The sequence below is a fragment of the Gopherus evgoodei genome, chromosome 2 (genome assembly GCF_007399415.2).
Source record: "Gopherus evgoodei ecotype Sinaloan lineage chromosome 2, rGopEvg1_v1.p, whole genome shotgun sequence".
Classification (NCBI taxonomy): Eukaryota; Metazoa; Chordata; order Testudines; family Testudinidae; genus Gopherus; species Gopherus evgoodei.
Window position 1 is genome coordinate 76,955,484 of NC_044323.1, and position 72,089 is coordinate 77,027,572.

Genomic DNA, 72,089 nt, shown 5'->3' on the forward strand with positions numbered 1-72,089 from the left:
TTTGTCAAGAAGTCCCATCTTTCTTAAACTCAACCACTGGCACCTTTCCAAAGATAATGTGCAGCATTCTTGGTCTGTGAATTTGAAAAGTAATGCTGTCCATTGTATATTCCTATATAGATGGACTTGTCCAATCCTTCCTCCAGACCAATGGCATATAATCACTATCTCTGTCTCTAGAGTCTAGTCTTGTACCATCAGTATATCAATCCCTTGTGAATCATGCAGAACAGTCTAATTCCATGATCTTAGTTGCTGGTGTAAATACTGTTTACTTTCAGGAACCCTGCCACAAAGTTAATGTCCTTCTCAACTCGGTGATTCCTGGCTCGCTGAGGGATAGAGGGCCTAAAACCAGTAATAATTGAATTAGCCATTATATTAAAGATCACCAGTGATATTCTCAGAAATAAAACCAATCCGTTGCCTTTCATATAGTAATGTCAGCACAACTCCATTACCAATGACTGTCTACACCAGAGCAGGGCATATATTATACTATTGGCAACTACTGCAATTGCTGATAATCAGAGTGTACTCATTCTCAATATTCAGAAGCTGAACATCCTGTGTAGAATCATCTGTGGTGTCTATGTTGCCACCCAGTGCCTCATCAACTGATGACAGTTTTTTGTATGGGGCAACATTGTGTAGCAGGCTTGCACAACTGATGACCTTGCAAACTTTGCGGCATTTAGAAATGTATATGATGTGTTCCTATTGACTCGGGATTCTGGGCACTGGTGAGGTCTCAGGGAGTTCAAAAGTCATGGGGTTCTCCTTCTATTATACTGTCCACTGACAAGTGTTGCTAATATCTGAATCTTCCCTGAAAGAAATAGAGGAAGATAAAGATTGATTGGCTATGTGTAGTGTCTGCAAGCGACATGACCTTGGTGTACTTGGGGAAGCGAATGTGACAGTATGTGAGGAGATGAAGTCACTTAACTGCTGATCTTGTGAGTTGAGTAATGTTTTAACTAAATCAGGCTGCTTGTCATCCTTTGCATTTTTGTGGGACATATGCACTGAGTGGTAGTGACCACTGTGGAATATCATTCTGATCACTTTGGCTGCTTGATAACAGATTTTTGTCTATTATTAAGCCTGTGGATTCAAACTGGTAAATTATTGTCTTGATTGATTGATAGGAAGCTCTGGAGCAGCATATCTGTGGCCTCACCAAAGCAATCTCTGAGTCTACTTGCATGTGCCCTGCTGGTATTTTCTTCCCTCTGACTTCTGAAATGTGAGTTGTAGGATGCTACCACACCACAGGAGGTGATGGCCTTTTCTCTCCTGGATAGCTGCACAGACACTGCAGTGAACATAACTGCCTGACTTATTTTCAAATCCCTCCACAAGAGTTTATTTCCCCAGTATAGCTACAGTTGTGAGCGTGATCATCCAAGAAGTACAATTAAAAGGGACATGCAGCCCTTTTGGAAGTGGCCTTGACAAATGACTAAGAGGTGACTGTGAAAGATATGGTTTCTGATCCCTGCTTTGCTGGTAATACAACTTATTAATGTTTTCAACTGGCTTCAATTCACTTGCTGAGCAGTACACCTCTTAACATAGCCGACATCATAACATTCAAGTAGATATTAATGAGACCAACGCTGCATGAGTTTCCTTGTCTTGTACTACTTACAGTGCAGAAATTGTGACAATTACAGACCAGCTCCCCTAAAAATAGTGCACTGAGTAATGTAGAACATGCTGTCTCTAATTCACATAGGTGTAGTCTCCTCACTGACCTTTAACTGCTGCCTGGTGCAACTTTCCCTTGCAATGCAAAATGGTTTGTCTAGGTATGTCAAGATACCATTACTTCTGCCCATTGTTTGTAACCTGTTTAACAATGATTTGGCAGGATGGGTTTCTATGATGCTTACTTGTCTTTTTAGTTTTCCATGTTACCAGCATTGCTCTCAAAGGCTAACAAAGCAGCAGTAGTTAGCTGTACCTGCACGTTTAAGCTTTTTTGGTAATTACTGATAATCCCAAACACAGAAGTTACTGGCTTCTTGCAAATATTTTGCTTCTAGTAACACTCATTAGTCCTCTGTAAGTTCATGAAAAATGCTCTCTAAAACCTAAACTTCTCATCAACATAATGTTTAGCCCTTGCGAGGAACAGATTTATTGGAAAAGTAGGTTTACCTAGCACAGTCTTTGCTCCTGCCTGTACATTCTGGGAGTATCAGGGTTGCTCTGAGACAGGTGGAGTTATCAGTGAATGCTGGACAAGCTTGGGTTATCAGTGAATGCTGGCATCAGCTGTGGATTGTTTACTAGTTGATTCAACAGTGCATCCACATGAGTCAGCAACACCTCTGTTGTAGGTTATCTCCCATGTAAATGAAGGAGAGAGCAGTTTATTTCTACTCTGAGGAGCTTGCTAATGCCTTTTGCTAGCTGTGCAGTTCAGCAAGGTGAGGCATTTCCTACAGTTGCTTTTCAATGCACAGATATGCTGTGGAGTTAGCTGCAGTTACCTGTTGAGAGATTATCACACTTTGCCTAGGTAACTCATTACTATAACCGCTTTCTGTAATCTTCATCCAATTTGCATTGTTTCTCATCTTCAGTTGCTTCCCAGGTCAAGTGCTACCCATGCATTTTTCTCCATATGGCCACAATCAGCTACAGATGCGTAAGCTACTGCATTACCCCTACGTTTTTTTAAAGCTTGCACCAATACCCCTCTGATGTGCTTGTCAGGGGCAGCTCTAGACATTTTGCCGCCCTAAGCACAGCAGCATGCCGCGGTGGGCTCTCTGCCGGTCGCCAGTCCTGGGCTTCGGTCCTGCGACCGAAGCCGCGGGACCAACGGATCTTCCGCAGGCAAGCTGCCAAAGGCAGCCTGCCTGCCGCCCTCCCGGTGACCGGCAGAGCGCCCCCGCGGCATGCCACACGAAGCAAGCGCTTGGCATGCTGGGGCCTGGAGCCGCCTCTGGTGCCTGTGCAAGTCTGCGGTTTTGGGGAGACAAATCTGTGGGTTGGTTCTTTTTAAAACTAGCCAGGCTTGCAGTTTTTCAGGTATTTTGCATCTATCATTCAAATTACCTGGCTACTAGTGTAACTGAAATAAGTGATTAATTTATAGGCACATCTGGATTACCCAGTGCCGTATTAGTGCTGTTTTTGTTTAATCAAATAGATTTGTTCACTGTAGATGGATTTGAGACCCAAAACAAAATATTATTTATGCTGGAGGTGAATAATACATTGATTGACCAAAACCTCCTGTAAAATTAAACACTATGTGCTGATTTAGGCAACAGGATAGACAAATACACTTATAACATTGGAATTATACACATAGCAGGGAAATACTCCTTTTCTGTTCATAAAATGACTTGATCACGTGCCACTAATCAGAGAGAAGCTGAAGTCTTTTCAAGCTTTGCTTTATAATCTAAAGGAAACTTTGCTTTTTTACCATAATGGACACTGACAGCTACAAGAACATGCAAAATGGCTGTGCTCGTATTTATTACTAGCCTGATCCTGCTTCCAAAGCCGCTACCAACTCCAATGGGAGTGGGAGTAGCCCCTACAGCTGTATATAATTGTAGTTACTTTTATACAAAACAATGTATTCACTAACTAATGAATCCCAGATTCATACTGCAATTCTCTTGTCAGAAATGTCAAGCTAATTGAATCCATGAAGCTGTCCCAAGACCTCTCCTACTTGAATCCTCCTATTTTCTGTTGCTTGAAGCAGGCTTTTATTTTATTAGGACAGTGCTCTTTTTTTAGCATCACTTGTGTTCTTTTTTCCATGAAAGCAATTCATATGGTCACCTGTGTGGTTCCTCTGATATTATGCCTTTGCAATGAATGTACTGCCCAGTAGCAACTGCTCATTTTGATGCTCTGCATGATATTTCCGCTTCATGTCTGGCTCTGTATCCAGTTACTTATTTTATGATCTCTCTTCTGATTCATATCTTCCATCACCCCAAGCTCCTCTTTGTTGCTTATCTCTACTACTTAGTATGTACAGTTAGTGGCCACAGCTCTCTTTTTTTAGGTCATGGCTGAAAGAACATGCTGTGGCTGAATGCCTTCTTCAGGCAGAGCAGAAAGTTAAAGCTGCTAATGTTTTTAGAGTCTTTCAATGTTCTTTAATTCTCCTTTTTGTGCCTTTTATGAGTTCACTTCCATTGTCCAAATGACATATAGAGAGTTGTTAATTCTTGCTAACAAGGTGCCTTTAGTGATAACTCTAGCTCAGTAGGCATGAGGGATAGTCATGCGACCATGACTTTATCCATATTTGTGGGTTGGGAGGCGGTGTGGAGATGGGAGGAGGTGTGGAGGCATTGTGTAGTTGGGAGGCGGTGTGGAGTTGCATATCCCCAGAGGGGGCAATCTAGAGCAAACCAGCCAGCCAGTTCTGTTGATTGGCATGTAGATGCATCAAAGCCATAGGTCCACCTACTCCCTGCCTGCTTTTGATCAATTTGCTCCTGGTGGGAAGCATCCCAGTAGCAGCACCTGCACCGTCCCAAGCACAGGGAGTGCAATTCTGGCTGCACAGAAAGGAAGGAAAGCCTCTTCTGTTGTGCATCCTCTCTTCTGTTGTGCAGTTACATAAGGGAAGGGCCACAATTTAGCCTTATATTGTATATTTTCTATATTGACATCATGTGACATAGATGACTCTTGCTCCTGTGTCTAGCACATGCTGGGAGTCGGAGTGTTACTTCCAGACTCTACAGAGTCACTAAAGAAAGAGAAGTGCAGCCCTTCACAGCCAGTTTATTTCTCACTTTAAAGAAATATATCTCTGCCATGAAATAATTAAGAAGTTTCAAAAGCGTAATTTCAAAGCACAATTTGCAAAAGTTATTATGAAGAATGTCGTGTATTAAATAGTTGTAGCAGTCATGCTACATTTAAGAAAATGCACATTCCAAGATCCAGAAATATAGTTACCTTAGCATTCTCATTTTTTCTTTTTAGAAACTCTATGCAAACATGGCTGCTGCTGCTGCTGCCTGGTATTGTGGTTTGAGGTCTATCTTGCAATGAGCATGTGGTTTGCTAGTTTGGATCTGTGAAGCATGGCCTTTAGTTTTGATGAGATTCTGAGTCCTGAAGAAGCATAATGTGCACGCTGGTCATGGCCCCACATCTCACTGTGCAATCAATCTTCTTATGTCCCAGATAGGACTGGCCCTGATCCCTAGGTAGCAATGGTGCGGAGAAATTTGTGAGTGACAGCCAAGACAACTGCACCATAAAGCCAAGAGATGCTCTAACTTCTAGCACCAAGAGGACATATTGGGGGCTCACAAAAAATGACATTTGTATACAGGGGTCATACAAATTAACTCTACTCCCAGTTTGGTTGAAGTATGGCAAAAGGCATGGGTTAGTTAGGATGCTGGGTAATTTAACTACAAAGGGTAATGCTAAAAAAGCTTTAAATAGTAATAAAATAAGTCATGAGTTAAATAACAATTCTGATAACAACAGACTGAAGACAGTAGTTAACACTTTGTTCTACATATGCTCTGCTCCATGAAACCTGCACACACCTCCAGATCTTTGGGTATGATCCTTCCCAAATCAGGAACTGAGAGTCCCTAGAGCTTTTCTGTGCTGCAGATCTCTTTCCTCTTGGATCCCCAACGCACTGAGCCTTGGCTTGGCATGATTCAGTCTGTCTCTAGTGGTGTGGAATTTCCAAACTTTGCACCTGATGCAGGCTCTAGATTTAGGCTTACCTCATCAGGCCTTTCCTTCTTCCAACCGAGAAATTTGTTATACAGACCAAACTCTGGCCTTATCTTGGCTTTCACAGGCTGGATTCTTGGAGAACCCATTCTGCCTCCTGCTCTCATGCAAGATTTCTCCCCTTTACCTCCTGTCTTCACCCATCCACCCAAAGCAATCTGTTTCATCGATCAGAAGGTTACTCAGCTGCCCATGAAAATGTTCTGTGCTGAGACTCAATGCTGCAGCAACTCAGCCCGGGAAAGACAGCACTGACTCTTCTAGGGTCTATTACCATAGTTACTATTTGCTGATCATGGTGCACGGGTTGAGAAACTGGTGTGATCTGAATCACAAATGATCTTCTAGTGAGTATCAAATAATATTTTTTGTTGTATGAGTCTTAAATTTTGCCCATAAACAGAAGTTATGCAAAATTAATTTGCATTGCAAATATGTATTCATTCATGAGGTATGTAAAAATGTGGCTTGTGGAAGAAAAATGCATACCGTTTATGGAAATTTGGATTGTTATGACTTCTGAACTAGCATATTTATATCCCTCATTTATTCTTCAGTATTTGTTATATAATATTTGATGCACTGTATGTCAACTCTAATGTATGTAACATACCGTGCTAATGACTTACTTTTACAATGGAAGACTATTAGCTACAACTACAGTTATCAGTTTGGAGAAATAGTATTGGCAGATGGACTAGATGACCCACAACCTCAATCATTCTTTACTAAGAACATACTTGCAGAGTAAGATATTGCTTGAGAATTCATTGCTTTACAAATCACATTAAGAAAAGTGAAGAAGTACACATGCTGTATATAATGAATCCAACTGAGATGTTTTTTCGCCTCTTATTTGTAAGTTGTACACACCCAGTAAAGTTGCGTAGAAGATCAGTATGTTCTGTCATGTGAACAACTTTAAAAAGAAACGTTAAAGAGAGAAAACAATAGATTCCAAATACTTTACAATAAGCATCTTTTATGTGCCACCAAATGGACACGACAGAGAGAGATCTAGAATCCATTATAGATAAAACATGTAAGAAAGATCATTCAAAGTAGTTATTAATGTATAGCACATTTTAAAATTGTAGATGATATTTCTTTATTTAAATATAATTAGCAGCTTTTTCAAAATATAATACAGCTAGCTAGATCCTTTGGTTCCTAGTGCTAGTTAAAGCAACTTCAAGGCTACAACCAGATGCAATACATTCTTAGTGTTCTGCTGATCCAGGTTTGCCAGACCTCTCCATATGTGTCCCTGACATGCCCACTCTCCGAGTGATAGAGGGGTGAACAGGAAGGATAGATTAAAATTCGCTATGCCAGTTCAAAACCCTGGCAGGGATTCCCTTACACTGGCAGAATCCACAGGAGCCTGCCTACAACAGTTTAGACTGGGGAACTGGCCCATCATGTTACTGCAACAATATGCCTCTTATATGTAGGTGTCCTTTAGGAATACCTTCCACTTTAAAAAGCACATTGCAAATAAACTAAAACATTCTAAACAAGCAGTCCTGTTGGCCAGGGAATACTACAGGGTGAGAAGGAATGACATACATCTCCAGCCATAAAGGCAGTCCTTGGACTTATGACACAATTGGTTCCTGAAAATTGCATTGTAAGTCAAAACATGGTAACTTGGAACTGCAATCCACTCCATTGCGGGACCAAGCGCCTTAAAATCAAAACCAATTGTTGTAACTCGAATTAAGGTGTCAATTCAGAAATGTTGAAAGTGCCGTTCGTTGTAAGTTGAACATCGTAAAGTTGAGGACCGCCTATAGTGCAAACTTGTTAACATTAAGAGTGCCCATACCAGCATTAGGCCAAGTATAAACAGAAAGTAATCAGAAAATTTAACATTTGGATAGTTCTTTCATCTGATGAGCAACTAGACAATGGAACAGGCCGCCAAAGGGAGCTGTAGAATCACCATTAATGAAGATAACCAAGGCTAGACTTGAACATTAACTGCCCTACACTTGGTACAATGGAAACTATCCTGCACCGATGCAGGGGGTGGACTGGATGAACTACAAAGTCTCTTTCATCCATAGTAGCTCTGATGCTTCATAATAAAAACCTTGCAAACTGATATCCAATGCCTTGATTGGGATGGCAGTAGAAAACCTCTGTTTCTCATATGGGATAATAAAAAGCTAAGCAGTACAGCTCCAGGCAAGCACAAGATAATTCTGCCAAAAACAGAGCAAAAGAGTATAGTTTAAATGTTTATATAGCACTTGGAAGATGGAAACTGCTCTAAGTGCTAAATGTTATTGTTCCTTAACGTGCAGGATGGTGACTAATACTATTGCATACTGTCACAGAGAAGTCCTTGGGATGAAAATTCAAAGAGGAACAATAAGTAACCATAAAATAAAAAGAACAAAACCCCATCCCTACTTCAGGGCGAAGATTCTGCAGAAAAATTTATCCTCTCCTGAGTCCTAAGATAAGTGTCTTGCAGATCCATTGCCAAAGGTCAGATTCAGGGCAAGATGTCAAGGATTGACTTAGCGAAGATGGTGTGTTAAGGTCAACACTGCATTTCCTTAATCTCGGGACTGCTATTTGCAGAATCTGATCCTTCATTTTAAATTACAGCAGTTTAAATTACAAGAGGGCAAAGCCAGAGTTGGGAGTCCGCCCACAGTAAGGACAACTCAGTCATACCCTTTAGATTTGCAGTGGGAGTAGTAGGGGTGCTTGTAAGAGTCTGCATGCTGATCACATCACTCAAAAATCCCCCTTAAACTGGAGGGATCTTCTCAGTGTGTCTGCTTCTGTACTGCTAATACAAAACCCTCATCTGAGTCCTCAAGCAGACTGACATTTTGAGAGTCCATTACCAAATGATTCTCTGAACTGATAACACATTCCGTAACTGTTTCAGGAGTACAGAAATTCTGGAAGTTACTGCCCAGCGTAGTCTCAGGTTAGCTAGATTCTATATGCGACCATTACCCAGATTCCTGTTTGGCAGAAGCTCCTACCAGGTGACCCTTTCCCCTCTCTGGAAATATTCCAACATCAGAGTTAAGAACATTCACGTTTCTCTGCATTTTGAGTTAAAGTTATTATTTCTGTCAGTTACTGTTATATAAAGCTGCTGACTTTCTCTCACTCTCTTTCACTCATACACTCTCTCTCTCTCCATTAAGGGCCTGATTCTCCATTGCCAGTGGAGCAGCTGTTGTGCAAGAATGTAGAGTATGGCTGCAGAGGCCAAAGGCATCCATCTTGGAAGATGAGGCTCTGGATTAATGCAGGCACACTGAAGGCAACTGCAGACAGTAGCTCCGGTTATTGTGTTCTAGGTCTAAATAGAAATAATTTAATTGTTAAATACAAGCTCTGAACACCACATAAATACCAGGAGGGGATGGATTTGAGAGCAACCAGAAAGAATATTCCCAATCAATCCAGGTGCCTGAACTACATAGCTCACTGAAATTGAAGGGGAATTTAAGAACTTGAGGGATAATATGTAACAAAAGAAAACACCTGCATTCTCAACACCATAGCCCTGATTCAGGACTTCAGTAGGTCTTAAGCATGTGCTTAAGAGCTCTCCCAAACCAGGATGCTTTCCTGAATGGGGACCCATGTGAGTAATATAATTTAAATGCACTTTGAGCCCAATTGGAGTTGCATGAATATATTTGAAGATAGAATTGGACACCCAATTTCTTGCCAAGAAGTGACATTATTAAGTCAAGAGAGTTTGAATTCTGGTAAGTTTTGAATTCTTGTCAGAAATGTGTGGTATTTTCTTCTCTTCCCTAGGTCTCATTTGGGGGAGTCAAGAGAAAAATAAAAAAACTTAAGGTTGGGCATTTGCTATATTGTAAAAGTAAAGTTAAAAAAAATCTTTGACAATAGTTCACATCTAAGCAAAGAATAAAAGAAACTGCTTACATTTTTAAAAAAAACTGAAAGACAGATACTTTAATCATCTTTGGTGGATAAACACTTCTGAAAGTTAGTTCCATATTTTTTCTTTTAAAAAAATATATTTTCATTTACATTTCCTAGTCTTATCATCACTGCTTTGTTGAAAGTATTGTTGTGCATTTGTAACCTTCGGGAGGGCTAGAGTTTGCTCCATTGCCCTTCTCCAGTGCCTAAAAAAAACCCAACTCCTATAGAAAAGTAGCTGGAGACCCAGAGTTCAGTCTCTAGGGATTTTCAGCAAGGATTGCACAGAGTCAACCTCCCTACATTCAAGTCCTAAAAGGAATGAAAGGAATGCATTTAATTAAATAACTTTATAAAAATCTTATGATAAAGAATCAAATAATAATCTAATTTTATAGCATAACATGGCTATTTTATAATCCACATACATTATCTTCAGTTATACATAAACATAAATAAAGAAAACAAATTAAAACTTGAACAGTTCAGTCCCCATAGAAACATGAGAAGAAAATGAGAATTCCCAAAAGCTTAGGTTGAGTTCCCCTAAATCTCAGTTAGAGTCTTTGCTCACCAAATCTATACAGTTTGCTGAGTCTAAAATAACATCTTCCCTCCACTTGCTTATAGGAATCTTCAGTTGGAATCCATGCAGACTCTTCCTCTGCTGAGATCACTGTCAGCTAACTGATTAACCATACACTCAGTTAAAATGTATAGATTTAAAACCCTTCACCCTGTTACAAGAAAATACAAAACAGAATAGTAAAATATAAATGACTCTTTCCCCATTACTACATTTAAAGAAAAGTTGGTGAATCACGCTAGTTGAGACAATTTAACTAAAAGAGTTTGGCTAAAATCAAAATATTCAAAGCATACAATTAAAATAGAAGAAATTATTTTCCCCTCTCAATTTCCCTGTGCTCTAATTAACGTTGCCCAGGCTGCTCTATTAGAGGGCTAACAATGTCACTAACCTGCTGCAAAATGCTTCAGAGTTAGAAAAAACTGCCTGCTTTCTGCTCCTGGGCTCAACTTCCCCCAACTCACACAGGGCACATAACCCTTTGTAATGCAGTTGCCATGACTGTTTGCCCTCATGGAGTCTGACGCCCCAGCAATAGGGAACCTTTTGGAGCAGCCCCAAAACTACCACACCCAATTCCAGAAGCTTCAGGACATGGAGTGCTAAATCTGCCTAGCAACAATGACCCTGATGCAACTCACTCCTGCCTCCCCGTATTAGGCACATGCATTACACATTCAGCTGATGTTATCTCTACCATTTAAAGGTCCTAATAAAGAAGTGACAATTGTGTGCTGCCTCTATCTCATGCTGACCTCAATTACACATTCTTGGTTGTTCTCTGCCTGTCAGATAGGATATGTTCACAATCATGTAACACACCTGCCTTCTTGTGTCTGAGGCTGAGTGCAGTTTTTGATGCTTTTTTTATCTTTTTGACATGGAGCTGAAAATGTCAGCTAGTCTTTGCCATAGTGGCTAGTGAATCTGTTGCTGAGTGTTAAGTGCTGCCAAGAGTTCGAAACATGAAATCTGTGGAGTCATAGGCGCATCATCTACACACAGCTTTTTTTTTTCTTAAGATTTCCCACCATTGCTTCCACCGGGGGCAGTAAAGGTGGGATTCTTAGTTTAGTATAGACAGGGGCTGTAGACTTTTAATCAAGGAGGCATCTAGACCTGTTCTTAGCAGTGTTACATGGCATGGTGGTTAAAATTCCTGTGGACTCTCGACAGGAGCTCCACCAGCTTTTTTGGTGCCCTAGGCGCCCCCAAAATGGTGCCCCCAGCAGAGGGTCCCATCCACGAAATACCACCGATGACTGGGGTGGCCACCGCCCCCCAAATGTTAGTGCCCTAGACGACCGCCTAGGTAGCCTAATGGGTTGCGCCGGCCCTGACTGTCAACTTTCTCCTCTACCACCTGTGAAGATCCACTGGTGGTAGTGAAAATTTGACTAGACTGGTTATTCTATTTAAATTGATGATGATGATGATAACCAAGTTCAATATGCTTCTGCCAAGAAATGACCAAAACACTCCTCCATTCTGGCTTACTGTACTTTCACCTCTGTGCTACTCCTGACTACAAGTAAGCTGGATCACCTTGCTCTTTATGGCATGGGCATGTGAATGAGAGAAGATAACACCATTGTATTGTCACCATTCCAAAACTGCTGGGAATGGCTAATTATTTCTGACTATGGTTCCAGTTCAACCCCTATTAAAATTACTGGGACTGCCATTGCAGTTGATGGGAACTGAATTAATCCATAGGCATCTAATTTCCCTCACCTGTCCATGCAATGAAACAATGCCCTTTCCCCCTTCCCTGTTTATAAATGATTTTTTCTCTCTAAATACAGACTACATATGTAAAGACATCTAAACTCTAGCCCTTCTGGTATTCAGTTGCTGTTGGGAATCTTTTTCTCTGGTCAGCTATAAAAATACAAGATGATATTTGGTCGCACCATGATAACAAACAGGTTGGGGACCTACATAACAACTCACTATTCAGTCCTTCAGAAAATGTCAGTGCTGAGTCACCTGACAGCCTCGTGTATCATTTGTTTGTGGGTTTTTTTTTTAAATAAGCCTCTTGAACATAGCTTGTTTTGTTCTCTGGAGTCTAGATATAAATGGAGATAATGATGCCATCATTTATATATCAAACAAATTCAGAAGTGAGAGTGGAAAGCATGTCTCTTTACTGACAAAAGCATTAGCAATACCACAGGATAAAAGTTACCCAAAAAATGTAGCACATTTCAAACAACTAAGAAAATGCCTCAGCCTGACAATCACAGGAAACTGGCAGGGTATATTTTTTCAGCCAGTCCCATTCAGCAGGAATACAGCTTCTTCAGTTTGCCACCATCTTGTACCTTATGTTTCTTTTTCTGTAGTACCACTTTCTATGCAGAAACTCTGAGATATACCACTATTAAAAGTACGTTAAGCAAGTCTTCCCAAACAAGTGACAATTAATCCTTTCTTGCATTCCCAGATTTGGCACATTTTGTTCATGCCGTTTGTTTTGTTTGAATTTTGTCATTCTCCACCTTGTTCTTTTAAGCTTTGTCATATTTTTTCCCTGTTCATAAGAAATCTACTGTAATTGGAATATGCATAACATCGTGAAATCCACGAGTGCAGTAAAAAGTCACATTTATATAGTAGCTTGAAATTTATTCCACCGGTTGGGAAATATGTTCTGAAAATAGTTGTTAATAGGTTAGCATTTATATACCATTTAGTACTTTCAAAGAGCTGTTTTACAAATAATTGCTAGTGCTCTGGGTTTGCAAATTAATTAATGTAGGCAATGATTATAACTCTAGATGTATTAATGAATATTTTGAATTGCACTCTGGGCCAAATTCATGCAGTGGATACAGGGAGGTGTAATATGCCCTCTTCTAGCCCAACAAAGGCAGGTGCTCAGAGGGGATAGTCACGCCAGAGTGAGGTAAACAGTACCACAACCTTTCTCATTTGGGAGTTCCTTAAAATCTGGCTGGCTCCATGGGAGTGCAGTAGCCAGGGCTACCATTGGAGGCCCTGAAAATAGGATGCTAGCTAGCCTATCACTGTTCCCTCCTGTAGCGGCCCCACGCTTTTTGAAGGCTATCACAAGGGAGCGGACCGTGGATTCTGGACCTCTTAGAGGAGCCATGGATGAATGTACTGTGGGATCCACGTGGGGAAGAAAAAGAACTGCCTGACCTTTCTAACCTTGAATACCGTCACCCCCTTCCTTCAGCAAATAGGAGGCACTCACATTGTGAGTAGAGCTGGTAGAGAAATTTCCGTCAACCTTTTATTTGAGAGAAAATGGCTTTAAAAGGAAATGCAAATTTTTATGGAAGAAAAATCCATTTTTGTTGAAAAAGTTTAGGTTTTTGTTTTTAAAAAATCCAGAAGTTTCCATTTTAAACAAATTTTTCAGTTTATTGGTTTGGGTTCAGTAATTGGGTTGCCAACATCTTTTTGTTTTTTCAGTGAAAACCTGAATATGTATAATACAATTTTCAATGAAAATTTTTAAAAAATCATTTGTCTAAATTTCACAGGAAAAAACATCATTTATCATTTCCTGATGAACTCTAACTGTGAGATGCAGTTGACTCCAAACTTCTGCTGAAATGGAAGCAAAATATCTGAATAGACATGCATCTTTTGATGTAGAGATACATTGATTCATTTCAGTTTTGAATCAACTTCGCTGTGCAAACTATGTAGTGTAAATCATATGCCAGGCCCCTGATTGGCTTAGGCATGATTCCACTTGCACTTAGGTATTCACAATAGGGAGAGGATGTTTTGCACTGAGCTCTGTAACTCTGTTTTACAAAAAAATGAGAATAAAGTAACATATTTATAATAGGCATTTCCACTATCATGATCCTTTCTGTGGCAGGGTGAGATGAAGAGAGGATTTGACGTGAATTCAGTGAGTGACTGGATTCATGTTTTCAGTCTATGCCCTAACCTTCAGTTCTGGGCAAGAGCTGCATGTGGCATTTTGGCAGAGCAGGTGCAGTAGTCTTCTCTTGCTGTCGATACTGGGCCAGCTGCCACTGGTGCAGAGCAGAAAACTCCTGCTCTTGTAGGGCACAGAGCTCTTTCTCTAGCCAACTGCTGTTGAAGTGCCCTTTCTGCTACTGCCTTCTCAAATTATGCTTCCCAGTCTTCGCAGGTAGAGAACCCTCTCCTCTGTCCTCCCAGTCTGTGCCGAGACCTTGAGGCAGACAACTCCATTGTACCCGGCCATCCCAACCAACTTCACCTGACCTCTCCCTATCTAAAGTCCACTCTCCTGGCAACCATCCTCCTAAGAGAGACTCCCAAATCCTCTACTCCAGGCCTGTAGAACACCTGCTAAGTTGTCCTCTTTTTGGGAGCAAAAATGTTTAACCACCCACATCCCTAACAAGTTATTTGACACCCCACACATCAGAGGGCATTCATCTTCCCCAAAGCCATGACAGTCCTTAATACCAGTCCGGCATCCTTCCAACCTGGGAATCTTCAGGGTTCTTCTCCACGCAGAATATTGAACTCAAAGCCCCAGACCTATCTGTCTTTCACACAGAATTTCTTGTGGGAGTATCTGTATTTGTCACTGATTTTCCAACAGTGTCGTCTGCAGTTGCTGAGTCTCCTTTAACAGCTATAATGCTTCCCTCATGTCACCGTGGCAGTTCTTCTGCCTGTCCCTTAAGATGATTGCCTGCCTGTATTTGCCACCACATGTAATAGTCCAGCATGCCAGAGACAACCCCTGGCAACAGGTTGGCCAAACTGCAGGGATCACAACTCAGTCCCCTGACTCCCTTGATCTCTCAGGAACTAAACACAAACTTCATGCCCCCTTTTTGGGGTTGATTTTATTAACATACATGACTCAAGTCCATGCAGCAAGTCCCTGAACTCTAGTCCAGACACATACATCTCTGGCTCTTACACTTCACTCCCACTAGCCTCTCCAGCTTCCTCTTGGTTCAGGGCTCTTTGTCCCTGACATATTATGCTTCACCAGTTCCAGCTTCCTACATTCCCTCTGGCTCAGGACACTGCCTCTGGCCCTGTAGGCTTTACTAGCTTTGGCTTCCTTGGCTCAGGAGGCTTCTCAAACTTCCTTCCAGTTCCTCAGCCGTCTCCACCCTCCCAAACTCTATCTATATCTACTAGCCACAGCTGCTAACCCACCCTTCTAATTAGGTCCAACTACGGTGCATTTGTTCAGACACGAGGACATACCTTACTTTTTTCAAATGACTCACTTGTTCTGTGATAGGGCCCAGAATCCGCTGGCAAAAAAAGAGCAAAGTGGCCATATCACAGCAGGGTACTGGGCCCTGTAAATCGGCATAGTGTGACTGATAGAATTTGCCAGCTCTCCAGATACACGCAGACCTGAGAAAGTGCTAACACAGTGTACACATTTACTGAATAAATTCAGTATTTAGATGTGTACTGTGTGTGGGTTTCTGAAACCACCTGTAACAGTAGCATTTAGACTCAGTGGATACTGATCCCTATCCTGTTGGCATGGGCATTAACCTTTTGTAACCCTGAGCTGTATGACTGGGACGAGTAAAATAAAAGTTCATTTTCTCTTCTCATCACTCCTGTGCCACACCTTTATCAAATGGCCAGAGTCATTGATTACTGGTGAAGGGTATCCCATGTACCTTGCTGCATTGCCACATCATTCCCAGTGCACAACCACCATTTGAACTCTGGGACTGAAGTCTGAGCTGTATACTCAAGAGAGTGGCGGATTATGCAGACATCTATTTTTATCATGCATACCTACATAGCTAGTAAAAGCAAATGGTAGCAGTTGGTACCTGATGGTATAAACATTTATTTTTTGAAGGACAGAAGCTTTGGGAAAAGCTGCTAATGCCTATGAATAAGAATTATAGCTATGGGTTCTAATGGCTGGGTCTTAATGTGGACTTTGAATATGTCTTTCTTTTACTGAAAATCCCATGGCTCTGGGGCTTTTCTGGTAAAGGAAGAGCAGCCTCATGTGCCCCAAGAGATCGTATAAAAGAAAAACGGACTTCAATAGTATTTCCTCAAATAGACTTTCATCTCAGTATGTTCTTCCTGACAGCAACCCTGTAGCCTCCAAGCCTTCATTTTCATCTGGTACCGATCAAAAGCAACATGAGTTATAGCAAACATGCAAAAAGTCATGCTTTGGGAGCATTGCTTCACATGACATGGCAGTGTAATAGGAGTCTGGTTCATTGTGTAATTGCCCATGTGAGCTTCCTCTTTGCTAGTGGGATGTTGAAAATTGACCCAGGTCACCTACCATTTTTTTCAGCCTTCTGTCTTGTTCTCCAGAATCTCTAGCTTATATGGTTGCAAAGAAAATTTTGAAAATGTGAATCAAATGTAACCAATGCACAGTGTCTTCCTGAATTTGTAGACAGCCGGAAACATGCCAGCAATGAGAGAAGTGAACTGCTCCATTTATCTCAATGAGAGTATTTACTCATCCCCAATTAGGAGGATTTAAACATCAACATCATTAGCTATTTCACTGTTGATCAAAAGAGGCATGTAAAGAGAAAGATGAGACAAGTAACAAGATCTGCACAATCTACTGTGAGTGCCTGGTCATTTTGGTGCCTCACATGGTGACTCTAGGGAGAATACAAACACACATGCCCCAGTCTGCCTCATGGAACCAAAATGAAAGGGATCATCTGAGTCCCATCAAGGGGAAGCCAAACCCACAGAGCCCAGTGCTGCCTCCAAGCCTCCCCATTGACCAGCTCTCCCTATCTCAACAGCAATGGGAGCCTGGTCTGCTTGGGTGATGGGTGTGGAACCTGGTGGCTTCTTCCCTGGTGCCAGGAGATGCTGCACCTGTCTTTGGAGGCTGTGTGCTGACTTAGGCAGACGTCACAACCACATGCTTGATTCATGTTTTGAAGCTTTTCTCTGCTACCATGCAGGGCCGGTGAAAGGAATGTTCGCGCCCTAGGTGAAACTTCCACTTTGCACCCCTCACCCCCCTACCCAGCTAACCCCCCCCCCCACGGCAGCTAACTCAGACCCCCACCTGGGGAGCTCCCCCCCTGCAGCAGCTACCCCCCCCACTGTGACAGCTAACCCCTCTCCCCCATCCCCCCATGGCAACTAACCCCACCTGGGGAGACTCCCCCGTCCCCCCATGGCAGCTAACCCACCTGGGGAGACTCTCCCCCATCCCCCCCCACGGCAGCTAACCCTGCCTGGGGAGACTCCCCCCCCACGAAAGCTAACCCTGCCTGGGGGAGACTCCCCCCACCGCCACGGCAGCTAACCCTGTGTGGGGAGACTCCCCCCATGGAACCTAACCCTGCCTGGGGAGACATCCCCTCCACCCCCTGCGGAAGCTAACCCTGCCTGGATAGCCTGCCCCAGCTCAGCCTCCTCCACTGAGCACGCCAGCGCTGCTCTAATTCTCCTCTCCACCCAGGTTTGCGGCGCTGATTGGAGGAGACTTGGAGTGGGGGCTGTGTGCTCAGCAGAGGAGGTAGAGTGGAGGTGAGCTGGGACAGGGAACTGTTCCCCTGTGCACCTCCAGCCCCGTTACTGCGGGCAGCCCTCCCTGCCCACCCCCCCCCATCCAGCTCATCTCCACTCCACCTCCTCGCCTGAGGGGACTTTTAGGTGGCCCCAACCACTAGGCGCCCTAGGCGCTCGCCTAGTTTCCCTAGATGGTTGCACTGGCCCTGCTACCATGAGGTCTGAGAACGTATAATTTTTTAAAAATTGAAGATTAGATACAATGGTCATCACATGAATCTGGGAGCCAGGGCCTTAGGCAGTAGCCTTTTGTGTCTTTGCTTTGATCTGGCCCAGCCCATGGGTGTATTTGAACCCCAGAGAGGAAGAGACAATCTGATGAGACAAGCAGAGCCAAGCAGTCATTATACTTTGAAGATTTGTACAATGTATTGTGAGTGGCATCTCTTTTTGGTACTTCATATAGCTGGAGTGGAGCTTGAGTGAAGATTGTTGCACTTTTTCCCACCCCAGAATTTGAGCGCTTAGGTCTCCTAATTTTCTGTTTAAGCCCAGAAAACCTTTTCACATTTTTCCTGTGGTGCTCGCCACATATTCTCTCGTGAGTTCAACTACATCTGTCACTCCCTTCTTTCAAATTCTTCCTCTGAATGTACTTTGAACAATTTCCACTGCTGTGTTCTCACACTGTCTCTAATGCACACTGGCTTAGAGCACACAGTGCCTGATATGTTTTATCTGTGGCCAAACTAGAGTGTAAACTCCATGATGAGCATGCTACAAGTTCTTGTTTGTAAAGCTCCTCCAAGCATACATCATTTATGCCCGGATAACACCTTGGACTGTGATCACCTTCTATTCCTCTGGACCATTCTATTCCTCTGGACCTTCTATTCCTCTGGACCATATTCCTCTGGATGGTTTTGACAGTGACATAGACATATGAATGCAGTGGAAATACAGCTGGTTCTAGAGAAGCCAAATGTGACTAGAGACCAAAAGTAGTCATGCAGAAAACACCATTTTAATCCCCACTATTTACCTGTTATGAGTTGCAATGGGCATAGTCTGATTACATTAATATCATCCACTATTTTGAGGTTGCCAGATACAGCAAGAAAAAAATAGTTTGCATGGAATGTTAAAATGAGAAATTAGACATATAACATTGAAATAAAGGGGAAATATAGCAGGGCTATATAAGACAGGTTTCCGCACATATATCCCCCTCCCCTGGAAACATTCAGATAAAGTACAAAAGTTCCTGTGACATGTTGGTATTTTTATTTTAAGACCATTCTCAATAATGTATAGCTGAGTTAGAATAAGTACTAGGCCATGTAATTGTTACTATGGCCACTAGTATTTTTTAATTTTAAAAAGTCATGTAAAAACCTTGCAAGTTGTCAGTGCAAAAGCACTATTCCTTTTGTCTTTTGGTAAGAAATATGGACATATTTGGAATGTTAAAGAAGCTCATTTTTCTTGCAGAAGACTATCCTGTCCTTTGTCAATTGAGGAATCAAGTCACATCATGTTTCTATTTGTGGGTGGTTCACCTTACCCTATAAGATGGCTTTCAGAGAGAAGGAGCACATCCTCGAGCCAAAAAGTTGGTGGTCAAAGACCCCAGTAAAAATAATTTACTGTTTCCATCATAACCTTCCCCACTAATTGATTGCTTCACCAGGGTGCTCACAAAGAGTAGGCACATACAAGGGGAGAGTCCTTCCACCCATCACTTCTGGCACCCAGCATTGCATCCTCAGCCAATTCCACCTGCCTCTCCATCTTAAATGACAGGTTGAAAGAGCAACCCAGCTTGGCAGGGTGGGTCTTTGTACTTGATCTAGCCTTAACATTTTAAATTTGGTAAACCAACAGCGGGGCCCCCTCCTGGCAATACTTCCAGATTGGTTATGGTTAGGTTGGAAAGCTAGTAAATGGGGCTACTAACACGAGCCACCAAAGAGCAAGAGTCCTCTAACTTTCAAGCTCCATGAACATGCTGCAAGGCAGACTCACTGCTTTGTCACTGGTGCCAGAGTAGCCCCGTGCTACAGCTGGCATAAACGAGCAACATCCTGCCAAAAACTAAACCATTCTCAGACCTTGACTTCTCAGACCTCTGAACCACTTTTACCTCATAGATGGCTGAATAGAGGTGATAGTTTAAACTCAGTGGAAGGAAGGGCCATCATGAGTATGCAAGAGGGACAAGAGACCACTGATCCTCTTTTCAACATGATGACTCCCTTGTCTTATGACAGAACTTACTCCTCCATTCCCAGCTGGTACAAGACAAGCAGCACAGCTACTGCCCTGCACACTGAGATTTAAACCTTTCCAGCCTTTTAAAGCAGGTCTTCTGCAGTCATTAACGGTTTCTCAGCCTGCTGGTACAAAATCAGTCTATGATGACAGAAGCAGAAGCACTATGTTCCTAGCTGGATGAGATGGAATCTTTTGTGAAGTGGTTATGAGAAGGATTAAATTTGTGTTTTGATTCCTATTCTATGCAAAGAGAGCCCCTCCCCCTTTACAAATACACTGACCCAGGGATTCATCCTATACCAAAGAGATGGAAACCTAAAGTCTCAGATCTGTGAGTGGAGGGTAGTTTAGTGTGCAAGGCACTGCACTGGGACTCCAGAGACTGGTATTCTATTCCCAGCTCTTCTACTAATCCGCTGTGTCACCTTCAGTGGGTCACATCACTCTGACTGTTTCTGCTCCACCCGTTGTTTTTTTCTATTTAGTTTGTAAACTCCTCAGGGGCAGAGACTGTCTGCTACTACGTGTAAGTACATTGCCGAGCACACTGGACCCCTGATCTTGATTAGGGCCACTGGGTGCTACTGCAGTATGAATAATAATACAGGGGAGGTACCAAATGGACAATTCCTGTGGCCTAGCTAAACTGCATTTTTGTAGATCCAAGGCCACCAGGAGTTACCACCCTGGTTAAATCTAATCCCCTTAAATCTGTTAATGGCTTCCCACCTGGTTCAAAAGACTTCAAATGCAGTTTACAAAGGCATTTTCTGACAATAATTGCTATGAGCAGAATCTGCTTCATTAGCCCCCAGCATGCAAATCTCAAAAAATTCCTAAGGTGCTCCTGGAAAAGAATGCTGCAGCAGAGAAGGGCAACAATAACGTATATTTGTTTCCTAGCCATGGTTCTCATCCCAGCATATTTCTTTAACATCCACTGGATCAGCCTTCTCAGAGACTACACAATTCAACGGCAGCTTTTAAAAAAAAAATGATTTGCGACATTTTCAGTGTTTCAAAGGTCAGTACAGTCACTGTTTACAGGCAGAGCTGTTGCCGGCTTTAGCGTATGCAGGGTATAGAGAACATCACCATCATTATATAAAATGCAACCACAGGAAGAACAGGGAGAGAAGTGAGCACTTGGGCACAGAACACGTGTCACGGGGAAGACGAGGCTTGACATTTACTGAAGAATTAATCTCTAAAACTGTAAAGTAGAATAAATCCCATGTTTAGGTTTTTAGTCCTCTACCTCTGACATTTTTAAATTGTACAGTCATTGACCCCCACAAGCGCTGATAAAATATTCACGTGGCTCCAAATATTCATGCTTTGCTCCTTTGTGAAGCTCAGGGGCACCAAAGGATGTGGATAACATGCCATAACTCTCTAGCTTGGTATTTCCCAGGGGGAGAGGAGTCCACATTGGGCTCAGAGCAGCATAGGTGATTCCTATCTACTAACCTTGTCGTCCCAGTATACAGTTCCAGGGGAGCAGCTGTGACTGCTGCATGACATGCTTTGGCAATTCCCAGCTGTTGGCATTTAGAGCAGCTCTCAATCATAGCTGGGCCTACCACAGATTTTGTTGAAGAATCAGCCCCTTCTTTCTGCTACACCAAGCAGAAACTCCGGGCAGCAGGGAATCTGATTCCTAAAAGCCAGTGCAGTAGGTATGCAAAACTACTGCTGCAGTATCTACAAAGTTGACGTGGATTGCCTTTTCTTTGTGTGTGATTTCATAGCCTTTGTATTTGATAGAAGTACACTTCTTGAAACTATGGAAGTTCAGGACCACTACTTTGTTTCAAAACCACTAATCTTTTAATAGCAGTATAGGTGAGCACATCATGAGACTAGAGCAGGGATTCTCAAACTTAATTGCTCTGCAACCCCTTCTGACAACAAAAATTACTATACAACTCCAGGAGGGGGGATCCAAAGCCTGAGTCCACCCAAGTCCCACTGCCCTGGGTGGGGGGAGTGAGGCAAAGCCCAAAGGCTTCAGCCCCAGGGAGGGGGCGTCACCTGAGTTTTGCCACCTAGGACTGAAGCCCTTGGACTTTGGCTTCAGCCCCAGGCTGTGGGGCTTGGGCATTGGCTTCACCCCCAGACTGCAGCAAGTCTAACTCCAGCTTTAGCAATCCCAATAGAACAGGGTGCCAACCCACTTTGGGGTCCTGATCCACCATTTGAAAACCGCTGGACTATAGTAAATATGATTTGGCCCTTATGGATTTAAACATATTTTGCTGGACATTTCATTGTTCGCATGGTATAAAAGTTATACCAGTTACTTACACATTAATGATGTGTAAAGTAATTTACTTTCAGCAGTAAACTTTTTGGCTTGATTCACACCTGCATTACTCCACGTTTATGCTGACATAATTCCACTGAAATCAACCTGTTCATACCAAAGCAGTATTACGCTATTCCATTCGGAGCTGGGAAAGGCAGAATCAACATTGTCCTTTGAAATGAATGGAGTTATTCCAGTGTAACACTGAAGTAGCAGTGATAAAGCAAGCTCTTGGTTACAATTTCAAAATGGAGTGTGTATGTTTGTGTGTGTGGAGCGAAGCTTACAAATCTTGCTAATAGAACTGTAACTGGTGCAGCCTTCCCCCCCGCTTACATTTGATTGTCTATGTCTGATCAAATGCAGTGTAAAAATCCATTTCTGAAGCACTCGGACACATGCAGATAATTATGTTAAAGCACAAAGGTAACATCTATTTTGTCAAAGAAAACTTTATTACAAGGCAGTAAGAAAAAAATAGCCAGAAAAAAACTTTTATGATCACGTAATTGACCTTTTCAGTGATTTTATAATATATGTTCTCTGGAGTCTGCATGCTCTTTCGATATTCGCTAGATCCAAATTTGTACAGGATGACTACTTAGCTTTACTTTGTGGCATTCTTATCCACTCACTGGCAATGTGACTTCACTGCACAATTGACACGTTTCAGCATGTGACTAACTATATGTTTGAGAACCGCTTATGTGGTGGATATTCTTTATAAATGTGCACATATACATGCAGGTACTATTCATGTGTGTGTATCTATCTCTTTTCTCTGAGTGCATGTATTTTACATGCTCACTAATGGTCATTTTATATGGGGAGTAGAGATTGCAGTGCATTAATTGTGCAAGTTAAATTGCAGGGTGATAATCTAACAGTAATAATTTATGTATATAATGTGATATAGCATGGCTGGCCAGCGGGCAGCAGGAGAGTGTTAGCAGGGAGCCTTATTCCCTGCAAGGGGAGGAAGGTTTGCTATAGAATACTAGAGCCCCTGAAGCCAATTAGAGCACCAGCAGTCAGTCATGTGATTAAACCCCCCCTGCTTCAGTCAGACAGTGTGGGAGTTGGAGCAGGAAGGTTTGGTTGGAGCAGAGAGCAGTTTGAAGAAGTTGAAGAGAACAGTTTTGAAGAGAGACAAAAGGAAAGTTTGGAGGAGTGCTGCCATGGGCTGAGAAATCCAAAAGAAACCCTAGGTAAGGGGCACCTGGCTTGTGTAGAAGGACGGCAAGAAGCTCCTTCACAAGCTGAAAGGCAAGAGAAGGAAGTAGCCCAGGGGAAGGAACTGCAAGTTCAAGTGGTTCACCACAAACCTCAGGGCCCCTGGGTTGGGACCTGGAGAAGAGGGCAGGCCCAGGTCCCTCCCTCTCCACTCCCCTCCTCAAAGACACTAGTGAGGTAATTAAAATACCGGTTCCGAGGCAAGCAATGGCGCCCTGAACCTTCCCCAAAGAAGAGAAAGTGTGAGACCCAGCATAACAGTACTGGCAATTTGCCACAATAGAATTGTATGTAAATTAAGGTTTGAAATGATATATGAATTCTATCCCATTATATCCCACATACTTCTCCTACAGCAAGATAGTTGTTTATCATGTGCTATTAACTGTCTAAGCACAGCTTTATAGAAAGCTTTTTTTGTTTGTGACACACACTTGCTCGCTGGCTTGTGGTTTTTTGTAACATTCCTTTACACTTGTAATTAATGTGATAGCTTTTCTGAAGGTCCCCTTCTAACAGCAAGGTAAGCCAAGCAGCCAGAGGAACTTCCCGGTCAAAACATCATCCACAGTTTTATTTTCTACTCTAACTTTTACCATTCGTTGCCAAAGTTTGTCTTGTGTACTGGGTGAAGGGTAAGTCTCTCAGAAGTGATTTTATAGTACCAAGCACTGGGAACATGTGTCAGAATAAATAAATGCGGGTTTTGCAGGTTATTTCATCTGATCAGACTTTCTATCAAAACCCTCCCTTGCTTTTTAAAACCTTAGTTGTGAACAAAAGGCTCTTTTTCCTCAATGCCACCTTTTGCTCACTGTTTTAAGATGACTAAAGATTGCTTCCATATTTTTTCCTCCTGTTGAGGCACTTTTATAGAGCCTAGAGCTTAGCCAAGGCTCCTGGGTACAAAATTCCAGACATACCTATTTGTTCTCTAGTATGGTATCTGTTTGAAATGTCATTTTAATTTCACTTTTTTTTCCCTTTGCTTAGACATTCAGGTCTGATTAAAGAAAGAAAAAGAAAATCCACTAATGCCCCTTCATGAGTAGCCCTATAATAAAAAACCAGTGTGTGTGCAAACACATCATGATAGAGATTCATTCCTAGTGTGCCTGTCAGCTCCGCTCCTGTGTGTCGGAAAACAAGAGGATTTTTACGAGAATCTCCTGTCCTGAAGTTGTGTGTGCACTGCTGGTAGACCAGCATGGAAACAAAGGCATCCACTCTGAACAAACAAAGCACAGCAATAATAAATATTGAATACACTGAGAAAATAAAACCAACAGTTTCCATCAGGTGTCAATTTCCAAGATCCAAGGGTGAAAAATAAGTTGTTTAAATATGAAAGGCACCTTCAGAATAACCCCTTTTACAAGATCACAAGAGATTACAATATAGCATTTTAGTTCTAGATACTTTGCTGTGCTACAATGTTTTCCACCAACAATCTCAAGGTGATTTATGAGGATTAATAAATCAAACCCCTCAACAACAGAGAAATTTAAATCATAGCATCCTCATTTTTTCATATAAAACAAGCACCAGAGTGGTTAAGCCTCAAATTTGTAAACGTGCCCGTTAATTTTGGGTGCCTCTGTGTTTGGATGCCCACCAGGAAACACAAGACCACCTGATTTTGTTAGGAGAATTGGGCAGCCACAGCTCCAGTTGGGATTCAGAGGAACTGGTGGTGCTTATTTCAGACTAATGATAACCCAATTTAAAAATCCACATTTGTTATCTATTCTGTACACTAAATGTTTGTTTTATATGTTAGACTCAACCCGTAAGCATCTAAACATTTGGATGGGGCTGTAAAGAACTCCAGACTTCTACTGTTCATAGCTAATGACAATAATGTTGGCAAGAGGATGACGAGTGATGAAGTGCATATTTAGATTTCTCATTGAGAAGTGCTTAATTTTTCCGTAGTAATACTGTATTACCATAGGTATATAGTATCAGAGGGTAGCCGTGTTAGTCCTGGATCTGTAAAAGCAGCAAAGAATCCTGTGGCACCTTATAGACTAACAGACGTTTGGAGCATGAACTTTCGTGGGTGAATACCCACCTTCACCCACAAAAGCTCATGCTCCAAAACATCTGTTAGTCTATAAGGTGCCACAGGATTCTTTGCTGCTTTCATAGGTATATAATAATTCCCTAGGAAATCATTTAATAGCAAAATTTGATGGATTAAAATTAGAAATGTACAATAATGTACCAAAGATCACTCTGAGGTGACACTTCCAATAAGGTCTTTAATAAATAGAACTGAGAAAAGATTACAAAAGTAATTCTCACAATTCTTCATAACATAGAGAAAACCAGTGATATTTAATATCAGTTCATCTCTCAATGAACGTTAGAGTTCTCCAATTTCAAAATTGGATTCTTGCAGACAAGAACTGACTAGATCAAACAGGTATCCAGTTCATAATAAAAGATAACAGACTGATTAAAGCTTTAACAGCTGTTCATGTGAATCACCACACTTGTATATTTAAGGGAATTCTGAGCTATCGAACATGTTCACAATGTTTACACATTTTTAAATATTTTATCCTATAAAATAAACATTGCAATGTTAGGAGAAGCATGGAACTCAAATATTAAAATAAATTTTAAAATGGTCAAGGCTCTGGTTCCTGATCCACACAATTCTTTTTTTCAACTAATCAGTGAACAAGAGTCAGACTTGGTCAGTGTCCATAGCTTGTCTCCTCTATTTTACTAGACAAATTTCCTGCATGTCTTATATCTATTTTTGAATGTCATTGGTTGTAGGAATTCTGCCATGAAGGGCATTCAGGGTTATGTAAGTAGGAATACCACCTGGACAAAATTGTTTGATCTGTGTCACACTGTCTGGAGTGGTTCACAACCGTGAGTGCTCGCCTTGGGGCAGGCTGTCAAGAAGCAGAGCAGGGATCTGAAACTGGTTGTGTGCAGGCCCTCTCAGATGTCCAGAGAGGCCCAGGTCACTTCCAGCTTTTATTTTTATTATGGCTAGGGGCCTCAAAAAATGACAAACACATGAAAACAAAATAAAGCACCAAAAAGTGAGATCATTTGAATTTTTTTTATTTAACAAATGCTTTTCTAGCCTTTTTCTGTGCAAATGCACTAATTATTGAGGAAAATTCTAGTGTTCGTGCCATGTCACAGCTGATATTAAGCATGGTGAAATGCTCGTGTCCCATAGTTGAATGGTGATAGTTCTTTACATGATTCAACATGTTGAAGGTGCGTTAGTCTGAAGCCACTGATGCTGGCAAACTGACAAAAAAACACAATGCAATTGTGATATTTGAAAACACCCCAGAGAATCCAAGTCTGAGTATTTCTTGAAGCAATTCCTTAAATTTGCAGCTCTCAGCTGAGTATGTGTCACATTTTGGTCCGATAGGGATGCGCATAAAAACAAGTTGTGAAACTTATCAAATGCCAAAAAATTAACAAGTGTCTAAATTGAGGCCCTGGTCCAATGGCCCTCCTGGCCCCCCTCTGATTGGCCCTGGTTGTGTGTTCTATAATTAGATTTCACCAACCCAGTAAAAAACGTGAACTCCTAAAGCACTAGAACAGTCTTACAACAGAGTCATAGACAGTCCCCTTGGGCATTCCAGTCTCTTCCCACCCAGGCAAGCAGGACTTAGTGATAGTTGGTTGCTATACATCAACGATCACAAAACAGTCAAGTCGCTCCCTGTCCCAAGGGACAAGTCACTTACCCCAGGTCAATTTGTACAGGCGAGTCTCATCTTACGCTGAGGTTACGTTCCACTGTCAGTGTGTAAAGGGAAAACGCATATAGTCAAAATTACATTGAGTGTAATGGCAGGCGGAATCACCCGCACTACAGGAACAGTATTTAAATTGTTATTTTTCTCTCCTTTTTTTTGTTTTTGCCGACCACGCAAAGCTGAATTCGCGCATGTTAAATGCACGTAAAATGAGAATCGCCTGTACTTTAAATCTCACACTAAAGACAATGCTTGTAGCCAGTCCTGTAATAAAGATTTATTAACTAGGGGAAAAGGGAGTTGTTTACTGGTTAAAGTAGGCAAATATAGACACACAAATGAGTTACAGTTTATGAATGCAAAAGGTGACAGATATAGTAATCTGTCAGCACTGAATATCTTTTAGGGCTAATCCAGATTGAGCCTTGGATTTCTGCTTCTATTTTGTAGCTCCAGCCCTGTGAGAGTCTAAACAGTAAAAGAAATTAAATATTTTTATTTTTCTTCCCAACTTCAAGCTGATGGGATGAGCCCTTATGCGTTTCACCACTTCATGGGTGTGAAGGGGCAATTTACAAAATCTTGGTATCTGATCTCCCACAATGGCCCCTTTAGTTTGGATAGTTTTCCTGATGAGGCGACAATCCCGCTTGTTAGGTTCACAGCTTCAGAGCAAACATTTTTTTACAGTTACAAAGCAAACATTCCCTTATAGCATGTAATGAAGATATTATAAGTGAGATTAATGCATGCAGCAATTTACAAGCACTTCATAAAAAGTTTAAACACATTATTGTAAGTTCAATACCTGTCTTACCCATACTAACACACAGGTGAAACAGACTGGTTTGCAGTAATGAATTTGTCAAGTGCTCACCAGAGGCCTAAAAGCCATGGCAAGAGCTGCCACCTGGTTTGCCAGCACTGCAGTCTGCACCTAAAGTTTTATCTGATTTTAACACACACAACTAGGACCTTGCGGGACATAGTGTTCGTGCTCTAGTGGAGACATACTCTCTGTTCTATGCAATTCCAACTCTTCTTTCCGTTTTGAGCCCTTTTGTCACCTTGCGCTCACATTTCCAGGCCTTTCTTCATGCTGCTCCACACCTGGAACATGATCCATGATCCAGTGTGCCATGCCATGTCCCTCCTACTTTTGTTTAACTTTCCACTGCTAACCCCACCTCTGCTCCACTACCAGAAATCATGCATCAAAGATGGGATTTTCAAGTGTCCAACTTCGGCCTAATGCTGCTCCCGTTGAAGTCCTTTAACTGCTAGTTTCAACAGAATCAGAACCGGGCCAACACTGAACACTTTTAAAATCCCCCCTTAGTTTGTGCTAATTTTCCTTAACTGCTCTTTGTCTTTATTTTGCCCTTTCTATGCCTGCTGTTAGAAATATTCAATACTTACTGAGATGATTGGTTGTGTCTAAGGCAAGGACTTAGTGGGACTTCTATTTACTAAGAACAACCACACATTAATAGATAGTGGCGTGAACATTTTAAAAAAATACCTATTTTCAAAGTGTTCCTTAGGCACTGGAGTTAAACAAAACAGGTATTTAAATAGCCTAATCGCCTTCCTTCTCAATTGCTGAGCTTTCAGTCTCTGATGATTTCATAATTTCACTTGCTCTCTAGTCACCACAGAGTCTCCCGCAGCGGAGAAAACCTGAAGCCCGTGTAAAAAACATCAAGCAGAAACTCCCCCTTCCTTAGTCCTCCAACTTCTTTGACAGAAACACTTCAGGTCTTCATCCATCATAATGTAATAAAAGGCCACAAGTGCTCCATTGCCCCTTTTACAGACCACTTTTTTTTTTTTAATGGAATATTAGAGGTCGCTCAAAGCAGCTTCATTGGGGCAGACCCTCAGCTCTTGTAAAGGAGGAAGGATAGCGCAGTGGTTTGAGCACTGGCCTGCTAAACCCAGGGTTGTGAGTCCAATCCCTGAGAGGGCCATTTAGGGATCTGGGGCAAAAATCTGCCAGGGATGATACTTGGTCCTGCTGTGAAGGCAGGGGACTGGACTCGATGACTTTCAAGGTCCTGTCCAGTTCTATGAGATAGGTAATCTCCATATTAAAACTGAAGTAGCTCAAGTGAATTTATTGGGTCTATGCCCAGTTACAGCAGCCAAGAATCTGGCTCATTCCATTTAGAGATGCGTAAAGCAGGAGCAAGCTTTAGGGAATGGGTGGCGGGTGATGCTTCCGCTTGGGGAGGCTAGCTCCCCCTCCTGCCTCTTTTGCCCACAGCCCCACCCACACTCCCCCCCCCCCCGCCCCGGTCCCGTCCAAGGCCCTGCTCCCATTTGGCCTGCTCCTATGTCTCTCTCTTCCCGCTTGGCCCCCTCCACTGTTGCTCCCACATTCCTCCTCCCCTGCTGGCTGCATATCTCCCTCCTCTCCTCGCTGCTCACCCCCCTCACCTCCCACTCACCATGTGTGAAACCCAGCCACAGCAAGTATGGGTGGGCTGAGTGGGCAGGACTGGCTCCAGGCACCAGCCCAGCAAACAGGTGCTTGGGGTGGCCAAGGGTGAGGGGCAGCACGTCCGGTTCTTCAGCGGCAGGTCCCTCACTCCCCCTCGGAGCAAAGGACCACTGCCGAATTGCAGCCGAAGACTGAAGCGGAGGCGGTAGAACTGATCGTGATCGTGGCTCCCCCGCCACCCCACTTTTTGCTGCTTGGGGCAGCAAAAACCCTGAAGCCAGCCCTGTGAGTGGGGAACTGCAACAAGGACAGGGAGGCTGAGCATGAGTGGGGAGAAGGGAGTAGAGCAGAGAGCAACCTGGCGAGCAGCAGCTGGGCGGTGGGGAAGGAGGATGAAACCCCACGCAGCGAGCAGGGGGGAGTTGAGTGGGGAGAGGGGAAGTGGACAGGGAGTAGGGAGAAAAGAGGAGGAACTGTCAACAGCAAATTGGCAATGAGGACCTCTGGAGAGGGGCTGTAGATAGAGTGCTGGAGACTGAAGCAGTGGCAGCTGGAGAGAATGCTGAGCTCCATACAGGTTCCAGGTCAGCTGAGACTGTATCTGCTACTCAGATTCCCAGGTTTATTAGGTTTCAGAGTACCAGCCATATTAGTTTGTATCCGCAAAAAGAACAGAAGTACTTGTGGCACCTTAGAGACTAACAAATTTATCTGAGCATAAGTTTTCCTGGGCTACAACCCACTTCTTCAGATGCATAGAATGTGTATATATATCTCCTCAATATATGTTCCATTCTACGCATCCGAAGAAGTGGGCTGTAGCCCACGAAAGCTTATGCTCAAATAAATTTGTTAGTCTCTAAAGTGCCACAAGTCCTCCTGTTCTTTTTGCAGGTTTATTAGTAATCGCTGTGGGGAGTCCAAGGGAAGATACAGCCTCCTCAGCCACCCCAGAACCTGCATGGAGCATAATAAATAAGAAAAAAACTTTCTGGTGGAACACAAGAGGGGGAAGAAGTGGGCCCACCATGGCCTAGGCGTCCAGAGGTGGGGTGGCAGTGGCTGTGCCAGGGAAGGCTTAGCCTTAGGCCTATTATACCTGCTGCTCATGGCTGTGGGCATTTGTGCCTAGGATTGTTTGAGAAGAACTCTGCTTTTTTTGTGCTAGAATAGTGATAATTTTTCTAAATCTTTCAAAATTAGTTTAACTTTTTATGCAGAAAAGGTACAAAGAAATTGTCTTATGCAAAAGAATCTGTGTGTGTGGGGGGGGGGGGGCAAAATCAGTGAAAAATTCCCCTCCTAAGTCTAAGAAAGGGTGGGTAACTTCAGTGCTTCAAACTAACTTCACTTTGCTGATTAGAGCAGGGGTAGGCAACCTGTGGCACATGAGCTGATTTTCAGCAGCACTCACACTGCCCGGGTTCTGGCCACCAGTTGGGGGGGGCTCTGCATTTTAATTTAATTTTAAAAGAAGATTCTTAAACATTTTAAAAACCTTATTTACTTTACATACAACAATAGTTTAGTTATATATTATAGACTTATAGAAAGAGACCTTCTAAAAATGTTAAAATGTATTACTGGCATGCAGAACCTTAAATCAGAGTGAATAAATGAAGACTCGCCACACCACTTCTGAAAGGTTGCTGATCCTTGTATTATATACAATCTAATTGTTGTTGACATCCATTAGTACTCCCCAGCTTCACAGCTTCCAGGGGAAACGATTTCACTGCCTCAAGTAACAGCATCTTAGATTTTTTCCCCAATACATGTTCCTTCTTAACATGAACCTATGTTCCTTAGTTAGGGTTTTGCCCTATGACTTCCTATATATTTCTCTCCAAGAAGAGGGTAACTAAGAGGGTACAGTAGATATTTTGTGTGTTCTGCATTCATGTAGGAAGTGTAGCAGATTTCTTGGTGGTTTGCTGAGCAATGGGAATTCAGTTTTTCTCCTTTGAGAAATAGCAGCTAGCCCCTGTGGTACTAGTTCTAGACAACCGTGCTCAGTTATTAGAAGGTACTTCTACTTGCACACAACACAGCTGAGATTTTCTTATCACTCACAAACTTTGTTTTCTTTTATGACAAATACAGTAAGTTACAGAAAACAACTGATTGGATAATTAGATGGAATTGTGCCTATAATAAATAGTACATAAGCCAGGACAACAATCCATAAACCACACCACACCACACTAGGAATGTAGTGGGGCTCATTCACTTGATAAGAGCTACCTCCTCCTTAACATTTCAGTAATTAATCTAGCTGCAGTATACCTTACAGAAATGTTAAATGTCTGCCGGGTAAATGCTCTACAAGATAACTTTAGGGGCCTTAGGCTGGAATTGAGGATAGAAGATAACGTTGAATGTAAGCATCAGGAATCTTTGTTTTGTGTACGGTGCTTTCCAGGCTGTTGACTGTGGTAGGGTACAACCCTGGTGTTGTGAAGTAGCCGTTCTCTGATTGGCAACGGCCTGATTCACAACACCAGCTGCTGCACCATACCATGTAGGTGGACGTGGGTGGGCCTCCAGGCTGCATGTTCTTTAACAGACTGCTATTTCCCAGCTGTTGAAATTGGCTGTATGTTCCTCACAGCTGCAATCTAGAAAACAAAAGAAATATGGTTAGATCAGACAATGACAGGTTCTGTGGCACTGCCTGATTGTTTTAGTTATAGGATATTAAATATTTTTACAAATAAGTGACAATGATGCAGTGTTCATATTTTATTTATTTTTAAACAAATTTAATACTGCACAGGGAATTGTGTAAAGCTGGCTTCTCAGCTTTTATATTAGACTAGGTCTCTCCCTTCCCTCATTCTCTGTCAAGCCATGGTGACTTAAAGCTACAGGCAGGGGATGTAACCCAGATTCCCTGCAAAGCCCTAAGATTCATAAAAGACAAAAGCTTTTTCCACATAGATATTCAGATCCCTAACTCCCATTGATTTGAATAGGACTTGGTGGCCTAAATACTTGTGAGGATCTTGGCCAAAATCTTCAGAGGTACGTCTCTTCCAACAACATCACTCCCTCAGCAGATCATTGTTACCATTAGCTCTGCCTCCGTCCAGGGCTGCACCATGTCCATCTCTCCAAGGCAGCAGGTCTTGAATGTGTGCTACATAAAGCAGCATGAATTTCGCTGTGGATTTATTCCTAGGGACTCTGCTGGGTAGCATCACCTGTGCAGTGCTTGCTCTACAGTTCCTCTCCCCCTCAAATGCTCCTCCATACTTTATTCTTACAGAGAGGCTCTTGCAGGACTGGAAGAGAGCAAGTTACAAATCATCTGCTTCTCCCTACGGAGCTCCTGTCCCATGTTTACCTGCAGAAGTTGAGGACAACATCCAAGTCATTATCATTAAAGCCACACTGGGAGTTATGCATTCTATCATTTTCATCTTATTAAATAATTCCTGGCTTCTGCATCTACATGGATCTGACTTTAGTGGCTGCAGAAACTACTGCACCCTGAAAATGACAAAGGTATCTCAGACAGCACAGCAGTTCAGCACCACCGGTGAACAACAATAACTGAGTGTTGAGATGACCCAGGTGGCGCTTATGAAATTATCTGTATTATCATAGCACCCAGGTGCCCCAGTCAGGACCAGGACCCTACTGTGCTAGATGCTGTACAAAAAACAGAATAAAATGCAGTCCCTGCCCCCAATTGCTCAGGTATCTATGTGACCACTCATTCAAAACTTCATGTACGTGCTATTACTGGTCTGAAACGAGTGAAAGGATGGCTTAGTTTTGGAGTGCAAATCAGTCTATAACCTGCCCTTTTTTTTCCATGTGACTTGTGAGGACAGTTATTAACCAAAAACACAGCATAGCCTGCTCTTGAACCAACCAGCTTTCTTTGGAGTTATATTAAGGTGTGTCTGAAGTCTTTGTACATCCCCTTATTAGGGACAGCATGCAATGGAGACTGTTCGAATGCCTGTCGCTCCAAAAAGAGGGAGTATGCGCCCCAATTTTCCATGAGGGTTTGTCAAGAGTAAGGCCAATGTCCTGGGAGGGGCAGAGCCAGGAGCTCTCTGCAAGTTTCCCAGCCCTCACCCCACCCCCACAAGGAAAGCTAGTGAAGTGACTAAACTGACAGCAGTTCCTGGGATAACATTTCTTGAAGGAGTAGTAACATTTCTTGCAGGGCAGCAGCAAACTAAGAAACCAGGCGGCAGTGTGAAGGTAAGAAGCCTCCAGGCAGGAACCCCGTGTCTTAGCAGATCTTCTGAGATCAGACAGATTTGGGGGCAAACCACCTGGTCTTTTCCACAAGATGAATAGACCCCCATATTTTAGCTCAAAGGAAATTCCCCAGCAGGCAGTTGACTGAGGTGCTGAGTCCCATGCATAGCCCCCCACAGCCTTCTCCCAACATGTGCAGGGGAGGAGCAACCGGATTTAGCCCCTAGGCAGAAAAGCTATTACCATAGGTAATAACAGACTACTCCTCAGAGCCAAGTTCTATTGTATAGTTGCTGTGGGAACTGTAGCTGAATTTCTTGACACGTGTGTATATAAAGTCTTACCACGTTGCATTAAGAGCTTTTATTTCAATAGAACATTTATAGAGTTTCAGTACATCAGACCACACTGAAAAAAGTCTATTTCTATTTTACCAATATCTGTACTTGACCTTCACCCTAGAAAAGGAGCCTGGAAGCTGAATTCATATTTCAGTTTGTATTGATCGAATGATGACATGATAGTTCTAGCTAAAGGTGAACTGTTTCCCTTTCACTGCATATTGTGGCATTCAACAGAGTAACATTCTGTCGCACACAACATAACACCAGACACTTTTTATACATTCTGTTTCCTGGGAGCATTAAAGCCTGTCGCTAGTACTGTGGGTGGGAAAAAAATATGTACTTTTTCAAGGTTGTTTAAATCTTCAAAAGCCGTGTAATGGTCCGGTGTGGGTCTCAGCCCTCTCAGGCGCGGCTGGGAGCCAGTCTGCCTCGCTACCCGAATTTGGGTGAGCTGTCGACCTAGCCGGGTGAGGCAGGAAACAGTCAGGCCCTCAGGCAGGGGTTGAGCAAACAACAGTACATAAGCCCAGGCCCTTGGGCAGGGTGGGGCAGCAAGCAGTTCAAGGATCAAGAAAGGCCTCCTCAGGCCAGCAAGAGGGGGAGTCTGCCACCCCTGGAAGAGTGGCAGGGGGGATGCAAGCCCTCCCACTCCACGGCGTCCCAGCCCAAGGCCCTAACAGCGGCAGGCAGTCTGCTGCTGGGTCAGTGGGGATCCTGGCCGCAACACATTGACATTGGTTTGGGGTCTCCTGGAGCCAGACTAGGGTCAGCTACCCCCGGGCCACTTCCAATCTGCCCCCCTGTTGGTACCTGTGGATCACCTGCGTCTTCCGCAATGTCCCATACCATGGGCTCCTCAGGATACTGAGCGTTGGGTAAGCACGGCTGGTCCTCGGGATATTGGTGGTTCAGGCAGCTCCTCAGGGTACCGGGCGAGGCGAAGGCCCGGCTGGCCCTCCTCAGGGTAGCAAGAACGGGGCAGGCTCGGCCAGTCTTCCTCAAGATAGTGAGCACAGGGCAGGCTCGGCCCAGCGGGAGCTAGGGTGCCAGCGTCTGTTCTCTCCGGCGGCCAGCGGTCAACTGAGTGCTGGGACTGGGCCTTTGTACTTCCTGTCCTGCCCCTTGACTTCCGGGGGATGGGAACAGGTGGCGGTGACTCCGCTCACGTCAGCGTCTGTTCAGGCTTGGCCCTCTCAGGCGTGGCTGGAAGCCAGTCTGCCTCGCTACACACCTCTACACTAATTGTCAGCTTTTATTTAAAAAAAAAAAAAAAGTTTATTGTATGCATCACTTGCTCGCTGAAGAAAGTCAGTATAAAAGACAGTTTTGGTGAGAAATAGTATTACATTAACTGAAAAGTAAATTATACATTTTCATTGATGATCTGGATGATGGGCTGGATTGCACCCTCAGCAAATTCAGGGATGACACTAAGCTGGGGGGAGAGAGAGATATGCTGGAGGGAAGAGATAGGGTCCAGAGTGACCTAGACAAATTGGAGGATTGGGCCGAAAGAAATCTAATGAGGTTTAACAAGGACAAGTACGGAGTCCTGCACTAAGGACAGAAGAATCCCATGCACTGCTACAGGCTGGGAACCGACTGGCTGAGCGGCAGTTCTGCAGAAAAGGACCTGGGGATGACAGTGGACGAGAAGCTGGATATGAGTCAACAGTGTGCCCTCGTAGCCAAGAAGGCTAATGGGATATTGGGCTGCATTAGTAGGAGCACTGCCAGCAGATCGAGGGAAGTGATTATTCCCCTCTATTCAGCATTGGTGAGGCCACATCTGGAGTATTGCCTCCAGTTTTGGGCCCCCCACTACAGAAAGGATGTGGACAAATTGGAGAGTGTCCAGCGGAGGGCAATGAAAATGATTAGGGGGCTGGGGCACATGACTTATGAGGAGAGGCTAAGGGAACTGGGCTTATTTAGTCTGCACAAGAAAAGAGTGAGGGGGGATTTGATAGCAGCCTTCAACTACCTGAAGGGGGATTCCAAAGAGGATGAAGCTAGGCTGTTCTCAGTGGTGGCAGATGACAGAATGAGGAGCAATTGTCTCAAACTGCAGTGGGGGAGGTCTAGGTTGGATATTAGGAAAAACTATTTCACTAGGAGGATGGTGAAGCACTGGAATGGGTTACCTAGGGAGGTGGTGGAATCTCCATCCTTAGAGGTTTTTAAGGCCTGGCTTGATAAAGCCCTCGCTGGGATGATTTGGTTGGGGTTAGTCATGCTTTGAGCAGGGGGTTGGACTAGATGACCTCCTGAGGTCTCTTCCAACCTTAATCTTCTATGATTCTAATCTATTCCCTCCCTTTTACTTAATATGAATTCTTCATTTTATTTATTGGTGGGGATTATGACTATGGCTGTTTCCATCTTTTCTGGCACCGTATCATTCTAAAAACTCCCATATGATTGCACCTGGGACCAGATCTTATATGCAATTAAACATACAGTTACATACATTTCAACTAGGTGCATGGTCCGAGAATATTAGAAACAAGGTTGGTGAGGTAATATTCTTTATTGGACCAACTTCTGTTGGTATGTAAGTTCAAAAGCTTGTGTCTCTCACAACCAGAAGTTGGTCCAATAAAGAATATCACCTCACCCATCTTGTCTCTCTAATTCATTTCAAATGGCACATATTTAATAGCCAAATCTACGGAACCAAGTCTTCCACCGGAATAAGGTCTCAGAGTAGCCAATGAGAAATCCATTGAAGATAATGTAGTTACTCTGGATTTACACTGGTCTGAGAGAGTAAGATGGCCATTAGAAGTAGAAAAATAAGCCCTTTTCCTGTTTGTAAGGAAATTAGAAAACCTTGCCAATAATTTAAGAAGTTTTTAAACAAACCATCCAACCAATCATCATCTACGTGGGATATTTTTCTACATTAAACTTACTTGTAATGCAACAGGTTATGCAGCCTGGAAAACAGCAGGACTAAGGACAGCAACTAGATCTCCCCTGGCCAAAAGTTTATTAGTCTTGTTAATATCCCATGCAAATTTAGATTTTCCTGCTTTGGTCACAGCAGTCTATTAATTCAGTCCTCTTGTCTGTTACATCTTTATTCTCTGCAGGTTAATCCTGCAAAATTCCTTTCTTGTACTGCATGTCACACAGCCTATAATATCCAACAATACAATTTTGCTAATCCTGTTTTATCAGCTTTGTTGCCTTGTCTGGTCAATCCAACAGTGAAAAACCCTCATGCAAGGTTTTTGCCAAGTTTTTTTTTTAAATATGGTTTCAATTAAATGGTTTGAGAGCAGCACATAGGATTTGGACATGTGCCAATGTCCTTCAGACACAGAATGTCAAGGCACTTAATTATATAGATCTCAAAACTCTTTCAGATGTCCCACCTACCCAGTCAACTATTTAATGCAAGTGTAAAAAATCAGCTCAAATCTCTTTTAAAACACTCTCTGTCTATTAAGGACTTGCAGATGGCAGAATAGCGATGTATTTATTGCCCATTACCTTACTAACAGATTAAACAAATGAGTAAAGGCTGTCTCATTAGCAGTTCTTTGTTGTCTTGTTTACTGTTTAGTTGACTCATTAACATTAATTATTAGAAGAGGCATAGTAATTCTTGCAATAACCTTTGTCAAGCCTGGTAAACTGATTGTTAACCAGCAAATGAATCCATGTTTATCAGGCAGGATTTGCATATTAAAAAAAAAAAGAAAAAAAGAAAGAAAAAACCCCACAACCCCCAGATCTTCAGTGGTCTTCTGAGAGCAATTGTTCAGTATCTTTTGTTAATTTATGCATCCATAGAACATACCACACAGATTTATTTTTTAAAGATATCAAAAAAACTGATCTTGACCCCCTCAGTGACCAAAGAGACCTCCCTTTCCTTCATCACACCATATTTATTACATTAATTCCTTAGTTTTAACAAAGGGAACAGTCTCTCTCATTTCAAGCCTGGTGTGTGTGTGTGTATCTATCTATCTATCTATCTATCTATCTATCTATCTAGGCATATACTTCTAAAAACTACATTAGTATTTTTCCAATCCCCAGTTTCAGGATTCCATAGAAACATACATGAAGAGCTGAATTGTTTAACCATCTCAGATAAGAACTGTATGCAGTACTGTAGCTATGTTGGTCCCAGGATATTAGGGAGACAGGGTGGGTGAGGTAATGCATTTTATGTGACCAACTTATGTTTGGTGAGAGAGAGAAACTTTTGAGCTTACACAGAGCTCTTCTTCAGCTCTGTCGCCAACAGAAGTTGGTACAGTAAAAGATATTATTTCACTCACCTTGTCTCTGAGGTAAGAATTGTTTATCAAACCATCACATGACATTACATATTCCCCTAATCTCATTCCCTTATTTCTTTTTGCTTCTGATAAATTGATCCCAAGTGTAGGAAACTTCTGAGTAGGTGTGTGATAATAAACCAAGTTAATATAAACATTAATTATAAACTTATTGAAAGATTTGGAAATATATTTTAACATTGGCAATATCATTTCTATAATTTAAAATACTGAGAGGGAGGAGACTGAGTCACTAGTTGGATCTTTCGCCTTTGGCACAGTTACTCCAGCTAAACTGCAGTACCAGCATACACCTAAGAATGAAACAAGCCTGTTCAAGTCTTGCCTGATACAAGACTAACATTTAGAACTTATTTTCTACATAAAAAAATTAACATCTTTACACTGCAGCTACTTCTGCGACTCCACGCTGCATGCTGCTCATTTTAGATGACAGATAGTGAATTGTTTTTTGGTGTCACAAGCCATTTTAAGAAAACTTGAGTTTCTGAAATACTGTATTTTAATGGCCACCTTGAAAACAGCTTAAGCAAAATCTCTCCCCCCTCAGTCCGAGCGCAGTTCATCATTATCAAAATAGATTCTACTCACCAGCCTCTTGTACTGGATCATCTCTGCATGCATCTTAATACTAATTAAAATGTGGAACAATTAAGCTAGTTGCTAAATTAGCAATTCTGACCCTACAGCCTCATGGCTGTAAGAGCAGTCCACTAAGACGGCTTAGTATTACCTTGGCATGATTTTGCGCTGACAGAACAGTCCATCCATCTTCACGTCTTTAGACAGCCATGCTTACCTAGCAGAATGTAAACATCTTTGAACTTTGCTTACTGGATAAAAGGAAGCATTAGTTTCCTACTGCATTTCCTCCTACAAGATCAATCACACATGCAGGCTAGACACAGCATCCCTATGTTTGTAATTAATCTCGTAAAGGCAGCACATCTCCTCTCGATCGATTGCTATATTTGCATGCAGTCAGAGGGAGTAGGAGAAGAAAATAAAAGCCAGTAGCAGAATAATAATCAGCTGATCCTTTAATAAAGACCGAGACATGCTATATATACACAGCAAGAGGCTTTTTTTTAGTGAGCTAATTCACTATCAGAAAACTCATATTTTGCAATGAATGTTGATAATTAACACTGGGGAATTCAGGATTGTTTTTCAGTGCAATGATAGAAAAATTCTCTCTCTCATCACGGAAAGATTCAAAGGTTTTTTGTTTTGTTCTAATCCATTTAATCAAAACAACCCAAAACCATCACAACATGCTCTCTAGTCTTGCAAAATTTCTTTAGCTGTTGCAAATTCTTGACTCTTTTTGTAAGTGTTTGTGAGTTCACACAGTGAAACTTGGCTTAATTCTACCTGACTCCACTGGACATATACAATGATCAACTTGCCAATTGGAGATTTTTTTGCCCCCTCTACAGATCAGATCAATAATATTTAATATCAAGAAATTTACACTGTAAAAATTCTCTGCCTATTATGGAAACATTTAAAAATTTTAGGCTAGGCAAGATATTGATTTAAAACAATAAGCAAATATCAGAACTGCTACATTTTCCACTTAATAAAGGATAACTTCTTCCTCTCTCGTGGTGTGTGTGTGTGTGTGTGTGTGTGTGTGTGTGTGTGTGTGTGTGTACGTATACATGCGAGGGTTGCCAGCCTTCCAGGAATTAAAGATTAATCTTCAATTAAAGACTATGTCATGTGAGGAGACCTCCAGGAATACATCCAATCAAAATTGGCAACCCTAGTATACGTGTGTAAAGTTACTGCACTTCTGATGGTGTCAAGAAGTTGTGATAAATCAAAGCCAGCAGGGCAACAGATTCAAATGCAGAACACTGCATTAATATTAATTCTCAGAAAAAGCATGTAGTGTTCAACAATGACTAGGATACAAGTCTGAACACTGCTTCTTTTCTTAGCTTTAACAGTTTTTCTGCATACTATGTGGTGAGCTCTGACAGGAGTATTGTGGCAGCATGTTGTTGCAATTACTCCCAATATATATTTTAGCCCAAACATATGCCTATGATACACATCAAATTTAGTCTACAGCGACACGGCATATTTTGATTTAAGAGTGCTACAAAGAATCTCTTACTGAATAAAAAACTGACACAGGTCAGATCCAGCAGCAAAACAACACTTATGATTCATTGCAGAGCTCGCTCTCTCTCTCACCACACAGTCTGTTTTACAGACTTGGAGCTTAATGTCTAATGTAGACAACATGAAATATTCTAAAGCACTGACTCTTCCTTGTATGAGAGCAGCTTTCATTTAGGGAAACAGACTTTGCAATTTACAATAACCAAGGATGGTAATATTCAAACAATGACTTTAAAAAATGCGATATATGGTACACACTATTCACATGTGTACAGAAATCTGCATTCCAATGAGTGAGGCCTGTAACACACTTCAGTACCTGAATAGCTGAGGCTTTGTTGTTGTTGTTCATAATATCAGATTGTTTGACAATTACAGGAGGCAACTATTATATCTTTCAAAATACACTAAAATTCTAGGAAAACATTTTTATTATTGCTACGTCATTTTCTAGAAGTGTAAAGATAACTTAATATTTTTTAACTTTGGAAGAATAAGCTTCTAGAGATATAAGCTTTGAATATACATGTTACTTAGCTTTCTCTGTGTTAAAGACGACTGCTTTTCCTCTCTCTATATTTGTGGAGGAATAGTTGAATCCTACCACCTCCATTTTACAGCCTTTGTCAGAGAATATTTACATATACACAAGTTGGCTTGTGTATAGAAATCTATGGCCCCTTGCAAGATTGCCTGTTTATCGTTTAGAGAAATTACTACTAAAAAAATCAAGCAGGGGGGGAAAAAAAGTCACTGGTCTGAATCTTTCTGCATCTATTAATCAGCTCCCTATGCAGCAGGCTCCTTGCGGCTGTGTACAATCAGACAACAGTGGCACTATCCTTAGACTGTCGATGCAGGCACATAAACTGAAGTGACAGACTGTTCTAGAATATCATTAAGGAGCTTGGTCTATGGCTCTTCCCTCCCCTCCCCCCAACCTCAGCATCTCAAAGAGATGGTCAGTTTGAGCTAACAAACACCTTTAAATCTTGCCCATATATCATGTAAAGAAAATCATCTAAGTCTTTTTGCAGCCCTGGTGAAGTTGTTTCAGCATTCTTCAAGAGGCATGTCAGCTGCGTCTGACATCCCACTCTGCCTGTTTGGGGGTGATGGAGGGGATGGCAGATGGCCACGGAAAGGGGGAGGAGGGGATGGATCCAGTGTACCTAGTTTTATATAATCTATAAAGAGTTAACATTGATGGCGCAGGGAAAAAAGGCAACGGTTTAAACAAATAAGGAACTGCCATTAACACACATGCAAAGAGGTTTTTACAGCTACAACTTGCACCGGCATCTTCTACTCCTCAATGAAGCTCTCAACAAATATACCTCTGCATTGCTCCAGGGGCATGGAATACCTCGTTCTGCTCTGTGGTCTTATTCATACCAATATACTCATCCCTAGGCTATCCTCCTTTATTAGGCTTTTGAGATCCCTTTCCCTAATCTGCACTTTTCTAAAGTCTGGAGGGTAAATACAAATACCAGTCATTTCTCAGTCTGTAAATTAATAAAACTGTTCCATGCACTGACCATTGAGCTGTGATCTGTTCTGCCCACTGTCATAATAAACTGAAATCCATATTAGTGCCAGCTCCTTTCTCCCTTGGCTGAGTGTCACACATGAATTCCATTCTCACTCATCATAGTTTTACCAGCCATGTCACACACCGGTGCTACTATCATATATAACATGGTGTTTCACAGACTAAAGCTAGCATCATTTTATTAGTCCTAAATTGCAGATTTCCTTTAATGTTATCAGCCTTCCAGTGAGAGTACTGAAGGTGAGGACAAAACTTGGCAGGAAAGCAGGAGCTCTTGCATGAGTACATGCTAGCCATACTGTATTTTCTTCCAATTCTGCGGTGATAACTAAGTGCAATTAATTGTCAAAATACAGACCAAAGCAGTATATGCCCTGAGTTTTCAGAGGAGGGCAAAAAAAGAGGAACAGGCATGTCTAAGGAATAAGAGCCAAAAATCACACTAATACCCAAAATGAAAAAAAAAATTATAAACAGACATTATGTTGAGTACATTATGTGATGTCACGAAGATAAATACAAAGTGGAAAGGGAGCTGGAATAATGGAGGGCTGCATTAGAAGAAAATGGTTTACAAACCAAGCAACAAAAGACTAAATACATGTGATGCTTCCTTAGGAGGGACAAGAAGAAGCCAGTCAAAGTAGATAAGAGTTAAAATCTGTGCCACAATTAAAATAATTTGGTTCAGTGTTGAGCTATGATGGGAATGTGGACATGGATTTTAGGTGTTGTTTGGTGAAAATGGAGGGGGTAGACAGAGATCCTCTGTGATGATAAGAATATGCCAAGTAAACTAAAGAGCCATATGTACATAAGAACATGATTAGGCCAACCATGATGGATGGGTCAGAATGCTGGCTGCTGAGTGAGAGCGCTCAGGTGGATCAGGATAAAATGACAGCTGATAAGCTATGCAATGAAATGCTAAGAGACATGATGCAGGTAGCCCCCATCAGAGAAAAGGCTGAGGGAGTATCTACTGAGATGGTTTCATCATGTGAGACAATGAGATGAGATATGTTGGTCAAAGACCACAAGATCTAATAGGACAAATGACTATGAGGAAGATATAGAAAAAGGTGCTGAAGGAGGACACGAGGAAGGTCAATCTAAGCTTACACGATGCACTCAATAGGAATGGTTGGAGATGGAGAACAAGAGCCACTGACTCTGACTAATGGGAAAAAGCAAAGAAGAACAACAAAGTAGCACAGTGGGTTAACATATTACCCCTCTACATCCAGAGTTCAAATCCTTCGGATTACTACGCAATTTTAATAAAGTATAAGACCTCTCACACAGGTCACTACTGAACTTTTATCCACATCACCACAAAACAGAGAGGCCCTGGAAGACTGGAGAAGAGCAAACATAGTGCCCATCTTTAAAAAGGGGGGGGGGAGCCTGAGAACTATAGACCAGTCAGCCTGATCTCGATACCTGGGAAGCTACTAGAGCAATGTATAAAATATTCAATTTGTGAATATCTGGAGGATGAAGGGGTAATCGCTAGAAGCCAGCATGAACTTACTAAGAACAAATCATGCCAAACCAGCTTGATTTCTTTCTTTCTTTGACAGGGAACTGGTCTGTGGATAGTAGGGAATGCAGTGGACATCATAAACCTGGACTTCAGCAGGGTTTTTGACATAGTCCCACATGACATTCTGATAAGGAAGCTAGAGAAATGAGCGCTCTGCAGAACTACCATTAAGTGGATACAGAATTGGTTAAACAGCGACAAACAAAGAGTAACAATTAATGGAATAATGTCAGATTGGAGGGAGGTCTCAAGTGGGGTTCCACAGGGATCTGTTCTGGGTCCAGTGTGGTTTAACATCTTTATTAATGCCCTGGATGTAGGAATAGAGAGCATACTGATCAAATCTGCAAAGGACACAAAGCTACCAAAGTTGCTAACACATTGGAGAACAGAGCTAAAATTCAAAGAGATCTTGATAAACTGGAGAACTGGGCTATAGACAACAAAATGAAATTCAAAGACAAATGTAAGGTGCTACACTTAGAGAAGAAAAAACAAATGCACAAAATACAGAATAGGGGATAACTGGCTTGGCAGCAGCACTGCTGAGAAGGATTTGAGAGCTGTGGTGAATCACAAGCTCAACTTGAGTCAGCAGTGTGATGCTGCTGCAAAAAGAGCAAATGCAATGTTAAGTTGCATTAACAAACGCACAGCATGCCAATCATGGGAGGTGATAGTACCACTCTACTGAGGGCTGGTTAGGCCACAGCTGGAGTACTGTGTCCAATTCTGGTCACCAACATATAGAAACGATGTAGAGAAACTGGAAAGGATCCAAAGGCAAGCGACAAAGATGATCAAAGAGATGGAATGCAAGCCCTATGAGCAAAGGCTGAAGGAACTGGGTATGTTTAGTTTGGAAAAGAGGAGACTGAGGTAAGATATGACAGCAGTCTTCAAATACTTGAGGTTGCCATAAAAAGATGGAGAAAAGTTGTTCTCTTGCAACAGAGGGCAGGATATGAGGCAATGGGTTCAAACTACAGCACAGCAGATGTAGATTAAATCACAGGAAAAACTTCCAAACTGGAAGAACAATAGGACAGTAGGACAATGGGACAGGTAGGATGTGGAAGCTCCTTCACTATAGGCTTTCAAAAGGAGGCTGGAAAGCCATCAGGCAACAAATCCTGCATCTTGGTGGGGTGGGGTGGGGAGGTAGACTAGGTGACCCTTGTTGTCCCATCTAAACCTATCGTTCTCTGATTCTATAATGCTGTATCATTGACATCTCGCCCAATTAAGAAGCTGATCTTGCTACGTGCCCTAGTTGCTTCTGAAAGGCTTTAATGGAAATTGAAAACACTCAGCACTTGGCAGGTTGAAGCACTAGAGTTGTTAAGGCTGCAAAAGGAGGGATGTTGCAGGTCATCTTTTCCAGTGCATCTCAGTGTTATGTGGCAAAGAATGCCAAGTGCCCACATTCCCTACTTCTGATCCAGCCAGAGATATCAGTCACTTACTACAGCAAACAAGAACATATACAAAAACTGAAATACTTAGGTGCAACTCTATATGATATACAGCACTTTTCAGTATTTGAAGTATGAGGAAAGTAGTGGCTGGAGTAGGTGAGAGCCTTATATGGATAAAGATGTGGGGAGGTATGTTCCTAACAATTCTCTCCAGTGGCCACATCTATGATTTGAAATGTGTTTAAGTTACAAAAATCGGGGAATGGGGGCAGGGAGAAGAGAGAAGGAAAAAATCTTTGCCACCCATTATTAGATAATTAATAGAGCTTGACCTTTTCTAATCAATAAGAAGAGCATGTGACCTGTTAAGTCACTTCCAATAGTAAAAATAAAACTTCTCTTCACAGTCTCTACAGAGCAGGGAGATACTGGTTTCTCCAAGCAGACAAGACAACATCAACAAATAGAAAAATTATTCAGTTCTGTTGAATCCAGATATCAGTCATGACCAGCATAAAAGTTTTAAATTAGATCTCTAATAGACTGCAATCTTTTTTTAAAAAAAAAAGTCTTAGGAATAATAAGCATGCGAGATATTTCCATTTACATTGCAAAGCCCTCAAAACAAAACAACATCATCTCACACAAGACCTTTTTCTTCCCCTTCACAGGGCAAGCAAGTTTGTTACCAGGCCAGTGAGAAAACTGAATCCAACCCATCATACTTCAGAGTTATTTACTGTTGAAACTAGAAACTTGACACAGGATCACATAGGGTCAGTTGTACCACAATCATTAAGCTGAGCCTTAAATCCGCTGGCCTCTTGTACGGAAAAAGGATGTGTCTGGCTAACTGTAGTCATTCAAAATGCAAAGTAATGTAGTGTCTGGAAGACAAGACTTGGAAGGAGTCATGTTTTATGCTTTCAGCATAATTACCAATAGAGAGTTATATTATTCTCTGTCTCCATTTTCTCTTTTGGTTCTTTTTCAAACTTGTTGACCATTAGTGGGCAGAAATATAATCAACGGAAATTAAGCATTACATAGTACAATGGAAGCATCTTTTTTTAAAACCCCTATACTACCACATATGATGTGCCCCAGATGAATATTTATTACAGTATAATCTGTTGGTTGCAAACAAGCGAGAAAAAGTCTTCTAAAGATGGGAAATTGCCTAGCATTTAATTTTAATCAGCATTTAATGACTCATCTGACAAAACATACTAAAAGTGTACAAACGGAGTGTCCAGGAATTAAGTGAAGCTCGCGAGCAGCAACAGTTCAGCAGAAATGACAATGAGTCCCTGGCATCACAGCTTCCTGCAATGTGAACATTTAATTTTCTTTTGTATAAGCAGCTTTTGTTAACGTTGGCTATAAAAATGATAATAGGCATCTTTGCTTGTGTGATAATGGTTAAAAAAGATCCCTGTCTTTAATATAGTGTTATCAGAGGGATCTCCCTCGGGGAGGTGTGTTGCGGACATCTAGCAGACACCCAGATGAGATATGTGCTTCTTTGAAGAGAGATTGTCACAAGACATTTTTCAGAAAGAATGGATGCTTAGCTAATAGATGCGCATAATTACTAGGCTACAGTGGTGCTTGTTGGGGAATTTTGACAGCTCATTTTGAGTGGCACCAGAAAGATGTGCAATACCATGTGCTGTGTTCACTAATCACATTAATTTCCTTGGAATCCTCCAAGTTTAACTTAAAAAAAATGCTCAGAAATATTTTGAGCTCTCACCCTAGTACCTTTGTTTCATTCTCAAAGACACATGTAAGCATAGCAGGCGTATTAAAAGCCTCTTCATGTTTATAATTCCCCTATTACGGGATGAACTGTGATCCACACAGAGATCCAACTAAATGGGAACAAAATGGAAAGTGAACACACTCCCTTTTATGAATGAGCAATAATTAACTTAATATACACAAGAAGAAACAACAGAAAAAAAGAGTTGGCCATGGGAACGGCTAATTCCTACCCTGAATGACAAAGCAAGGCGAGTTGGCTAGGCCAAGTTTCATAAGGCAGATCAGTGGTACCTGCTGTGGATTACACGTTGTTCGTTTTGCTCAAAGGAACAGCAAAGTATGCTCTAAGCAGAGTATTTTGGTTGTACTAGCAAGTATGCTGACTAGCTGTTGTAGACAGGCCCCTAAACCTGCAAACCATGCCTCTTTAGAAGCATGATATGGCTTGCTAATGAACTAGCCAAGATATTTCCTGGCACTCCGGAGTGCTATGGAGTTCTGCCCGAATGCTTACAGGGAGGTTAGAGGATCCCTGTGTTTCCTTACTGTCCTTGAATACCAGTACAGCAGACAGCTAGAGATGGTTACTATTAAAATCGTAGATAGATACCAAGGGCCTGATTCACCACTGCATTACTCACATTTTATGCTGGGGTATCTCCACAAGCTTCCAGGGAGGTTACACTGTGCTAAAACTGCAGTATTGAATTAGGCCCCATATTTCAGAGTTGAATATTAAAGTAATATAATGTTAAAAACACATCTTGCTTTAAAAGAGTTGTGAAGAATATCTATTACAATCTGTTCTCACCAGTTTTCTTTTCTCAGCACTGCTGCCTCAAATGGAAACTCAAGCAATAGACATTCATTGTTGCCATAATCCACGCCGAACTCACATCTTAATTGACCCACAATGAGTTGTAAAGGCCGTAATAATGGTATAAAGATACAAGCGTGTGTGTGTGTGTGTGTGTGTGACTATTTCTCAAATAGTAAATTTTAATCACTAAAAGTTCAGTGTTTTCATTATCCAGTTATTGTCATTCCGAAAACTGCTTTAGAGTTTATTATGAAGAGACCACTGAACATATCCTGTTTCTCGGAATCTCCACCACTGCAGTGTTGCAGTTATTTTGATAGGTTTTACCATATCTTAAAGCAGTTATTTAAGTTACCTTCTGCATAGAATAGCTGTGAAAATATATTATAAATCAGATAACTGAGCAGAAGTCTCACTGCAAATAATATGACTGGAAAAATACAAGAATGGTGACTATGTTGTCTTTTGGGTGGATGTGAAACAGGTGGTAATTATTTGCTACAGATTTAACTGCAATTTACTTGAATTAACTGCATTATTTTATTTTGCCACCAGTATATTTTTATTATTTTTAATTGATTTTCATAAAGAATGAAAGAAAAGTACAAAAAATAAATTACTTCCTGCTTGTCTGTTTCCAAAATAATGCACGGTTTTGAAGATCTCCAATCGAATTATGAATTTTGAAACCAGCTATTGATCCACATTTTTTAATTAATCGTAAGATGGCTGGAATTGTGGGTGTTGACTTGGATATATGCAAAAGTGCATCATCTGCATATAACATCAATTTATACTCCATGGAACAGAGCTATATCCCTAGGAAATCTGGACGAGCCCCTACAGCTATTGCCAGTGGCTCAAGAGCCAAATGAAAAAAGTAACAGAGACGAAGGGCACCCTGGCCTAGTATCCCTGAAAAGGCAGAAAATATCAGAGGTCACGTTGTTGGCTGTGATGTGAGAGAGACTGGCTGAGAACAGAAGAGTTGGATCCAGGAACTAAGCACAGATCTAAATCCAAATTTTTGTAGGAAATGATGTAGACCACCGACCTACCCTATCAAAAGCCTTTTTCGCATTTAAGGCTAAAACGGCTCGTGGGCATCATATTTCACTGCTATAACATCAATAAGTTATCAAAGGTTATCAGTAGGGTTATCAATTTTGGTTGGATGTATTCCTGGAGGTTTCAATACATGACATAATCTTTAATTAAAGATTAATCTTCAATTCCTGGAGCCTCCTGGACAATCCTGGAAGGCTGGCAACGCTAGTTATCAGAGCCACAAAGGCTTCTGACAAATCCAGCTTGATTTGGGTGTATGATACAACCCCAGACCTTCTCCAGTCCTATTGCCAGAACTTTTGCCAACATCTCTATTATGTGAAACTGGCTTACAATTGGAACATCATGGGCCACTGCTCCTTGTATTACGCAGTGCTCCTAAGCTTGATACTTTCGTTATAAAGTGCTATTTTCAAGTTATATTTAACTGTGGCCATTTCATAACGTATAACTCAGTAAAATGCACACATTCAAGCAAATCCTTGACGTCGGACTAGCTGCCAGACGCCTAAGCATGTCACAGATAGAACAAGTTTAGGGGCTAGGCAGCAGTGATTCCTACTCATTCTGCCACATGGTGAATCTCACCCAGACAGCCAGTGTAAGGCCTATGCCCATTTGAGGATTTTAGTAGATGCCACTGTGTAGAGGCACAAAGGTCTATGCATCATCTAAGTAGTCAAAATAAGATGTAAATAGGACTTGCATGAAGCACAGGTTTTGTGCTGACCTCCTCTATGCAGCAGCATTCACTACGGGGCAATTCATGCCATTAAACTGGCATTGCCTGCCCACATTCTCAACTGGATAAAGACTGTCAACCTGATGGATGGAGGCAGAGGTGTGGGGGGGATTTACAGGAAGAAAAATTTTGCCTCTGCAATCTAAGGATGGGAGGAACCAAGCCCCACATCTGGTTGGGACCACGCTTGAGGTGGGAGAGCCTCTACTTAGAAGCCTGGGAGCAGCTGATTGCAGTAACTATTGTTACTAGCCTCTTCCTGACATTTTTATTCTGCCTCCTGCCATTAGTGGCTATGTCAGCAGATATTAGCTGTGCTGATGTCTCTTGCAGCTGCAGCACTCGTAAGTGATCAGACAAATTTGGAGAGGTGCTTTACCTCTGCACAGAATTTCCAACCAATCACACCTAATAGAGTATGGTGTCATTATAGGCCATTATTTCTTACGCTTGTCTGACCCCATGTGAATTAGCTGGTTGGCTCTCTTTTAAATCAAAGAGTTTCAAATTAGCAGTCACATACACAAAATGTATTTTGTTTCTACACCCGGCTGGGGAAGCTTATTTTTTTCCAGGGCATCCACAATGCTGCACACTACAGACCAAATCCTGTAAGATCACTTTACTAATTCAAGTAGACTGATCAACTTCAAGGGGACTATACAGGTGGGTAGGGCGAGACTGATTTAATCCAAAACATTATGTTCTGTCGAGTTGAGTCAGGCCTTGAAAGCCTTAGCTGCCAGCCTGCTCATCAGGCAGCAGATATACTAGAAGAATGAGAGGGGGAAGGGCTATCTTCTACTTGAGTGCACAACCTCCTATGCTATGCGCTCATAAATTACTAGGGAGAATGCACAAGTCTGGTAATAGAAGTTGTGTGCACAACTAGACTGACATCCATAACTGTATTTGAGTGACAGAATACCAGGGGATAGCCCAGTAGTAGAGGCTGTGATAAATGAATTACAAACATTGTGGCACATAGTGAAAAAATGTTAACATTGTTTTAATTATCTCAATGGGGAATGTGAAAATTTAAGAACAAGTTTTATTCGTTAACCTGTGGACTCTTATGGGGTTTTTCATCCGTTACCACTATCTTGCGTTACTCAAGTGTATTATGTATCTAAGCAGTTTTAATAGTCTCAGATAGGGATCAATCCTTGTACATCAAAGCTTCTATTGAAATAAATGTTGAGTAAACAATGCATGGGTCAGGCTCGTGGGAAGATGGTGTCTTTCCTCTTTTAAAAAATAAAAAAAAAAGTCAAGAAAATTGACAGAACTCAACATATAATGTAATAAGACAATGAAAACCCCATTTCAAATGTTCAGAGGATCTTTCACATACTGGAGTTTGTTGGCATGATGCAAGCATATTACCACAACTTCATATTCAATTGAAAATATTATGCAAATAGCTGAAAAATAATCTTGAGTTTACACAGAAAATATAGGCCCTAAGCACACACTAATTATTCATTAAACAAATGAAAGACAGAAATACACACTGGACTGACTCTTAAAACTTGTCAGCTGGAAATTTTTGTTCCATTAAGAGATTAACCACATCATGCATTAACGGAATAACTGTAGTGACTATATTTCTCTTGGTTTCAGACATGCATGCTAATTAAAAAGATATTCCAGTGGAAATGCTGTTAGATCTGGCACACAAATTCTTTCAGCATGAGATGAAGGTTTATCATGCGTCATTATTCACTTCAGACAACTCTGATAGCTGCATTTACAATTACAGAGTATAAAAATAGTGGATCCAGCAACTGTCACCAGCGAGAGTTTATTATACAGAAATTACTAAAAACATTATTTAAAAGCACTATTTGCTTTATTTAGCTTTTAACTCCCCAATTTGATAATCTTGAAGTGGAGTGAAAAGCTGCTGACATATCTAAAACTTTCTTCTACTTCAAGCAAAACACATACCAAGCATGTGAAGCCAATTCACGGCACATTTTGTTCCACTTTAAAAGCACGTATTGAATGTAAAGAGGGGTTTAAGACTAAGTAATAGCTGAATTAACTTTACATAATGCATAGTCCAGGACTGATAATTTAAAACAGAATTCAGGTTTCTCCAAGCACACAGAAGTTGTTTTGTTGTCCTCATTCTGATAGCCAAAAACAGGCATTTGAAATTATATGCTTCACGTGAATTCAAAGTCCAGTGCTGCATGCCTTTTCTCATGAGTAGTCCATGAAGAATGCACCACAGTGACATTATTCAAACAAATAAGGACTTGCAGGTCCAGCCCTTAAAATTTATCTAACTATGCTACTGCCAAAACTGAAAAATTCCAAACTCAGGCCCTGCCTACAGTTATGCAAGTGAGTAATCCTGTTGAAGTCAAAGTGCATAAAGTTCTTCATGTGGATCAGTGACTGCAGAATCAAGTCCCTAAAATATAGTCAAAATAATGAAAGTTTTTAAAATGTATTTTAAAACAAGACATTTCTTTAGGGTGACCCAAAAAATAGTCTCATCAGCACTCTGAAGAAGGTGTGGTATATACTGATACTATTTTCATATAAAGAACTGCCATACAAAGAAAATATTTTTCCCACAAGCTTTACAATGAGGTATAGAAAAACTAGTCTTGAATTCAACAGATGCTTATGCTATTACTTCTGACAATAAAATTACGTTTAAGTTATAATGTAGCCTTTGGCTTTTTAACCAGATTAAAATCTGAAAAGAAGCCAGCAATTAAGCCATTCTCCCCTTTAAGTTATAATTATTTTTAGAATTATGAATAAAAATTCTTGTGCAGGAATATAGACACTATATGACCTTATGCCCTGGATGTGTAATTAGTCAGATATGTAAAGCAAGTACCATTTGTCAACATAAAAAAAGTATTAGACTACTTTATTAAAAAAAATTCAAATCACAGATCTGACTTCTGCAAGTGAGAATATTTTGCTTGGCACAGGGCTTAAAGGTTCTAAATTTATGTATTCTATTTTTGTCTTTCTTGGATTGGATTAGTTACTAGGCAACTGAAGAATTCATTTCTATTGGTTAATAGCTATACGTTGTTTCATAGAATCCACTAGTATATAGGGCCAAAGCATCCAAGGAAAAAGACAACACGAATGCAGTCTTCTAGAGGCCAGTTGCCTATTAACAGCTTTCAATTAACAGCTGTCCCCGCTTAGAATTTAAGTCCACGTAGGCACTGTTCAGTTCACAATATTTCACTTTATTAGGACTCCTGGGGCATTCTGCACCAATTAAAAATTAAAAATTTTGTGCACAATATTTTAAAATTCTGCTAATTTCATTTGTAAAAATAACGCTACACAATCATGCCAGTTTCAATTATTTTGGTAATTTATTTCACAATACCTGTCAGCAAGTATTTCTGTAACAGTACAGACACACATAAAAATTCCCCCAGGAGAGTTAAAGTAATCCCTATGACAACCCGTTCCTATTTCCCTGTTCCCTTCCCTCCCCCAGCCCAGCCGGCGAGCCAGACACTCAACTCCCCTCTCCACCAGAGCCCAGCCACAGGGCCCCTCTAGCCCAGATACCCAGACTCCCTCTCCCCAGAGCCCAGCCATGCCCCCCCTGTCCCAGACACCCACCTACCCCTCCCCAGAGCCCAGGAATCTAGACCAGTGTTTTAAAACTTTTTTTCTGGCAACCCAGTTGAAGAAAATTGTTGATGCCTGTAACTCAATGACGCTGGGGATGAGGGGTTTTGGATGTGGGGGTGAGGGGTGTAAGGTCTGGGAATGAGGGGGTCAGGGTGTGGGAGGGGGCTCTGGGCTGGGACAGGGGATTAGTGTGCAGGGGGGTCAGGGCTCTGGGTGCAGGCTCTAGGGTGGAGCCAGGGATGACAGGTTTGGGGTACAGGAAGGGGCTACGGGTTTGGGAGGGCTCAGAGCTGGGACAGGGGGTTGGGATGCGAGGTTGGGGCACGGGCTTACCAGTGGCACAGTGGGGGTGTAGAGGCAGGCTTCCTGCCTGTCCTGGCCCTGCAGCCTGCACTGCATCCCGGAAGCGGCCAGCAGCAAGTCCAGCTCTGCGTGGCTCTCGCCTGCAGACACCCCCCACAGCACCCATTGGCTGGGAACTGGCCAATGGGAGTGTGGATCAAGTATTCGGGGCCCTGTGACCCCCTCCACTAGGAACCAGACCTGCTGCTGGCCACTTCCGGGATGCAGAGCGGGGTTGGAACAGGTAGGAACTAGCCTGCCTTAGCCAAGCAGCACTGCCGACGGGACTTTTAATGGCACAGTTGGCAGTGCGAACCAGAGCCACTGCATCCCAGTGCCTTACATTCCGTGACCCAGTTCTGAATCGCGACCCACAGTTTGAAAACCACTGCCCTACAAGGAGAAACAGCCTGATGCTCGGTCCCAGGCTTGCACAGTTTCCTGTGCACCGACCTCTCCTTCCCTCAGGGCATGCTGGGAACTGCAGCTGCCAGGAACCCTCTAGCTCCATCTCCCTTCCCCCAGCAGTGTCTTCTATGTGCGAGCTGGGTTCTGCCGAATCCAGTGGCCCCTCGTGGCAGCCAGCAGTACTGCAGCCCATTTCAGTGGGAAAAGGAAATTTGGTGTGCACGACATTAATTTCTGCAAAATTCTGCATTGCGCAGTGGCGTGGAATTCCCCCAAGAGTATATCAGTTCTATTTAACAGCATTAGAACAGGCTTAGCTGCCTCTTGAGCACCCTCTCATGGCCAGAGGTAATTCTGCAGGGCCCTGCCTCTGTTTCCCTCTCTCTGCAGGGCCCCTTCAGAACAGCACAGTCTACAGTATTTCAAACAAAATTACCCCTTCTGGGTGGGGTCCAGTATATATTTCATTTTGTGCACACAGTCCCCCATCACCCTCTGGACCCCCAAACTCTTCCCTCTTGATTAAGGGAACCACACAGCCCACCTTCTGGGCATGGCTGTTCTTCTCCATAGTCTCTTTGCTTCACTCGTTTCACTGAAGCTGTCCACAAAATCTGTCAGAAACAGAACTCAGTGTTCTCTCCCAGCTGGTAGTCCAAAACAAACACTACAGTCTTCACAATAGTTTTAAACTGGGCCTGGCATTTGTAGGCTTTATCTGGCTGGAGCTCAGCCTTCAGCCCTCTGGCTTCCAGGCCCACAGAGACCCTGACTGGGAAAAGTATTTAACAGGTGCTGGATCCAGTACTCCCAGATTTTATCCATCTGGTCTAGAGTCAAGGAGCCCCATACCCAATGACCCTTCTCTTGAGAGAGGCCAAGTCTGAGCACCTCTGCTGATCTCATTTGTGCTGATGTAGTATGAGAAGATGGGTCAGGACCCAGGGCGTTTACAGGGAAATCCAACACATTAACTCCATCAGGCATACAGTGCAGATCCTGGAGCACTGGTGTCATATGCCTCCACTGAGATACACCACTCACAACATAGCACTGCATAGTGAGCCTAGCCATCTCTGCACTGTTTATAGGGGCAGCCCCACTCACAGGGTATAACAGCAGTACATCCTGAAGTAATGGAGATGGACCATAGTGGCGAGTTAGCATCCAACTTCCTAACCAAACACAGATGGAAAAGCACATTCCTGCTCATTGGTGTAATCTGATCATTCAACAACAGCTGGGGACCCAAAACCATCCCCAAGCTGCAAATTCGAATAACCAATTGAAGGTGATCTAAAAGATACAAAAGACTGTGCTTGTAGCTTTATTTCTACCTAGCTTTCCATTGCTATGTCAGATGAAGAACCTAATTAGACAGTGTAAATCAGTTCTAAATGATGTTTAAAAGTTGATGCTGAATAGCTGTGCATGTCAAATGTACTTTAAAATATGTGGTTTTAAAAAAAAATCAATGGGAAAGATATAAAACATTGACCATGACCTGAAAAGACTGGTTTCCAGATGAAAAAAACTCATGCTTCAGAGTTTACAAACTCTAGTGTCTTGCACATTGATAACCCAATAGCGAGGTGCACAAAACTATCCTTTAACTAAATTGTTTGGGTCCAGTTTCGCCAGAAGATAGCAAGGTCTATGCGCCAGCAAGATGACTGCATTTTGGGATAAATGGTCTGATGAGGCTCTCTCTGAATTAGATCACAATTTGCTCTTAAGAGTCACAATTAGACATATGAAATATTATAGAAGAATCAACATTACCTCTATCTAATAGGAGGCAACAAAGCATGTGTCTACATGGCAATTAAAACCCCGGGGCTGGCCTGTGTCAGCTGACGCAGGATCATGGGGCTCGGGCTGGGGCTTTTTGATTGTGGTGTAGATGTTCGGGCTCAGGCTGAAGACCAGGCTCTGAGACCTCGCAAGGGGAGATGACCAATTCCAGGATCACCTGTGTAAGTTGAAAAATGCCAAAAAGCAGAAATACTGGTTTGTACACTAACTATCCTGAGATGAGGCAGGATGGTCTGTAATAGCTCCTCTAACAAGTCATTACAGAGCCTTTTGGAGAAGTCAGTTCTTCTTAGGGTTTGATCCTGCAAGCTTCTGAGCATTTCTGACACCGACCCAATAAAGTACTGGATGTGTTCTGCTGAAGGAGACAGCAGGAGTTCAAAGATTTCTGGGACCAGAAGAGTAGCATGAGATCGAGATCAACACCATTTGATTTAATTATCCACTGGAAGGATGAAGCTTTTGACTTGGTGCTGCAAATAAAGAACAGAATTGAGGAGCTCGTTATTCTCTTTAAGGAAATTAGCAGCTGATTAAAAAGGGAGTAAGTTTTATATTAGTCTGAAAATATTATTTACATATCATGGTAATATATCGGCTCTAATAGATGTGTTAGATACTATAGGCCTGGGACTAGATCTTCTGCTGGCGTAAAACAGCCTAGTTCTACTGAAGTCAAGGGAGCTACGCTGCATCAGCAGGAGATCTGGTGGCCCAAAAGTTAGTTTTCATTGTGAATGAAGCCTCCATACCTCACACACACACACACACACACACACACACACACACCCTTCTGTATATCTTGGATACATATTAAAATTGGTCTGTGCGGTGAATCTGCTATCAAAATCAGCTCAGCATATATGTATGTATAACTTGGGTTCAAATATTCCTGACAGAAGAGTTTCTCTTAACAGTATATGCTGCAGACAACTATTCTTATAACCAAATATACCAGCATCCTCCTCCCAAACCCATAACATATATTCCTTGAAGCATCAATATCTTCTTATGAGGATGCAATATTAAATAATTCTGATGAGATAAAGTGCTACGCGTTTGAGTAAAAGTTAAGTATCAGTATCACTCTATTGATGAAATGAAACTATGCCAATTTACACCAACTGAGGATTAGGCCCCGAATTTTTCAGAGAGGTGTTTAATATAGTGATCATTAAGATTTAAATAAACTGATTCACAAGAGCCATAGGGTATAAGCTTATTCTTCATACTAAATAGTACCTAGAGCAAGCTTCATAGCCTGTTTTGAACCCCACAAAAATTATTCAGAAATTCAAGCCTGGTCTATACTAGGTGTGTGGGGGGGGGGGGGGAGAAATCGACCTAAGATATGCAACTTCAGCTACGAGAATAGCGTAGCTGAAGTCGACATATCTTAGTTCGACTTACCTCGCGTCCTCATGGCATAGGGTCAATTGCCACGGCTCCCCTGTCGACTTTGCTCCGTCTCTCGCCGAGCTGGAGTTCAGCAGTCGACGGGAGAGCGATCGGGGATCGATTTATCGCGTCTACACTACATGCGATAAATCGGTCCCCGATAGATTGCTACCCGCCGATCTGGCGGGTAGTGTAGATGTTAGTCTATTCTGTGAAAGCTCCATACAATCCACCCTACCCAGAAGAAAGTACATTTTGGCTTATGATGGATCTCTATGGTATCAGTTTTTGAACAAGTAAATTCTAAAAAAAGTCAATGGTGGTCCAGCTATAGCATTGCTATCTATCAGCACTTTCCAGAGGGGAGAGATTGTTCTCTCATGCATGTAGGATAGTTTGACTTGCACAAAAAAAGTTCCCTGAGGGTCTGACGAAAGCAACTCACATTTTTTGAAACCCTATCAACATTCATGCACAAACACACACCAGAGAACTGACTAGTGTAAAACTGAACCAATTTAAAACCTGTGTGTAGAACAAAGTGGCAACTCTTGTGTAAGGAGGAAACCCAGGTAATTGTATAAAGGACTGACCATTTCTCATTCATGCTCTTTCACAATCCAATTTAGCGCTCAAATATTTAACTTCTCTCCTCCAAACTAGTAAAAAGCCAACCAAAATCCCCCCACCCTGCCACATAGGATCAAATTATAAATATGTGCGCCTGCTGCTGCAGATTTATTTTCTGTTGACATATTCATGTGGCTTTGTTGGAAGCGTTGGGATCTGAATGTAACATTACACTAATTATATATTTCCTGTTTTCTTTAAAAGGTGAAAAGGAGATTTGGGTTAGGGTAGGCTGGGCAGTTTTGGAGGTGGTAAGAAGAGCAGGTTTGCAATTTTACAGAATTTGTATATTTGGTATTTACAGTTAACTGTAACTGATGTTATTAATGTTTATCTAAAGGAAGAACAAAAGCAAATATTTGTAAATATCCACGTAAAAAGAATTCAACATTTTAGCCTTCAGGAGTAAAATAATGGTATTTCTTCCTATATCTATACATAATGCCAAAACATTAAAAAGGTACCTCTGTTTAATGCTAATCCCAGAGCTGTAACCTTGCACAAAAAGGACCAGAATTTATCTTCAGAGTGGTGAACAGTGGCTCTCCCCTTTTATAAGTTGGGTACTTTGACATGTTCCAATCTAAAAACTTTTACTTATGGACATTTTCCATTTGTTGCTGCTTGAAACAAGTAGTTTTGCTTCAACTGGCACTCCTACAAAGGCCAAATTCTGTAATTCTGAGCTTTCTTTAGTTCCACTGCTCCTACAGGTGCTAGCATTGCCAAGTGAAAAATACATGTTTGAAAGCAAGCATGATGATTCAGACTTTCTGTGAAAAGGCTTTTTTGCTGGACGCTAACAATGTGCAAAAGGAAATCATCATAGTGAAGAGCTGTGGAAAATATACTCAAGGAAATCAGGTTGTTTGTTCCTGCACCCCCTTAAAGTGACCAAATGTCCCGATTTTACAGGGACGGTCCCAATATTTGGGTTTTTGTCTTATATAGGCACCTATAGCCCTTCATCGTCCTGTCCCGATTTTTCACTCTTGCTATCACCCTAGCACCCACAAGCTACAAAATATTTACCAATCATGTAGAGGTCTGTTTTAACTAAAAGAATAAAATGAGAGGTTAGCCATTCTGATGCTTAAAGTTACAGATTTTAATCCTTTGCAAAATCCTTCATTCATTAATTTGCCCCCTGAATGGATTTCTGGACCAGATCCTCAGCTGGTATAAACCAGCATAGATCCAATAAAACTACATCAGTTTACATCAGCTGACGATCTTGTCCTCTGTACTTCTAAAAATTTCAGGAGATAGACCATAGTCTTGTGCAGATGGACAACTGCCAGGATAAACCTATTTAGGTCACCAAAGAAGGAACAAATGAAAGCCTCACCTGCAGTTGTTCAAGACAGAAATCAAAAGACTCGAATTAAAAATAACTACTGGTAACTACATAAAAATGCATTTCATAGGTCAAAAGGCTTCATTAGGGAGGAGGTATATTTGCAATACTTTAGTTACCTCTACAATATTACCATACTTCTTCCAGAATTGACTAACAAGTCCCAATTCTTATTTACAAGCAAAGCGAGAACCAGTTTCTCCATGAGTTTAGTCCATGCTGCTAAAGATCACTAAGCATGTGATTAGTCTTTTGATTACATTAGTTTTAGAGATGTGCAATATAAAGCTTTCTTCATAAACAAAAGGATGAACAACGAAAACCCACTGGTTAGAATTATGTAAACAGCTGAAATAATTTGCAAGCACAGAGATTTCTCAGACAATCTGTCTGGGGGTGGATGGGTAGAGGAATAGTATTGAAATAAGGTAACCATTGTGAAGAAAACACAAAATAATATGATCTACTAAGATATGCTAACAATTTTACAGCACTGAAGAAGAAACTGATGCCTATCTCTTTCTACATTAATACTTGCTATTGAATGATCATTTATGTTTTGTATTAAACATTTGAATGTCTTCTGTATCTGTTTTATGGAAAACAGCATGTGCAAGTGCAGAAAGAACACTGAAAACGTTGCTCCTTGTGCAAAAGTGTATTTATTCAGAATTGCCTTCTGGCAGTGTGTTTTTTGTAACAGCTGAAAACATGCTGGGTAAATATTTTTTTATCTCTATCCATGTTTTAGGTATATAAATTGCCCCTACCTTTCATACCAGTGGTCAGGGACAACCTTAGGTCTATGTGATCCATGCAGCACTTCCAAGGAAACTTCACGACAAAAGCACACAAGCCTGCCAGCCAAAGAGCTATCCTGTGTTTCCGGAGCATGATCCCATATGACTGTCATCTGAGAGCCATGACAGGCAATGAATCTCCTAGCTGCCTGACCCTGTTTCCATCCTAGGTTTTGGTTCCATAACAATACTTCACATCTATGCATCACTTTTCATTCAAAGCACTGTACAAATGCCAAATCATTACAACATCCTTGGGAAGGAAGGTGTGAGAGAAAGAGAAAGATTATCTCCACTTTCAGATGAGGAAACTGAGGAACAGTGATTTTAAGTGACCTGCCCAAGGTCATACACCAGTGCAGGAGCTAGGAGTAGAACACAGGTCTCTGAACTGCCAGCCCTGTGCTTTAATCCCCATGTAGACAGAGAGGGAAGTCCTGGTGTAAAATTAGTAAGAATGGTGTTTTAAAATTGAATTTAATTTCCCTTAAAATACTGAACAGGAGATAACAGAAGTGACCAAGACTGGCAGCAGTATGGACAAGCATTTTTACCATTTTAAGAACAATGTTCAGTGAGAAGTTTATCTACCCCGCATTAAATTTCAATAACAGGATGTAATACGGGACTTCTCAACTAGTATCGAATGGGCTAATTGTGGCAGTGCCCATAACTCTAAATTTTTGCCCATGTTTCTTAAATGTAAACCATGGGGCAGAGGGAAGATATCCAATATAGGGATCTGTAGTCAATTTCTCATGCACACTTCTATAGTGTATGGTGGCTTCCTCACCTTTCCATTATTAAATAAGTCAAATAGGAGCCAAGTTAAAAGCTAAGCTCAGGAACTATTGTCAATTATCCTATGTACTACTATAAACAGACAATCTTGTTCCTTGGAATAATTCCTGTTCTATATTCAGAAAAAGTGGCTGAATATATAGTACTAGGAATATAACATACTAATCAGATACAATTCACAAATATTTGTTGTTAAATACATTTACTTGTATAACACACTGAACCAACATTCTCCCTGGTGTGACTCCACTGGCTTCCATGGGACCTGTATGTCTACATGAATTTTATAGAGCACATGAATATCACACCTAACAATGATACTCTCCAGGAGCTGCTTTACAGGTGTTGTACGGTCACTACAGCAGATATTAGTTGAGGGTATATACCCTTTAGTAATTCCAAAGATTCCTGTAACCATTGCACATATGGGCGGTGCAGGATACATCAGGGACTGCTGGCATACAGGTATAATATATTAATGCTGTGTGAATGGAGAATTTCTATAAACCCACTTGCTGCACTAATAGTTTCTCTGATAAGGCTACTTCTGGAGCTCTCTAATCCATTAAAGCCCCGTTATTTACCTATGGACCTCACAAAACATGCAAATTGTATGGCTCCTATAGCCCCTGGGCGGATGAACTGGATCTCTCCAGGACACAGCTTGGGCTGAGTTCGTCCTTGGTGCAATGTCAATGGTGTTTCATCAGGTGACAAATTCAGCCTGATCAAAAGCTCACTGACGACAATCAAGAGTCTTCCCATTAACTTCAATGGGTATTGAATTAGAAGGCCCTATAAAAAGGTACTAACAATAACAACATCCTTCCCAAGCCCTCAGCTGCCCAGTGAATAGATTTACTGTATTTTTAAATAATTGCCAGAGATGCTCAGACTCTTAGATAAATGTGTAAAAGGGCAAGCTGCATCTAAGTAAATAGATAGTGGTAGAATGAGGTCTCCTGAAGTCAATATCCCAGAAAAAAGTTAACAGAGTAGAGTTTTCTTTTTATTTTTAGGGACTAAATTCAGTCATGATATAAGTTGGCACAAGTCCACCTGACTTATTGATCAGACATCAAGCCAGCTGTAAGATCAAGAAAAGAAAAAAAGAAATACAACTCATGCCTACAAGAGCCTCATCTTTCAGAGCGTAATAAAGACTGCAGCTATCCCAGTTAAACACAAAACATTGGTTTGGTTTATTTTTCATAAACAAGGTACAGCATCCTGCAGTCTCACAAACATGATCTACGGGGGGAATGGCTGAGAAACCCTAGGTAGTGTCTTTTTCAACTTGAAAAATAAAAGGATATTATTGGCTAAGTATTTTAAACTCTACAACTTGTTGACTTTTGCTGCCAACCTCCTGGCAGGTCAGCATTAGCAACAACAGCTGAAGTGGAAAATCCCTTGAAATAAATTAAATCCTTAAACACTTGAACTTCGTTTTAAAGGTAGTTAGTAACAGTCAAAGGCTCTTGTGTTCTTGCCAAAGCGCCTGCAAAAGTATGATGAAAAAAAATGTGCTTAATAAAGGTTAGAATAGAAACAGGCAAAGTGCCCACAATTCATTTCCCCCTTCTTGAGTTTTAATGTTTGAAACACGGCAAATATGCTCTCTCTTTGTACATTAAATGGTACATCATTACACCTGATTACACAGCCAGAGAGGTAACTGAACAGTGCCTGTTGAACTACAAAAATATATTTTGCCTGAATGACACATACTTTGTGACTGAATTGTCACTTTCATCTCTTTATTGGTGATGCAGCCAAGCCAAATTGATGGAATTTAGTCAGCCTGCACTAGTAGTCAGAGGAGATAGTTATACTTCATATTGTATAAATCCAGAATAATTGCGATTGGCTTCCATTTTGTTTTTCAATAGATTCCTTTTGTCCTGTTACATTAACCTTTTTGCTAATTACACAAGATTCAATCACAGCAGAATAAAATGATCTGACTTGAACCAGAGCTAGAGCAAGGGGTGGAAGAAACAAAAGGTGGAATGGGAAAAAAAGAACGTAAGTGTACAGAAATTTAGTGTTCTTAATACCAAGCCTCTGAGTCTCAGTTATCATTTCAAATCAATTCCATACAGATAATAAAAGCCATTTGTCATTCCAGTACCTGCACTGATTCAATATTTGATGTAAAGCAGATGTTTCAGCTGAATCAATGCAAGTAATCATCTGAGCAGAGCCTGGTCTGTTGGCTATGGGGCTTGCACAATTTTTGATTGTTTAATAAATAAACTATTGATTACAAAATGATGTCTGGTAAATCCATTTGCAACTCTCCCCCGATGCATATAGTTAATGTTTTGGTATTATTCTGCCATTGACTGAGGAGCAACTCAAACATGACAGATGGAAGCAATATTACACATTAGCTACAATATTACTGTACCCCGTACAGCTGACAGTATTGTGAATAAGGGCCAGTTGTTGTTTTCATTGTAAATTCTTTGGACCAGGCTGGTGGCATTTGCCTGAAACAAACCACCATGGTAGGAGGTGTTGATCCTGCTGTGGAATATTAACTGGGTTTTGTTAGATTGCTGAGGCAGGTGCTCTACTATACCAACTTGATACAAGTAGGATGGGAGTGTCTCTCCTTGAAAGAAAAGATCTGGGCTAGCAGCCAGAAGGAGGGATCCAGGAGCAGCCACACCTTGGGTGAAGACTGAAGCTGATCTTATGTTGTATCATGATTAATAAAACTACAGCCCAGGAAGGGGGTTAGTTTGGATTCCCCATGATGTGTGTATTATGTACTTGGGAGCAGGGTGGGAAAAGCATGTGCTCACATTCCTATTTACATCTCTTTTAGATGAAACTTAGCAAACAGGGTCTCAACACCGAGGAAATATCTGGGTATTTACATTTTCATACAATGCTACTGTCCCAGTTAAACAATACATGCAATAGTTTTGTACTGAACTGTTTTTTAAATTAATAAATAGTTTTTCTTTCCTTCTTCCAGAAAAAGGGCTAGATGAACACCTTAATTTAAGCAAGTGTTCAACCCTACTGATGGTAAAATATCTTTTGATATGCGAGAGACAAAACATTCAAAAGGCATTACTATGCACTGGATCAAATCCTGCTCATCTGATCCATGCAAGGAGCTATAACAAAGCTTTATAGGCCCTGAAGTGTATGGCTATTGATCTCAATGGACCACCACCAATTATTGCCAGCTTTTCCATATATCTTTGAAGTCACTGCATCATTTGCATGATTGATAAATATGCCATTGTGTACATATATTGATAAATCAACCCAATCTAATTGTAACAGGGTCCTCTGCTCCCCCAGTAAAGCACAGAGCACCCATGGCTTTATTTACACAAGTTGTCCCACCACCAGTAATACTATTTACAGAGTTTGCAGGCCTGACAAAATCCTCTCCTGCATGGAGTCTGCCCTCAGCCTGGAGACTGATCTTCTCCTGACCATTCCCCCTTCTCCTGGCTGCCTTTATAGCCCTTGAAGCCTCAGGCCCATAGGTGCAGCCAGTTCTAAAGGCCAGGCACCAGACTTCTCCCCAGCCCCAATCTATTTCCCCTGACTGGGGCTGGCTGACCAGGGGCTAATTAGGTGCTTTTGCATCAGCACCCTGCTACACTAATAAACACCAAATTAACAATGTAATTATTATATCATTTTATTATTTAATTACTAACACTATTGGATTAGACTATTTGGTCACAAAAGAAATCAAATATCAAAAATATCAGCTAATGTTGCCACCCTTTGATTTTCATGCACATACCCTGAATGTGGGACTCGCATTTGAAACAGGCTGAAATATATCTTGAGGTTTGGTGTAATATCATAGCATGCTATCTATGGTAAAAGAATGCCCAGGACAAAAGTATAGTTTACAAGAAAACAATGGAGGATCAAGGAGGGAGGAAACTGCTGATCTAGTGTGGATTTGACTCCCTCGCTTCCACCTGATAGAGGACAAATAAACATGCAAGATAAGAAGAAACAGGATTTTAAATTACAGATATTTATCTCTACAGGAATTTGAACCCCCTTTAAACTCAAAAGGAGCATGGGCTCTCATTTGAAATACAATGCCTAGATCTAGGGAAGTGAAATATACCTAGCTACATCCTTAAACTTTGAATGACATCAATGTACAGTATCTGAATTCATCCTGCTTTCAGATGAAATAAAATGTGAGAATAAATACTGGCTGATGTGCAACACCATGGAAAGTCAGTACCAATACAGACTGTGTTAACGGAGCATAGTGAAAGCCAGTCTTCCATTAAAGGTGGCACTGTACATGTGCCATAAATTTTTTAATAGCTTTAAATAATTTAGGAGAAATAATGCAGACTAAGACAGACAGGAAATAATTTCCAAAAGCAAGTGGTCAAACCACCTTACTTTAGGGAACAGCATAGAAATGAGAACAGCTATATAAATATGTAATTCCTCAACTGAAGAAAAGTTCTTGTTGCCATTTTAGAAATAACCAGCAAATCAATAATTTTTATTATTTATGATTTGTATTACTATAGCACCTAATATCCCTAGTCACGGACCAGGCCCCCATTGTGCTAGGTGCTGTACAAACACAAACTAAATAGCTATTTTAATCCTTATATAAAAAACTAACATTGAAACAGTAAAGCAAATCTGGGGACAGACCTGGGTAGTATTCCGCAATCTTTGTATGCATACATCACTCTTTACTTTTGACAGACAGTCATAGAAAATGAGTTTTCTGAATCTTTCCTGCCAGATGGTTCTGTAACCTGTCCTTCCTCCTCCTCCCGCCACACCATGCTTTCTTCCCTTACATAACATTCAATCCTTTTTGTAAGTTCATGATGTGGATTAGAATTCCATCAGTTTTCCCTTTGCTTTCATGTCTTAAATTTTCCTGTCCTGTTTCTCAGGTAATTTTATAGGAATGCCTGTCTACATGAACCACAGGGACAGAGATGCAGTAGCTGCCTCTTACTCCAGAAACATTTGACCCCTCTGGGCAGTAAAACACTGTCTATAAATAAGAAACGTTCTTAGCGGCCATGTCCAAAGACCAGGTTTGAGGGGGATGCATAGAGCTGGAATTTCAAATTAAACCCACCATTTGCTTGTACTCCATCACTGCCAGCCTAGAGTGACATCCAATAGATTTCTTCCCCGATTTAAAAGAAATAAAACTTAAAAAAAGCAGCTAAAGAGATTTAATATATAGAGGGTTGAAGAGAAGCTGAAGAAAAAACTTGAAAGAATAGTCAACCCTGATGCGAAAGTAAAGGAAAAAGCATCATCAGTAGGGCTGGCCAGAAAACAAGAACTGTGTTTTGCAAAAAAATAAGAGGTTTCAAAATTTTATTTTTGTTTCACATCAGGATAAAACAGAGGCCTTTCAAAAAATGTGAAGAACCATGAGAGAGACAGACCCCAGAGCAGCCAATAGCCTGGTAGCTATGACACTCTTGTGGGAGACCCAGTTTCAAGTCCTGCTCTGGCTGAATCAAAACAGGACTTGAACATGGATCACCTTCATCCCAGGTGTGTGCGCTACCCACCAGGCTCTGGAGTCAGCATCTCTCTCTCGGTCTCTTGTTAGAGCTATTCCACTGGTGTATAAAATAATTAGATAGTCATTGGGCCAGTGAGAGACAGATGGACTGTATCCTGGTGCTTAAAGGAATATCCCTGGGATGGGGGAGATCTAAGCTCAAGTCCAAATCCAGCAGAGCCAAGGATTTAAACCTAGGTTTCCCACCTCCCAAAGGAGTGCCCTAACCACTGGGCTATCAGCTATTCTGGAGTGGATCTCTTGCTCTTCCCCTCTCCAAATCTTGGACCTGAGACCGTTTTACTGAAACAGATACCATAAACCATTTTTGTTTTGTCAAAAAATCCCAGCCAACTCTAACCATCTGCCTGCAGTTCTTCCGGGCTTGATCAGAAAATACTCATGCAAATGTGTAACTTTACTCACATGAGCAGTCTCTAAGCCCTGGTCTACACTACGAGTTTAGGTTGAATTTAGCAGCATTCGGTCAATTTAATCCTTGACTTCAGTCAAGCCACATGTCTGGAACTGTATTTGTGTGAGGAGGTTTAGAAAGTCAACCAGAAGTACCATAGCTGGGATAATACCCGATTTATGGTCACTTTTGTATGAACCAGTTGGATTTATTTACCGCCTAGCTATAGCAAGCAACTAATATCGTTTCTGTTCTTTCATCTGTTACCAAGAGGAACAGAACAGGATTGTGACAGACATACACATGCCTAGGTGCAAACCTGGGGAACTCTGGGATCCTCTCAGAATTCAGGATTGTACAGAGCTACAGTGTGGCCCAGTGCAGGGGGAATGGGGAGCCTGTTCCCAGCTCTGGCCCGACCAGCTTTTATGACCTTGTGCAAGTCAGTTTCCCCTCCCACCCGTCGTCTCATCTATTTAGGCTAAGCTATTCAGGGAGGGGTCTAACTCTCACTGTGTGAATATACTGCACCAAGCACAATGAGGCACCAATCTCAGTCAGGGCCTCTAGGTTCTACCACAATACCAATGTTATATATTGCTCCAGGTCAGCCATTGAAGGGGGAACTTATATATCAGTAACCCCTAAATTAAAGCAAGGTACAACTAGGCAAGAGCACCCTAGGGCTAGGCTCAGTCTAGCAATCACTTAAGAGAAAGTGATTCTAATTCTATAGAGCAGAAGCAAACATTGTATCACCACATGAATACACTGTGTACATGGAAACGAGCGGGCGATACCCCACTGCGGGGGTACAATCTCTTATAAGAGGCAGCTAGTCCATTTATTGTTGGAAAGAACAATCTCAGCTTCTTTTTCTGATATTATACTAGGTTAGACTAGGCACACGGTCTGGCAGACCTCATGTAACTTTATCCTTGGAACTCCTTCCCACTCCGAGTGTGAAACATTTGCCCTCTTTCCATTCTTTCACAAAGCCTTTCAGCAATAATCTTCTAAGAGAAAATGACATCTATTATAACACTGTGGCACCATACACTAGGCTGAGATTATATAGAGCTAGGAACATCTTATCCGAGTGTAACCTCCCCAAAATATCATTTGCCAACATGGCTAGAGAGGAGGGGAGTGGCCCTTGAGTTAGGTCTTGCTTTGGTAGGCCTGTGCTTTTCGCTAGAATGGTGAGAGACATCTCCCTTCGTCTTGCAAGAAGTGTACGTTCTAGTCTCCCAATATTCCATCTGACACTAACGTGTGCTTCCCCTGAGAACCCATCAAGGGAAGACAAAGTGTAGCTGCGCATGTACATTTGTTCTCATCAGGGCAGTGATCTACCAAGAGCAATACTGACTTGCAACAAAAGGCTGGTATCACCTACCCACCAGCAGAGAGGAGGCCCCGTTCAGGGAGATGCTGGACTTTAATGGGAATTGAAGGCAGTCAGAACCTCACAAAGGGAGTCAGCACACTGCGGGATTGAGCCACTAACAGTCACTGCAGTTGATCATATTTATTTCAGTTTGTTTGTTTTTTCCGCAAACATCCCTAATCATTAATCAATGTGGATATGCCATACAAATATTTGCAAACCTTACAAAATACATCATCAACATCCACCTCACTCATTCAGGTTTAACAAAAACTGTTCTCCACAGCACCCGGACTCACCCCCATTTTAAAAGCCATGGAGAATAGATAGCCCTTGCAATGTGTCCTCTAAGTCAACAAACCCTGGCTGTATCAACCAGGGAGGAAAACAAAGTCCAGAGACTCTGTTTTAAAAACAGCACCATCAATGATTTCAGCTGCAGGAGTATCACCTGAAAAGTAAGGCAGTTTCTCAAGTAACTGGTTCCCAAATGATTTAGGGCTTTATAGGTCAAAATCACCTTGAAGCTCCACTCAGAACCAAACTGGAAGCCAGAGTCTATCTACATTCTGCATGGGCATCAAGATGGTCTTCATGCATATTGCCACAGAGAGCACATAACATGGATAACTGCAGAGGGCAGCATCCAAAAGGAAAAGTTAGAACTTTCCAACCAGGGAAAAAAGTGCTTTTGGTCAGTAATGTTACCATTCAATAGCAGATCAAAAAGAACACCCCCAGATGGCACACCTACATAAGAAATGGGGGGTACACTCTCCCAATAAAGGGAGCTGAAATAACTTCCAAGTGCCTCCCCAAGCCTACTAGCATTACCTCACTCTTAGCCCGATTGAGTCTCTGCCAGATAATCCAGTAAATCACTCAGGCATACTGACCTTGTTAGATGAAATGCAAATACATGCTTAAATATCACTAGTACAACCAGACCACTTAAGAGCAACTCCTCCTACATGCCAGGATCTGCAGGAGTGTCAAAATACCTAGACTATAATATCTCTTAAAAAAACCAAACCACCACAGTGTGGACTCCGGATCTTCATCCATTACCAGGAAGAAATAAACAGCCAACCCCTCCAGTCTGGTCTCTGTACTATAAACAGGCCTAAAACCAAACTGACTGAACTAAGGACTTCAGATTAACATTTAACTATGTGATCACACAGCTTGTGACACAGACCAGATACTGTCTCACATGAGTAATATATCGTTTACCGACTGAAAGACCACATCAGACCACAACAGTATCTGCACTGACATCCTGTATAATAAATCAGTGAGATGTTCCCTAAATATCCTAGGATAAACACAGCAGCTGGAAGACAAATCCAGCAGGAGTGGGCCAATATGCAGAAAATACCAAGTTTAAGTCTAATTCTATGGCTTGTGTTGTGCAGGAGATCAGACTAGATGGTCTAATGTCATTAAAACCTATGAATTAAAGAAACCTAGATACCACTTGGGCAAACACAAAACAGTTGGTTAGTCAATCTATTCCCACCACCACCACCACCCTCCCCACCATCTCCCAAAACAGTGCACTTGGTCTTTGGTAGTAGGTACTTTTACACCAACTAAATAAAGCAGGTCAGGACTTCATGAGGTTCTTAGGAAAGAAGGGAGATTTCTCATCAGATCTCTTCAAACATTTAATCAGTTTGTACCAGATTCCAAAAAGTGGGTGTCTGAATATATTGTGAATGGTAAATTCATGACTTAACTGAAGAGGAGATTATAAATAATGGAAAAAGGAGAAAAGTCTGACTTGAGTCCAATTTAGCTTTAGCAAAGTTTATAAATATGTAACACACCAGAATGTTCAGAAACGGAACAGCAAATTAAATTTCTAGCGATTACGCGGTGTTAATGATTAAAAAAAAAAGCTCATACCATATCAGACTAAGCAAGAAAAAACAAGCTGTGAAACGTGCTCGTTCTCCACAACCTGAAAGGTCATCTAGTCCAATATGCAAAAGTGAGACAGGAGTTGTAAATGGCATTATTAACTACACTTAAATATAGATGCTGAGAATATATCTGGTGAATAGCACTGCAGGTATGCGGAGAATATATAGAGAGTTGCTATAGGAAATACTTCAAAATAAGCACGTAAGACCGTTGTATTAAATCCTTCTAGGTGAGATTCTGGAGACAGTAACAGTTAAATCTGTGGTATTTTCAGTTTGTTAATCTAAGCCCCAGTTTCGCAAGGTACTTAAGCACGTGCCTGACTTTATACATGGGTAATCCTGCGTAAAGTTGGGTAATTCTTAAGTGTCTTGTGGAAACAACACCCTAAATATGATACCCTTTCAAACCTCTGTGTAGGGTGCACATGCACACAGGATTCACCTCCTCTGAAATGCAGCCATCTCTCAGAGGGGAATCCACAAGTTGTTTAAATAGCACAGAGTAACACAGGAAGAGAATAAAAATACTACATCCATTTGAATCTCCAAGAGGAAATTAGCTAGGCAGGATGTAGTTACTCAAACTGGAATTAGGCCTAGAGACCAGAGTTATTCCCAAGAAAAATGCCATATGATTTTTAATGACCGCACATAATCAAGGATTTCAGTTTTAGATCTCATCCAAAATAGGACACAGCGCTCTCGAATGCTATGCTGGGATATTGGTACAGGACTTGCTTAGATGGCAGGGGACCCCACCTGTTTAACCAACACCCCCACATCAACCAGAGACCTGGCTTTCTGGGAAGATCTTGCCAATCAGTCTTGATCTTATCTTGCAAGATCTGGTGAAATCTCAGTCTGATGTAGTATCAGTTGAGTATATGCAATTTAGGTCCTGTTAAACTGGAAACCCAGAGGCAACCTTACCTATGGCACTGCTGCCCATCCACACAATTATATATTGACTTGCAATCTTACGTAGGCAGTGGCAGCTGTCAAATGGTGCCCATTATAACACTACATTTTCACTGTAACTTGTCAAAGCATTTGTCCTTTGGGGTGACATTTCCCTTGCTTGATCTCTGCCCATACAAAGGGAAAGCTCCTTCAGCTGTTTTCATTTGGTGGGTTTTTGATTTTGTTTTCTGGAGTGTGAGAAAACCTAAACTTTTTTTCTGTTGTAAAACAACCACAAACCAAAAAAGAGTCAGTAAATGCAACACAGCTGAGTTAATGTGCTGTCAAAGCCTTAATTTTTCTTGACTTTCTATGAGTACAGCATGTGAATACTGTACACATCTTTCCTCCAAACACCATAAGCAGTTACATGCATCACGCACTTTTGACCACTTCACCTTGCCCTCTGCCCACGTAATTCATCTATCAGATCTTATTCTAACATTCTAAATCTTGGAGCTGCTTCAAACAGCTGCTTTTAAAAATAAATAAATAAATAAATAAAAATCAACCTTCTAGAGGGATATTTCCTCCTTTCCCCACTGAACGTTCAATTCTCTCTCTACCACCAAATTAAAAACCGATTTCAAGGTTCATGATGAGTAATATTTAATCCTGGTTCAGTGACAGATTTAAGGTCTAGTATCTCATGACCGTGCAGGGCTTGAAACCACATATTTAGTATCACTGAAAATGGGAGGGTCATCCCTTCCCTAATGGACATGACAAGCAACTGCTTGCTTCTAGGTGCCAAGATATCAGATTCAACATGGACATTTTTATGCCTATAAAAGCTAGACTGAGTAAATACAGAGTTTTCTAAATTATTGGTTATATTTTCTGTCTCTGTCTGCATCTTGCATCATGATACCAAGGCACTTGACTTTGCAGGTGAACTGTTGCACCTGCACAGTTGCACCCAGTAACAATAGAGCTGTCTAAAACATTTGTAAAACAGTTTTC